The sequence below is a fragment of the Hyla sarda genome, chromosome 2 (genome assembly GCF_029499605.1).
Source record: "Hyla sarda isolate aHylSar1 chromosome 2, aHylSar1.hap1, whole genome shotgun sequence".
Classification (NCBI taxonomy): Eukaryota; Metazoa; Chordata; class Amphibia; order Anura; family Hylidae; genus Hyla; species Hyla sarda.
In genome coordinates, this window is record NC_079190.1 from 23541717 (window position 1) to 23613805 (window position 72089).

Here is a 72089-nt window from a genome sequence, read left to right on the forward strand (position 1 = left end):
CTTATTTTTTTATTTTTTTTTTAAATCAACTAATGCCCTCAAGTTAACCCCTTAAGGACTCGGGGTTTTTCCGTTTTTGCACTTTCGTTTTTTCCTCCTTACCTTTTAAAAATCATAACCCTTTCAATTTTCCATCTAAAAATCCATATTATGGCTTATTTTTTGCGTCGCCAATTCTACTTTGCAGTGACATTAGTCATTTTACCCCAAAATGCACGGCGAAACGGAAAAAAAAATCATTGTGCGACAAAATCGAAAAAAACCCCTCAATTTTGTAACTTTTGAGGGCTTCCGTTTCTACGCAGTGCATAATTCGGTAAAAATTACAACTTATCATTATTCTGTAGGTCCATACGGTTACAATGATACCCTACTTATATAGGTTTGATTTTGTCGCACTTCTGGAAAAAATCATAACTACATGCAGGAAAATTTATACGTTTAAAAATGTCATATTCTGACCCCTATAACTTTTTTATTTTTCCACGTACAGGGCGGTATGAGGACTAATTTTTTGCGCCGGGATCTGAAGTTTTTATCGGTACCATTTTTGTTTTGATCGGACTTTTTGATCACTTTTTATTCATTTGTTTAATGGTATAAAAAGTGACCAAAATACGCTTTTTTGGACTTTTGAATTTTTTTGCGTGTACGCCATTGTTCGTGCGGTTTAAATAATGATATATTTTTATAGTTCGGACATTTACGCACGCGGCGATACCACATATGTTTATTTATTTATTTTTTTTACACTGTTTTATTATTTTTATGGGAAAAGGGGGGTGATTCTAACTTTTATTAGGGAAGGGGTTAAATGACCTTTATTAAAGGGGTACTCCGGTTAAAACCTTTTTTCTTTTAAATCAACTGGTGGCAGAAAGTTAAACATATTTGTAAATTACTTCTATTAAAAAATCTTAATCCTTCCTGTACTTATTAGCTGCTGAATGCTACAGAGGAAATTATTTTCTTTTTGGAATGCTCTCTGATGACTAGTGTTGCTCGCGAATATTCGCAATTCGAATATTATTCGCGAATATCGCATATTCGCGAATTCGCGAATTTCGCGAATATAGCGCTATGTATTCGTAATTACGAATATTTTTTTTTGTTTTTTTTTGTTTTTTTTTTCTCTTCACAGTACACATCACAGTGATCATCCCTCTCTGCTTCCAGCTTGTGTGGTGTAAAGAAGGCTCTAATACTACTGTGTGAGACTGGCGTGCGAAAATTCGCATATGCTAATTTTCGCATATGCGAATTTGCACATATGCGAATTTTGTACATGCTAATTTTCGCATACGCGAATTTGCGCATATGCGAAAATAAAACGAGAATGTAACGAATATGCGAATATTCGCGAATATATGACGAATATTCGTCCAGATATTCGCGAATTCGAATATGGCCTATGCCGCTCAACACTACTGATGACATCACGAGCACAGTTCTCTCTGCTGACATTATTATAATAATAACAACGCTTTATTTATTCTTGTCCTTAGTGGGATTTGAACCCAAGTCCCCAGCGCTGCAAGGCAGCAGTGCTAACCACTGAGCCACCATGCTGCCCTTAGCATACATCTGCTATGCACGGTTGCTAAAATGGACAGAGATGTCAGTAGAGAGCACTGTGCTCGTGATGTCATCAGTGTTCCAAAAAGAAAGGAATTTCTTCTGTAGCATTCCGCAGCTAATAAGTACTGGAAGGATTAAGATTTTTTAATAGAAGTAATTTACAAATATGTTTAACTTTCTGCCACCAGTTGATTTAAAAGAAAAAAGGTTTTCACCGGAGTACCTCTTTAACACTTTTTTTAAAACATTTTTTTTGCAGTGTTATAGGTCCCATAGGGACCTATAACACTGCACACACTGATCTCTCATCCTGATCACAGGCGTGTATTAACACGCCTGTGATCAGCATTATCGGCGCTTGACTGCTCCTGCCTGGATCTCAGGCACGGAGCAGTCATTCGTCGATCGGACACCGAGGAGGCAGGTAAGGGCCCTCCCGGTGTCCGGTCAGCTGTTCGGGACGCCGCGATTTCACTGCGGCGGTCCCGAACAGCCCGACTGAGCACCCGGGTCAATTTCAGTTTCACTTTAGAAGCGGCTTCTTTAGAAGCCGCTTCTAAAGGGTTAATACCGCACATCGCCGCGATCAGCGATGTGTGGCATTAGCCGCGGGTCCCGGCCGTTGATGAGCGCCGGGACCGACGCGATCCCGCTTCATATCGCGGGAGCCGGCGCAGGACGTAAATATACGTCCTGCGTCGTTAAGGGGTTAAACAGATTTGTAAATTACTTCTATTTAAAAATCCTAATCCTTCTAGTACTTACCAGCTGCTATATACTACAGAGGAAGTTGTGTAGTTCTTTCCACAGTGCTCTCTGTTGACACCTCTGTCCATTTTATGAACTGTCCAGAATAGGAGCAGATCCCCATAGCAAACCTATCCTGCTGTGGAGAGTTCCTGACATGGACAGAGGTGGCAGCCGAGAGCACTGTGGTCAGACAGAAAAGAAATTTAAAAAGAAAAGAACTTCCTCTGGAGCCTACAACAGCGGATACTGGAGGGATTAAGATTTTTATATAGAAGTAATGTACAAATCTGTATAACTTTCTGGCACCAGTTGTTTAAATAAAAAAATATATATAGTTTCCCACCGGAGTACCCCTTTAATACCATACACAACCCATATACACCACCATGTAGTAAAGCTCTCATTAAATCTTAACATTTTCTTGGTATACATTAAAAATGTACAAAACAAGAGGTTCTTGGATACAAAACAAATACAAAACAAATAAATAAATAATAAAAAAGCAACCAGGGGGTGTCACAAATGTGCTAGAACACAGTAGAGGGAACTGATACAAATGACACCAATATTACCCTCAATGTTAAAAATGTTACCTGAACTGAAAGAGTTCCTGAGACCAACTTTAAAACATCTTGACGTGTTTCACCAAAAAAAAACTATGAACACCTGGGTTCATCAGGGGAGAACAATGACAATTATGTATGATTGAGGGAAACACTGATAGCATGGCTGCAGGTGCTATAATGCCCCCCGCCCCATAAACATATCAATGCTGGGGTTCATCTGGGGATGACAATAATTATTGTGCTTTATTCATTGAGTGACACACTGATAGCTGGAGGTACTATAACACTAGATAACCATGTATTAAAGGGGTTCTCCGGTGCTTAGACATCTTATCCACTACCCAAAGGATAGGGGATAAGATGCCTGATCGCGGGAGTCCCGCCGCTGGGGACCCCCGGGATATTGAACGCGGCACTACGTTTGTAATCAGTCCCTGGAGTGTGTTCACTCCGGGTCTGATTATCGACGACCACAGGGCCCGCAGCGTGTGACGTCACGCTCCGCCCCTCAATGCAAGCCTACCTGAGGGTATGTGATAGCTGTCACGCCCCCTCCCATAGGCTTGCATTGAGGGGCGGAGCATGATGTCACACGGGGGCAGAGGCGGGACGTCTCACACCGCCGGCCCTGTGGTCGTCGGTAATCAGACCCGGAGCGAACACGCTCCGGGGACTGATTACAAACGGGGTGCCGTGTGCAAGATCCCGGGGGTCCCCAGCGGCGGGACTCCCGCGATCAGGCATCTTATCCCCTATCCTTAGGATAGGGGATAAGATGTCTAAGCACCGGAGAACCCCTTTAAATTTGTGGAAATACCAATTGTCCAACTGGACCACTCACTTAGAACCTATAGTGATACAGGGTAGATTTAGCAAAGGGGTACTCCACTGGAAAACATTTCTTTTTGAACCAACTGGTGCCAGAAAGTTATACAGATTTGTAAATTACTTCTATTTAAAAATCCTAATCCTTCCAGTACTTATCAGCTGCTGTATGCTCCACAGGAAGTTCTTTTCTTTTTTCAATTTCCTTTCTGCCTGACCCCAGTGCTCTCTGCTGACACCTCTGTTCGTTTTATTAACTGTCCAGAGCAGGAGCAAATCCCCATAGAAAACCTCTCCTGCTCTGGACAGTTCCTGAAATGGACAGAGGAGTCAGCAGAGAGCACTGTGGTCAGGCAGAAAGGAAATTAAAAAAGAAAAGAACTTCCTGTGGATCATAACAGCAGCTGATAAATACTGGAAGGATTAAGATTTTTTAATAGAAGTAATTTACAAATCTGTATAACTTTCTGCCACCAGTTAATAAAAAAATAAAAAAATTATTTCCAGTGGAGTACCCCTTTAAGACTGAGGGTAAGTGGTAAAGATGGCCTTCCCAAGCAGATCTGGCAGCAACACAAATTATATGCAGCATCCAAATAATATTCCTTTAAAGTTTGTTTTATAAAATTTTAGAAAGAACCTTAAAAAACATGTTTTAGGCACCTAGAAGGTAATGGGGATACTTCCGATATGAAAGGGGTTGTCTGCTTTGGAGAGCCCCCCAACTATTAGCTGATCACATGGTGTCTGCTGATGGAACCATAACGATCACCTACAGCGCCACCACAGGTGAAACAAAACACTACACAGTTCCTATTAAAATCAATGGACTACCCATATAATGTTTGTAGGCAGGGGCGCAGCTATAGGGGTAGCAATCGCACCGGGGCCCTGGTGCCTAAGGGGGCCCAAAAGAACAAATATAATACTGGTCTTCCCCATAAGAGACCAGTATTATGTTTGGCATATGGGGCCCTGTTGCAGATTTTGCATGGGGGCCCAGAAGCTATAAGCTATGCCTATGTTTGTAGGTGCCTGGTCTTACGAAGCAAGAGATGTTTTTGTTTTTTAGCCACTTTATGCTTCGACTAATAAACAACCTCTCTAAATGTAACTAATATACCAATAACATATCACTTTATATACCTCATAAGTCAAAATACGCATACATTCCAATGACCTCCTATGTCAGTGAATGTTCCCGCCATGTCCAAACTTGGAAAAACCTCCTGTAAATAGGACTTGGTCACATGGTCAAGGGTTGTAAACTGCAATCTCTCGGCATTATAGGGAAGAATAGGAAAATGTCTCTGTCATTAACAACCCAAATGAGCGCTAACAATGGTGGCGATGAATCACTGGCGTCACGAGCGGTGAACGGTGACTCATTCACCATTGTCTTGTTTCCGCGAGAGTTGGGAGAACCCAGCATTGCGTCCAGTCTCCCGGAGGAAGAATAGAGCCTTTTAATGGCGTGCCTCTTGACCCGAGACCTCGCCTTAACCTAGGAAACTACGACGGATCCTTGACTGTCCCCAATTATCTCAGCAGGTGGAGGGTGGAAAGAAGCGAGACAAAGATGTCATGCCTTGACAATGTCCTATTTCTTCCCTCTTGTCCTTTCCGGTCTGTTTACCGAGTAGTCCTCCTCCGCAATGAACCGCAGCTGCGTGTGAAGCTTTCAGCCTTTGCCGCGGTTTATCTTGACCTTGGAGACTTTTATTATGGTACTCTCACAGTGAAGGATTGACAATATCTCTAGAAAAGGGCTAAAAGTTCAAATCTAATTCCATTAGAGCAATGTTCTTGAAGGTCAACCGCAGGGGGAAAGTGACAGAAATTGCCTTTCTATGAATTCTTTTTTCTTTTTAGAGAATCAAAATAGGTAATTCAGCAAAATAGGCAATTTATTAAGAAGTAAATGCACAATTTCCGGTACCTGACCTTAGCATCTCGTTTTGGGGACAGAGGTATTTGTTGAGAAAATTGCTCTGCTTTTACTTTTAAGTGAAGTCATATTGTATTATTTGTATGGTCAGATCTATTTATGTAACGGAGGAGGGCGTCAATAGCTTTTTGGACTTCCCAGCATTCCCTGTGGATTTTTAAGAAATAATAAAAAAAAAAAACACAAGTGGGTGTAAATTTGGGATGTGTCGGTACGTTCAACAGCGGCTTTTCTCTGAACTATAAAAGTAAAAGAAAAAGAAAAGAATAAAACAAAAAAAGAAAAGAAAAAACAAAACAATAATTACCGTATTTTTCGCCGTATAAGACGCACTTTTTCTTCCCCAAAACTGGGGGGAAAAAGTCGGTGCGTCTTATATGGCGAATACACCCCTATCGCGGCGGTCCCTGCGGCCATCAACAGCCGGGACCCGCGGCTAATACAGGACATCACCAATCGCGGTGATGCCCTGTATTAACCCTCCAGACGCGGCGATCAAAGCTGACCGCCGCGTCTGAAGGGAAAGTGACACTAACCCGGCTGTTCAGTCGGGCTGTTCGGGACCGTTGCGATTTCACTGCGGCGGTCCCGAACAGCCCGACTGAATAGCCGGGTTAGTGCTTACAGGACACCGGGAGGGACCTTTCCTGCCTCCTCGGTGTCTTCTCCGTTCAGGGATCCCCTGTATGGCCGGCGCTCTCCTTCCTCGTCATCACGTCGTCGCGTACGTGCGTCGGCGTGCGTAACGATGTGATGGCGGCGACGGAGAGCGAGGATACCCGGCCGGCAGCAGAGACGTTCCGGAGCGACTGGGACACGGCAACAGCGATGGAGCGACATCCAGGGCAGCGGTGACGGGTCCGGAGCGGCGGGGACACGTGAGTATTACCTCCTATGCAGTGGTCTTCAATCTGCGGACCTCCAGATGTTGCAAAACTACAACTCCCAGCATGCCCGGACAGCCGTTGGCTGTCCGGGCATGCTGGGAGTTGTAGTTTTGCAACATCTGGAGGTCCGCAGGTTGAAGACCACTATTGGGTTCAGAATCTTTATTTTTTTAAGATTTTGCACCTATAAATTGGGTGCGTCTTATACGCCGGTGCGTCCTATAGGGCGAAAAATACGGTACCTATAAAACAGAGTAAAACTAGAAATGAATGCAACCTATAATGATCCCGATTCAATACTCCATCCACCCTATTTCTCCCACGTCTACTACATTCTTTCTGCTCCTTGATTCTTCCTGATCGTGAGTTTTAACCCTCTGATGTTCAGTTACAATAAAATGTATAAAATAACTTAAAACAAACAACATTTTTGCATATACACACATATCTCCGAGGTATACAGTATACAGTCATGGCCGTAAATGTTGGCACCCCTGAAATTGGGGCAGTTGTCAGTCACATCAAAAATCATCTTGTCACGTCTTGATTGGTTATCCAAATCCATATACCTATATAAGCGGAAGCATTTATTTTTAAGCATTTATTCAATCATAGTCATAGGAGATTATAGGGCAGAGTTCCTGTTTTATTTTGAAGATTACAGATGTATCCGCTATTTTGCATCAATTGCATTTTTCCTCAGAATGATTTCATTTGGACTCCCACTTGTTTCATTGTTACATCTTCCTCTTTGGAACACCATAAATATTATTTCTTGCTTCTTGAATAATATCCAGAGAGCAGGTTTAACTCTTGGTTACAAGCAAACAGCTAAGCTGATATATCTGAAAAGAATAATAATGTTTTTCTGCAGCATATGATTAGTATTTATATATATATATATATATATATATATATATATATATAATTTTTTTATATATATATATATATATATATATTGATCAGCAATCAGAATCATTGTAATCATCCCCAACAATTTCCCTGTAGGTACTGTGTTCTTTTCTTTGTAGGCCTCATTCTGTTTTCTGTAAACAGTAGAATGATGTGCTTTACCAAAAAGCTTTATCTTGGTCTCATCTGTCCACAAGACGTTTTCCCAGAAGGATTTTGGTTACTCAAGTTTATTTTGGCAAAATGTAGTATTGCTTTTTTATGTCTCTGTGTCAGCAGTGGGGTCCTCCTGGGTCTCCTGCCGTAGCGTTTCATTTCATTTAAATGTTGACAGATAGTTCACACTGACAATGATGCTCCCTGAGCCTGCAGGACAGCTTGAATATCTTTGGAACTTGTTTGGGGCTGCTTATCCATCTGGAATATCCTGCATTGACACCTTTCATCAATTTTTCTCTTCCGTCCACACCCAGGTAGATTAGCTACAGTGCCATGGGTTGCAAACTTCTTGATAATGTTGCGCACTGTGGACAAAGGCAAATCTAGATCTCTGGAGATGGACTTGTAACCTTGAGATTGTTGATATTTTTCCACAATTTTTGTTCTCAAGTCCTCAGACAGTTCTCTTCTCCTCTTTCTGTTGTCCATACTTAGTGTGGCACACACAGACACACAATGCAAAGACTAAGTGAACTTCTCTCCTTTTTATCTGCTTTCAGGTGTGATTTTTATATTGCCCACATCTGTTACTTGCCCCAGGTGAGTTTGAAGGAGCATCACATGCTTGAAACAATCTTATTTTTCCACAATTTTGAAAGGGTGCCAATAATTTTGTCCAGCCCATTTTTGGAGTTTGGTGACATTATGTCCAATTTGCTTTTTTTTCTCCCTTTTTTTTGTTTAGTTCCAATACACACAAAGGGAATAAACATGTGTATAGCAAAACATGTGTTACTGCAATCCTTTTCTTGAAAAATTTCAGGACACAGGGCTGGTACAAGGAATTTTTGCCACCCTAAGCAAAAGCCAATTTTGCCGCCCCCTTGACTTTGCCCATAACAAACCCCCTCCTCATGTAATCTCCTTACTACTGGGGTGACACACTGTAACAAACCTCCTCCTCATGTAATCTCCTTACTGCTGGGGTGACACACTGTAACAAACCTCCTCCTCATGTAATCTCTTTACTACTGGGGTAACACACTGTAACAAACCTCCTCCTCATGTAATCTCCTCACTACTGGGGTAACACACTGTAACAAACCTCCTCCTCATGTAATCTCCTTACTACTGGGGTAACACACTGTAACAAACCTCCTCCTCATATAATATCCTTTGTAACAAACCTCCTCATGTAATCTCCTTACTACTGGGGTGACACACTGTAACAAACCTCCTCCTCATGTAATCTCCTTACTGCTGGGGTGACACACTGTAACAAACCTCCTCCTCATGTAATCTCTTTACTACTGGGGTAACACACTGTAACAAACCTCCTCCTCATGTAATCTCCTCACTACCGGGGTAACACACTGTAACAAACCTCCTCCTCATGTAATCTCCTCACTACTGGGGTGACACACTGTAACAAACCTCCTCCTCATGTAATCACCTTACTACTGGGGTGACACACTGTAACAAACCTCCTCCTCATATAATATCCATACTACTGGGGTGACACACTGTAACAAACCTCCTCCTAATGTAATCTCTTTACTACTGGTGTGACACACTGTAACAAACCCCCTCTTAATGTAATCTCCTTGCTATTGGGGTGACACACTGTAACAAACCTCCTCCTCATGTAATCTGCTTACTACTGGGGTGACACACTGTAACAAACCCCCTCCTCATGTAATATCCTTACTACTGGGGTGACACACTGTAACAAACCTCTTCTTCATGTAATTACCTTACTACAGGGGTGACACACTGTAACAAACCTCCTCCTCATGTAATCTCCTTACTACTAGGGTGACACACTGTAACAAACCTCCTCATGTAATCTCCTTACTACTAGGGTGACACACTGTAACAAACCTCCTCCTCATGTAATTACCTTACTACTGGGGTGACACATTGTAACAAACCTCCTCATGTAATCTCCTTACTACTGGGGTGACACACTGTAACAAACCTCCACCTCATGTAATCTCCTTAATACTGGGGTGACACACTGTAACAAACCGTCTCCTCATGTAATCTCCTTACTACTAGGGTGACACACTGTCCTGAAGTGGAAAACTTTTTTTTTTCTTTTTTTAAATCAACCGGTGGCAGAAAGTTAAACAGATTTGTAAATTACTTCTATTAAAAAATCTTAATCCTTCCAGTACTTATTAGCTGCTGAATACTACAGAGGAAATTATTTTATTTTTGGAACACAGAGCTCTCTGCTGACATCTCTGTCCATTTTAGGAACTGTTTAGAGTAGGAGAAAATCCCCATAGCAAACATATGCTGCTCTGGACAGTTCCTAAAATGGACAGAGATGTCAGCAGAGAGCACTGTGCTCATGATGTCAGCAGAGAGCTCTGTGTTCCAAAAAGAAAACAATTTCCTCTGTAGTATACAGACCCTAAAAAGTACTGGAAGGTTTATATTTTAATAGAAGTAATTTACAAATCAGTTTAATTTTCTGGCGCCAGTTTATTTAAAAAAAAAAAGTTTTCCACGGGAGTATCCCTTTAAAGAGACTTTATTGAGGTTATTATTTAAAGTACTAAGAAAATTGTGCATTGTGGGACTGTGACTATTCCTCCAGCTATCCCTCAAGGAGCATCGACTTGGAGTCTGCATGATAAAAGTTTTATTGATGTCAGAAACATAAGCTGCATTGGCTCTAATGCTCTTCAATCACCTTCTTTGTACAACACAAAACAAGTGAGTAGTTTTTTATTTATTAGTTTTTTTTTATTATTACTTTATGACTGGTGTTTTTAGTTCAGCAAACCTTGCAGAGGTCAAATCACATTATAAGGGGACGTCATGTAACATAAGTGTTTAGAATAAGATATAATGGATAAATGGCAACACAGGATGACTGTATACAAAGCTCTGGTGCAGAAAAGTAAGGGAAAGGAAGTCCAAGTGTGAGGCTTGCTGGCAAACAGTCCACCCTCTGAAACAGAACAAGAAAGGCTTTTGGAGGGTGAAACATTAGAAAAAAAGCTTAAAAATGGGGCTTAACCCCTTAAGGATGCAGGACGTAAATGTACATCCTGGTGCAGTGGTACTTAACGCACCAGGACGTACATTTACATCCTGTACATAACCCATTTAAATTTTTTTTTTTAAATCCAACATACAAAGAACTTTTGACATGTCACAGAGACCTCACTAAAACGGATGGCCTTGCAGCAATCTCTGTCCTGCTTTACTAAACAATCCCATTTTAAGTTTATCTGGCCTTCAAGTTACCCTCTAGCACTGAGACCCTGACTGATTAAAACTTTCCACATTTCTTTTGCCAGACAAAAAAGAAATTCAAAAAGAAAAGAACTTCCTCTGCAGTATTCAATGGCTGATAAGTACTGGAAGGACTAAGATTTTTAAATTTAAGTCATTTACAAATCTGTATAACTTCCTGGCACCAGTTGATTTAAAAAAAATAGTTTTCCACCAGAGTACCCCTTTAAAAGGATAACATTAATTAACTCATAAAATCCCTTTCTTCAGGAGAAGTCCAGTCTGTGGGATGGGTCATGCCGGCCAGTGAGTCAGTCAATGATAGGATAGTGAGCAGTCCCTTCAGTCCATGTATTTAGTCTCTTGACATTTGCTCATTCAAAAAAATATTTTGTTGTTTCTTGACAACTTGCACGTCTCATAAAGGGGTACTCCGCTGCTCAGAGTTTGGAACAAACTGTTCGGAATGCTGGAGCCGGCGGCAGGAGCTCGTGATGTCATAGCCGTCACGCCCCCTTTCATTAACTTGCATTGAGGGGGTGGGGTGTGACATCATGAGGGGGCGTGGCTGTGACGTCACAAGCTTCCGGCACTGAGCAGCGGAGTACCCGGCACTGAGCAACGCAGTACCCCTTTTAAGAATCCTTATCTCATATGGTAACATGCTGCTAAGAACTCTAATAGGAACACACGGTGCTCCTCATCTAATTTACCCAAAAGGATAAATTTTAAAGCCGGAAGCTTCTGAAATGCAGTCACTCTAAGTCCGATAACAATGGATGATGAGATGCCATTTTTACTCAATAGGACCCGCGCTGCTGTGTGCAGACGCCCGTGAGCAGGATTCTGCTCTGAACCTCACAAGTATATTCTTCTGCAGTAGACTGCTGGAATGCCGACCTTCTGCTTGTGTTGTGACTTCACCTCTGACTTTTGGACCTCTGACCTCTGAATTTTGCCCTTGACATACTTTCCTTGTTTTGCCCTGTATTCTGTCCTGTCATTACTCTCTGGTTCTGACCCTGGTTTCTGATCTGACTATTTTCTGGTTCTGATGTGGTGCTAGGGTAGGGACCTGAAAATCCAGTTGCCTGCACAACAAGAATACAACTACTTTAATACTGCTCCTATGTACAAGAATATAACTACTATAATACTGCTTCTATATACAAGAATATAACTACTATAATACTGTTCCTATATACAAGAATATAACTGCTATAATACTGCTCCTATATACAAGAATATAACTACTATACTACTGCTTCCTATATACAAGAATATAACTACTATAATACTGCCCCCTATATACAAGAATATAACTACTGTAATACTGCTCCTATATACAAGAATATAACTACTATAATACTGCTCCTATATACAAGAATATAACTACTATAATACTGCCCCTATATACAAGAATATAACTACTTTAATACTGCTCCTATGTATAAGAATATAACTACTATAATACTGCTTCTATATACAAGAATATAACTACTATAATACTGTTCCTATATACAAGAATATAACTGCTATAATACTGCTCCTATATACAAGAATATAACTACTATACTACTGCTTCCTATATACAAGAATATAACTACTATAATACTGCCCCCTATATACAAGAATATAACTACTGTAATACTGCTCCTATATACAAGAATATAACTACTATAATACTGCTCCTATATACAAGAATATAACTACTATAATACTGCTCCTATGTACAAGAATATAACTACTATAATACTGCTCCTATATACAAGAATATAACTACTATAATACTGCTCCTATATACAAGAATATAACTACTATAATACTGCTCCTATATACAAGAATATAACTACTATAATACTGCTCCTATGTACAAGAATATAATTACTATAATACTGCTCCTATATACAAGAATATAACTACTATAATACTGCTCCTATATACAAGAATATAACTACTATAATACTGCCTCCTATATACAAGAATATAACTACTATAATATTGCTCCTATATACAAGAATATAACTACTATAATACTGCTTCCTATGTACAAGAATATAACTACTATAATACTGCTCCTATATACAAGAATATAACTACTATAATACTGCTCCTATATACAAGAATATAACTACTATAATACTGCTCATATATACAAGAATATAACTACTATAATACTGCTCCTATATACAAAAATATAACTACTATAATACTGCCCCCTATATACAAGAATATAACTACTATAACACTGCCTCCTATATACAAGAATATAACTGCTATAATACTGCCTCCTATATACAAGAATATAACTACTATAATACTGCCTCCTATATACAAGAATATAACTTCTATAATACTGCTCCTATATACAAGAATATACCTACTATAATACTGCTCCTATATACAAGAATATAACTACTATAATATTGCTCCTATATACAAGAATATAACTACTATAATACTGCTCCTACATACAAGAATATAACTACTATAATACTGCTCCTATATACAAGAATATAACTACTATAATACTGCCTCCTATATACAAGAATATAACTACTATAATACTGCTCCTATATACAAGAATATAACTACTATAATACTGCTCCTATATACAAGAATATAACTACTATAATACTTCTACTATATACAATAATATAACTATTATAATACTGTCTCCTATATACAAGAATATAACTACTATAATACTGCTCCTATATACAAGAATATAACTACTATAATACTGCTCCTATATACAAGAATATAACTACTATAATACTGCCTCCTATATACTAGAATATAACTACTATAATGCTGTTCCTATGAAAGAGTTAACACCTTTCACAGGCTGTAGAGAAGATATTGCAGATGATTCTATTTTCTTTATTAACAAGTTTACTTTACGTTTCCAAATTGTGAAGTTTCAGATGAAGAAAACATATAACCGATCACCACCTGTCTCGCTGGCAGCCGTACAGCTCCTGGCATCTGTCAGATGAATATACTAATGGCATCTGTTGCTCTCACCTCTTCTAAATAATATCTCTCAGTTACGTATGTGGAAAACGTGTAAGGATTTAAGATGAGATCCCAGGGATAGATGGCGGTGCGGTCTGGCTTATCGATGGGTAACGGTTGGGATAGACTGTGTATGGCGGCAGGAGGGTTGCGATCATGGATTTAGGCAAATGTATATTCAATGTTACCACAAATTGTATAATTTAGCTATATCTATACTAGAGCCCTGCACGGGACTGTTTTTCTTTATCCCGCCCACTCCCAGGGAATTTCTATCCATTCCCGCCCGCTCCTGCAGAGTATTTTCTCCACTCCTGCCCGCTCCCGCAATATCATTGTGCAATCCCGCCCGCCCGCTCCCACTAACATTGTACTTTGCTATACACATGGGGTATGTGTAGAGCATTTCACCCTAGTGTCTGTAGTACAGAAACTAGGGTGCAATGCTCTGCACATACCCCCATGTGTATAGAAGGGGTGTAGAAGGGCTGAATGGGGGGGGAACAGGGGTGACAACAGGATTGACAGTGGGGAGGACAAGTGACAGGGGTACCTGAAGCTGAGCTGTGGTTCTGGAGCAGCATCCCCTTCCCGGCACGTGCAAGAGTGAATCCCCTTCCCGGCCTGCACCTCACTACCAACGCCGCAGAGGAAGGGGGAGGCTATATGCGCACGCACACTCAAGGCATACAGACTTTCATTCCCCCTCTGTGGTGCCGTGAGTCACAGGCATGCAGGCCGGGGCGGGAAATAAAAAATATATATATATTTTCTCTTGTCAGTGCCAGGCATCTTTCCCTTTTTGGTGGCAACCCGGCTGCGGCAGTGTGGGACCCGCAGGCACAGCGCCTGACCGCCCGCTCCCGCACGCAGCAGCCTCCTGACCACCCACAAGTTTTTGGCGGGTCCCGCGGGATCCCAATCCCAATGCAGGGCTCTAATCTATACCAGTGGTCTCCAAACTGTGGACCTCTAAAATGTTGCATAAACTACAATTCCAAGCAGACCAAGACAGACAGTCCCCAGTTTAGAGGCCACTGATCTATAGTTATAACAGTAAAAAGAACGGCACAGAATACCAGACCCGTATCGAAGGAGGCGAAATGGAGCTCTGGAACTTCAAATGCTATTTGTTTATTTTTAACGATAATAATTTGCGTTCCCTTAGTCCTAACAGCAGCACAGATGGGGTTAACTACCTTCCCCCCTTCTATGGACTGGTAGGACGGCGGAATATTTATTGAACCCAAGAAGAAATGTATTAGATTAAAGGGGGGGACCACTAACAGTCCGCTGTGTTATAACAAGCTAACTAGGGTGAGATATTTGTGCGCTGCTGTTAGTACTAAGGGAAAACATATTATTGTTAGAAATTAACAATTCCCTTATGTCCCACCAGCAGCACAGATGGTGAGTTAGCAAGAAGAAGATTCCATGAGATGCTTTTCAGCCAGGCAGAAGTTGGCACAGTTCGCCCAAAGTCCAAGTACTCAAACATCCTAGCCTATAATGGGAGATAAAAGTAGACTCAGAGCTCCACGAGGCTGCTCCTGAAGATAAAGGAAGAGGCTTCTTACAATAAAAGAGGTCACTACAACCCTAGAGGAATGGGTTCTTATGAAGTCCTGAGGATCCAGCGACTTTAATCCATCTGCTTATGGTAAATTTGGATGCCTTCCGACCTTCCAAATTACCGGCAAACAGAATAAGATTTTCCTTCCTTCCTGAAGTCACGAAATCTACTCACATAGATCCAGAGGCATCTCAAAACATCCAGAGTATGTTACTCCTGTTCTTCAGAGGGGACATGCCCCCTCTTAGACTTGCATTGAGGGGCGTAACATGATGGCACGAAGGGGCGTGGCCGACCCCCGCAGCGCTCGCACAGTGTTCAGAACTAAATGTTCTGAACGCAGCCGGAACACTGGCCAGTGGAGTTCCCCTTTAAAAAAGTTGCTTTGCCTTCTTGTCAGAAGAGGAGGAGGAGGAATGGAGTCTCCTCATGGGATCTTGGCTCATAGAAAACCTTCATTCTATGAGGCGACTGATGCCTCGAACACTTGCTAAAGGGAGCCATACCGGCCAAACAATGGAAAAATGTTCTAAACAAAAAGAGCAACCAGATGGGTTCAGCAAAATACCCCCAAAAGAAAGCAGGGACTCTGTGTGATATCATCAGCCTTCCTGCAATAGGCAGGTGCCAAAATTGTACTAAGCTCCACCCCCAAGGTGCTAAGCCATGGGACATTAATGTAAACTCTGTGGGCTGGGGGTGATCCCACTCTTTATAGAGGGTCCTAATTGGATTAATCCAATAAATTTCAGTTTGAGCCCATTAAACATTCCGTTGTCCTACCAGTCCATGGGGGGTAGTTAACCCCATCTATGCAGCTGGTTGGATGTAAGGGAAAAAGGTATTATAAAATAATATGATGCAGAATGTTGGACAAATAAATGCCATGATAACATAAACTCGCTTGGACAGGGATTTTTTTGTGAACCAATGGTACTGGCAACAAACTTTTTAATCAAAGTTCTCCACCTAGTGGTCATAAGGCGGAGTGCATTCTTAGCTATAAGATCATTTTTGGAAAATTACCTTTCATTTTTTTACAGAAATCTGTAAAGGTCATGGTCAAAGTACAAAATCTTAAAGTAGATGAATGGTAGAAAATTGTCATGTGACACGTGCATAGAAGTTTATTACTTGAAAGTGGATTTTAGGAAATTAGTATGTGTATGCGATAGACAGATAGATAGATATGAGATAGATAGATAGATAGATATGAGATAGATAGATAGATAGATAGGAGATAGATGGAAATATAGAGATGAGATAGATGGAAATATAGAGATGAGATAGGTAGATAAATATGAGATAGATAGATAGATAAGAGATAGATAGATAGATATGAGATAGATATGAGATAGATAGATATGAGATAGATATGAGAGATAGATAGATAGATATGAGATAGATAGATAGATCGATAGATATGAGATAGATAGATAGATAGATAGATAGATAGATAGATAAATCGTTTTTCAGGAAGCTAAAACTTCGTGTTTGGTTTTCTGGAGAACAGGGGGAGGTCCACCTCCAAATGTTGAACTTAATACATGTTGTTTTCGCTTACAAGAATATGGTATACATGTACCAAGTGACTATACACCAGCCACACATTCTCCAATCTTGGACACATTTTTTACCTTGGTAAAAAAAAGATGTTGAACACCTTAAAAATGAGTCGACTCACTATTTACACCCCAATTTAACTAAAGAACAGATCTCTGCGATGCTTGAACTTGTCCAGAACCACAACTTCAAAACCGCAGACAAAGGCGGGGCAGATGTGGCGATGGACAGGTCCAAGTATATCGCGGAGGCAAATAGACAGCTTGAGGATACTGTGACCTATCGGAAGGTCCATATTGACCCTAGATGGGACATTGAGAGGGACATTAAGGGGACATTGCTCCCTGCCTTGGAAACTGGCCTTATTGACAAATCACTTTTTGATTTTTTTTATTGGTAAAAAATCCCATTACTCCTTATTTTTACATATTACCAAAAATTCACAAGTCATTGGAGGACCCTCCCGGATGCCCCACAGTGTCCGGGAGGGAATCCATAACAAGTCATATCTCCATCTTTCTCGATAAGGTCCTACGATCTTATGCCAAGTCCTATATACGTGACACCTCAGATTTGCTCGAAAAAATAAAAAATGTGTTTGTGCCAGAGGGCGCCATCTTGGCAACACTAGACATAGTAAGCCTCTACACCTCCATTCCCCATGATGGAGGAATAGAGGCTGTGAAACAGGCTATCTATCATGACTTCTCTACTGATCAGGTGAACTTGCTAGTTGATCTCCTGAGGATAGTCCTAACTAGGAACTACTTCAGGTTCAACGAGCAGTTCTACATTCAATGCGTTGGGACCGCGATGGGGACGAACGTTGCACCGAGGTATGCAAACATGTTCATCGCCCATCTAGAGGAGGATGTCGTCTTTGTATCCCACCACTTCAGCCATGTGCTGGGGTGGTGGCAATACATCGACGACATCTTACTCGTCTGGTCCGGTAATAACATCCAACTCCAAGCCTTTCACGAAATTTTGAAAAGTGTACACCCCAACATCCAATTTACACTAACATGTTCATCCACAGCTGTCCAATTCTTGGACACTCTTGTAAGCATTGATGGATACTGCTTAGTTACTGTTACGCCTAGCGCTCCGGGTCCCCGCTCCTCCCCGGAGCGCTCACGGCGTCTTTCTCCCTGCAGCGCCCCGGTCAGTCCCGCTGACCGGGAGCGCTGCACTGTCTTGGCCGTTGGGGATGCGATTCGCACAGCGGGACGCGCCCGCTCGCGAATCGCATCCCAGGTCACTTACCCGTCCCGGTCCCCTGCTGTCATGTGCTGGCGCGCGCGGCTCCGCTCTCTAGGGCGCGCGCGCGCCAGCTCTCTGAGACTTAAAGGGCCAGTGCACCAATGATTGGTGCCTGGCCCAATTAGCTTAATTGGCTTCCACCTGCTCCCTGCCTTTATCTGACCTCCTCCCATGCACTCCCTTGCCGGATCTTGTTGCCTTGTGCCAGTGAAAGCGTTTAGTGTGTCCAAAGCCTGTGTACCTGAACTTCTGCTACCCATCCTGACTACGAACCTTGCCGCCTGCCCCCGACCTTCTGCTACGTCTGACCTTGCCTCTGCCTAGTCCTTCTGTCCCACGCCTTCTCAGCAGTCAGCGAGGTAGAGCCGTTGCTAGTGGATACGACCTGGTTGCTACTGCCGCAGCAAGACCATTCCGCTTTGCGGCGGGCTCTGGTGAATACCAGTAGCCTCTTAGAACCGGTCCACTAGCACGGTCCACGCCAATCCCTCGCTGACACAGAGGATCCACTACCTGGAAGCCGAATCGTGACAGTAGATCCGGCCATGGATCCCGCTGAGGTGCCGCTGCCAAGTCTCGCTGATCTTCCCACGGTGGTCGCTCAGCAATCGCAGCAGATTGCCCAACAAGGACAGCAGCTGTCGCAGTTGGCCGCCATGTTACAGCAACTTCTGCCTCTGCTACAGCAGCAACCATCTCCTCCGCCAGCTCCTGCACCTCCTCCGCAGCGAGTGGCCGCTCCTAACCTCCGCTTGTCCCTGCCGGACAAATTTGATGGGGACTCTAAACTCTGCCGTGGATTTTTGTCTCAGTGTTCCCTGCATATGGAGATGTTGTCGGACTTGTTTCCTTCAGAACGGTCTAAGGTGGCGTTCGTAGTAAGCCTTCTTTCAGGAAAGGCCTTGTCTTGGGCCACACCGCTCTGGGACCGCAATGATCCTGCCATAGCCACAGTCCAGGCCTTCTTCGCTGAACTCCGGAGTGTCTTCGAGGAGCCAGCCCGAGCTTCTTCTGCCGAGACTGCCCTGTTGAACCTGGTCCAGGGTAATTCTTCAGTGGGCGAGTACGCCATCCAATTTCGTACTCTTGCCTCCGAGTTGTCATGGAGTAACGAGGCTCTCTGCGCGACCTTTAAAAAAGGCCTATCCAGTCGCATCAAGGATGTGCTGGCCGCACGAGAGATTCCTGCCAATCTGCAAGAACTCATCCATCTAGCTACCCGCATTGACATGCGTTTTTCTGAGCGACACCAAGAGCTCCGCCAGGAAAAAGACTTGGATCTCTGGGCACCTCTCCCACAGTGTCCGTTGCGGTCTACGCCTGGGCCTCCCGCCGAGGAGGCCATGCGGGTGGATAAGTCTCGCCTGACCCGGGAAGAGAGGAATCGCCGTAGGGAAGAGAATCTCTGTCTTTACTGTGCCAGTGCCGGGCATTTCTTGGTGGATTGCCCTGTCCGTCCTCCGCGCCTGGGAGACGCACGCACGCACCCAGCTCACGTGGGTGTGGCGTCTCTTGGTTCCAGGTCTGCTCCTCCACGTTTCACGGTACCCGTGCGGTTTTCTTCTTCGGCCAACTCCTCCCTCTCAGCCGTGGCCTGCTTGGACTCCGGTGCCTCTGGAAATTTTATTTTGGAGTCCTTTGTTAATAAATTCAGCATCCCGGTGACCCGTCTCGTCAAGCCGCTCTACATTTCCGCGGTCAACGGAGCCAGATTGGACTGCACCGTGCGTTACCGCACAGAACCCCTCCTGATGTCTATCGGACCCCACCACGAAAGGATTGAGTTCTTCATTCTCCCCAACTGTACCTCTGAGATCCTCCTCGGTCTGCCTTGGCTCCGGCTTCATTCCCCCACCATTGATTGGACCACCGGGGAGATCAGGAACTGGGACTCTGCCTGCCACAGGAAGTGCCTCTCCCCCCCTCCCAGTCCCGTCAGGCAAGCCTCTGTGCCTCCCCATGGCCCCCGTCCTGGTGTCACACTGCCCCGTGCCAGGCCTCGCCCTCTGCCCTCCCTCCCCATTCCCACTCCTGCTGTACTGCCTGCCGTTGAGGAAACCCTCCATTCTTTCCCGGTGTCCTCATCCCAGGGGAGGCAGTTACCGGACAAAGAGAAGGGGAGACCTAAGGGGGGGGGTACTGTTACGCCTAGCGCTCCGGGTCCCCGCTCCTCCCCGGAGCGCTCACGGCGTCTTTCTCCCTGCAGCGCCCCGGTCAGTCCCGCTGACCGGGAGCGCTGCACTGTCTTGGCCGTTGGGGATGCGATTCGCACAGCGGGACGCGCCCGCTCGCGAATCGCATCCCAGGTCACTTACCCGTCCCGGTCCCCTGCTGTCATGTGCTGGCGCGCGTGGCTCCGCTCTCTAGGGCGCGCGCGCGCCAGCTCTCTGAGACTTAAAGGGCCAGTGCACCAATGATTGGTGCCTGGCCCAATTAGCTTAATTGGCTTCCACCTGCTCCCTGCCTTTATCTGACCTCCTCCCATGCACTCCCTTGCCGGATCTTGTTGCCTTGTGCCAGTGAAAGCGTTTAGTGTGTCCAAAGCCTGTGTACCTGAACTTCTGCTACCCATCCTGACTACGAACCTTGCCGCCTGCCCCCGACCTTCTGCTACGTCTGACCTTGCCTCTGCCTAGTCCTTCTGTCCCACGCCTTCTCAGCAGTCAGCGAGGTAGAGCCGTTGCTAGTGGATACGACCTGGTTGCTACTGCCGCAGCAAGACCATTCCGCTTTGCGGCGGGCTCTGGTGAATACCAGTAGCCTCTTAGAACCGGTCCACTAGCACGGTCCACGCCAATCCCTCGCTGACACAGAGGATCCACTACCTGGAAGCCGAATCGTGACAGTTACTGATCTGTATGTAAAACCTACAGACAGTAACTCAATACTGAGGTACTACAGCCAACACCCTAGGCATATGCTTAATTCACTACCCACCAGCCAGATGTTAAGGGCTAAAAGGATAGTCAGTTCTGTTGAGAGATTGGAGCCAGCCCTCACCAGGATGGCATCAAACGTTACAGAATGTGGCTATCCCCAGAACCTGGTAGACCAATGTAAAGATAAAAGCTATACGGTTTATGTTAATAGACCACATTCCTCCACTAAAAAAAAGTGGTGATCGTGTGAGTCTGTTGAAAAGAAGAGAGCTCAGGTGAATTTATACCTTAAATTCCCTGAAACCAGCAGGTCTCAACATGGAATACAAGATTAGCCATAAAATCTGCAATCCTTGAAAAATCATATCATTCTTCTGATGTAATGTAAGCAACAGGGTGTCTCTGTAATCCCTGCTGTAAGATTGAGAACTTTTTGTTATATCCACGTGTGTAATCACTTTCTTTTCCTTCCATAGGTGGAGTTGGAGAGCGGCGCATGAAGAAACACACTGGACATGAGGAACGCTGTCGGGAGACTTTTTATTTACTTTTCTCTACATAGCCACAACATCTGAGCACCCTTTGATGCCCGAATAAACACGCAGACAGCCAGGAACAAAGATGGGCAAGTGGATGCCTGGATGACCCAAACAAGTGAGCGGACCGATATGCTGTCGCTCGGATGGTTGCCCACCGGGACTGACACTAGATCGGGTAAGTCTAGAAGAACGGGTACCGTTCTGTGATAACCGCCCCTTAGATGGGCATTCCCCCACCCCCACGATGTGCTGGTATAACCAGTCAACGGCTGCACAGAAGCTTGTGATGACACCAGCCAGTAAGGTGATGCCAGGTTCCAAGATGGCGCACGCCCGGACGGTGCATTAGGGCGCATGCGCGAGTGGCTCCACATGTACTTTTGTTTAACAACGTCACTTCCGTTTTAGACCGGAAACGGTGCAAATGCCATTGCACTGCACCCCGTACAGCGTTTCCACAAGTTCCGGTGTGCGCCACATGTGCCAGAACTCCTCCTCCGCTGGAAGGTACACTTATCACGTTATCATATATATTGATTTTATGGACTCTATGAGTACAGTATTTATGTTTGATGTGAACTTGCTGTTTTTTTTTCATATGTGGCAGACATCTGATGTATATGCGGTGTTTGTATTTTGCCTGTCCACCTATGATCATACTGTCACTGCTTTTGTTTTGATATTCATTTGTAAACATATTACGTCACTATTAGTGTTGAGCGGCATAGGCCATATTCGAATTCGCGAATATTCGCGAATATATGGACGAATATTCGTCATATATTCGCTAAATTCGCTTATTCGTAATATTCTCGGTTTATTTTCGCATATGCGAAAATTAACATATGAGAATATTAGCATATACAAAAATTAGCGTAACCGAAAATTCGCCAGTCTCACACAGTAGTATTAGAGCCTTCTTTACACCACACAAGCTGGAAGCAGAGAGGGATGATCACTGTGATTGTGAAAGAAAAAAAAAAAAAAAAAAAGAAAAGAATATTCATAATTACGAATATAGAATATATAGTGCTATATTCGCGAATATTCGCGAATATGCGATATTCGTGAATAAAATTTGCATTGTGAATATTGGCGAGCAACACTAGTCACTAATTGTACCACACCTGAACAATATAAATATCATGCACTGTGTAATAATCATTGCTTGACAAAGGCCTTGTGAGAAGGCTGAAACATCGCAGCCTCTGATGCTTTGGTGAATAAAGCCACACATTATTCATGTATACCTTGGAGTGCTGCTGTTTTTCTACATATATCTTTGGCACTTGGGACCGAGTCAACCAGCTAGCACCACCTTCAACTTGGCTGTGCTGCCCGCTTTCTTTTCGTTAGATAGATAGATAGATAGATATGAGATAGATAGATATGAGATGAGATAGATAGATATGAGAGATAGATATGAGATAGATAGATATGAGATAGATATGAGATAGATAGATATGAGATAGAAAGATAGATAGATAGATATGAGATAGATAGATAGATATGAGATAGATAGATGTGAGATAGATATGAGATAGATAAATAGATATGAGATAGAAAGATAGATAGATATGAGATAGATAGATATGAGATAGATAGATAGATATGAGATAGATAGATATGAGATAGAAAGATAGATAGATAGATATGAGATAGAAAGATAGATAGATATGAGATAGAAAGATAGATAGATATGAGATAGTAGTAGAGGAGGGAAGCAGCACTCCTGCGATAAAAGTGAACGGGTGCCTGACTGCTGTTGATCTGGGTCAGAGATCCAAAGTGAAGTAGTCAAGTAGAAGCAGTGGCACTCCAAGCTGGTGAAATAAAGTGATTGTCACGATTCGGCTGGCTGGAGGTGGATCCTCTGTGCCAGAGAGGGATTGGCGTGGACCGTGTTGGTGGACCGGTTCTAAGTTGCTACTGGTATTCACCAGAGCCCGCCGTAAAGCGGGAAGGTCTTGCAGCGGCGGTAGCAACCAGGTCGTATCCACTAGCAACGGCTCAACCACTCTGACTGCTGAGATAAGCGCGGTACAAGGGAGTAGACAAGAGCAAGGTCGGACGTAGCAGAAGGTCAGGGCAGGCAGCAAGGATCGTAGTCAGGGGCAACGGCAGAAGGTCTGGAACACAGGCTAGGAACACACAAGGAAACGCTTTCACTGGCACAATGGCAACAAGATCCGGCGAGGGAGTGCAGGGGAAGTGAGGTTTAAGTAGGGAAGTGCACAGGTGATAACACTGATTAGGCCTGCTGCGCCAATCAGTGGCGCAGTGGCCCTTTAAATTGCAGAGACCCGGCGCGCGCGCGCCCTAAGGAGCGGGGCCGCGCGCGCCGGGACAAGACAGACGGGGAACGGGTCAGGTACGGGAGCCGGGACACGCATCGCGAGCGGGCGCCTCCCGCGTCGCGAATCGCATCCCGGCTGGGAGAGATATTGCAGCGCACCCGGTCAGCAGGTCTGACCGGGGCGCTGCGAATGAGAGGATGCTGCGAGCGCTCCGGGGAGGAGCGGGGACCCGAAGCGCTCGGCGTAACAGTGATGTCTTTATTTACTCCAAAGTGAGCACTTTGGAGTAAATAAAGACATCACTTTATTTCACCAGCTTGGAGTGCCACTGCTTCTACTTGACTACTAAATATGAGATAGATAGATATGAGATAGATAGATATGAGATAGATAGATAGATATGAGATAGATAGATATGAGATAGATAGATAGATATGAGATAGATAGATATGAGATAGATGGATATGAGATAGATAGATAGATATGAGATAGATAGATATGAGATAGATAGATAGATAGATAGATAGATATGAGATAGATATGAGATAGATAGATATGAGAGAGATAGATATGAGAGAGATAGATATGAGAGAGATAGATATGAGAGAGATAGATATGAGAGAGATAGATATGAGAGAGATAGATAGATATGAGATAGATAGATATGAGATAGATATGAGATGGATAGATAGATAGATATGAGATAGATATATAGATAGATATGAGATAGATAGATATGAGATAGATAGATAGATAGATAGATAGATATGAGATACATATGAGATAGATAGATATGAGATAGATAGATATGAGATAGATATATAGATAGATATGAGATAGATAGATATGAGATAGATATATAGATAGATATGAGATAGATAGATATGAGATAGATAGATAGATAGATAGATATGAGATACATATGAGATAGATAGATAGATATGAGATAGATAGATAGATAGATAGATAGATATGAGATACATATGAGATAGATAGATATGAGATAGATAGATAACAATTATCATATAAAGCAGCACCTCCTCGTATCCAGGTGATTGGGTGCAAGCCCTTGAACCTCGATGCTCCGGTCCTCTTTAAGTATAAATGGATGTAGGCAGCACACCAAAATAGGTGAAAAAATAAGTGCTTTTATTCCAAGGAAAATTGACAACGTTTCAGCGATCTCTCACCGCCATTTTCAAGTGAAAATGGCGGTGAGAGATCGCTAAAACGTTGTCAATTTTCCTTGGAATAAAAGCACTTATTTTTTCACCTATTTTGGTGTGCTGCCTACATCCATTTATACTTAGATAGACAGTTAGATAGATAGATATGAGATAGATAGATAGAGAGATAGATAGATATATATGAGATAGGTAGATATGAGATATATATGAGATAGATAGATAGATATGAGATGATAGATAGATAGATAGATATGAGATAGATAGATATGAAATAGATAAATACTAAAGATGAGCACGTAGGCCATTATAAATCATGAATAAATCAGGATCCCATACAGTATATCCTGGATTATAGATCAATTGCTCCCTCATCTCACAGATTATTACCATCCCCCATTGTGTCATTAATCTGTTAATAGTTTCATGTTACTTCACCTTCAATCTCATCTAATATAATTTCTTATTTCCTTTCTTGTACAATATTCATTGTGCTCTGTGTCCTAGATACGTTTCCTTTAATAGACAGGAGGCTTTATTCTTTTCATGCAGTAAATGAGATGTATTTCTCCCATATTAAGGGTCTATTCACACGTGCAGTATTCTGCGCAGATTTCATCCGCAGGATTTGAAGCTATGCTCATCACTCAGTTTACATTGAAATCTGCAGCAGAAAATCCTGCACATCAAATCTGCACAGAATACTGTACGTGTGAATAGACCCTAAGTAGGATAGTCAGATAAGCGTCCCATTAATTATCTACCTTGGCTGGTTCGCCAGGAGGTTCACTGTCTAAGGACATTAGACCTTTGTAGCTACAGCAAGGATTTCAGAGGAAAATGTAATATTAGTTAATGGGGTACTCCACTGGCCAGCGTTCGGAAGTAAATGTTCTGAAGGCTGTTTTCGCGCTGCGGGGATCGGCTACGCCCCTCATGATGTCACAACCACGCCCCCTCAATACAAGTCTATGGGAGGGGGTGTGACGGCCAACATGCCCCCTCCCATAGACTTGCATTGATGGGGTGTGGTCGTGATGTCATGAGGGGCGTGGCCGACCCCCGAAGTAAAAACAGCCTTCAGAACATTTACTTCCGAACACTGGCAAGAGGAGTACCCCTTTAACTACTATTACATTTTATAAAGTCATGCCTAATAAAGAACCCTTGCACAGTGTGTGTTGCACAGTTTTGTAATACATACATGTTTGTACTGCAGAGTCCAGTGGTAAGTGTAATATAGGGGACAAAGTATGCAGGTTGACTGGGCACAGTGGTTCCATAGCCAAGTATGGTTGACAGTTAGGGTAACACAAGGGGTTCCCATGTTCCCATCCTCTCTGAGTTGGGCCAGTGATGAGGGGCCCACGTGGTCAGTGGTGTAGATGGTAATTTCCCCTGGGGTACACCCTGGAGATGATCTTAGGTGGGGTGCCCTGATGGTTAGGTGCACTTAACACACCAGACACAGAAGCTGGTAGAAATGGAAAGACTCTTTACTGAACAGGAGGGATCTATCACAAGGGAAAAGGCATAGTCTTTGTACTGCAATATTCCAACAGGTGGTTGTAGATGACTGGAGGTAAGGTAATGCCCTTTGGAGTATGTAGAATTAAAGAAAGGGGTCACAGATATGTTATACTCTTTTCTAGCCTCTGGTGAGCAGCTTTAGTCCAAAGTGTGCTCAATGGCAATTAGCTGTTCCCAAATGTAGCTGTAATTACAGTCAATGAGCTGCGATGCCAATGGTGGGGTGCAGGTCCTGTGAATAAACTGTAATTGACTCTCCAGGATTACCTTCTTGCTTTGTCGCAGCATCAAATGGTCCCAGGCAAATGGTATGACACTGGTCCTCCTTAAAGGGGTACTCCGCTGCTCAGTGTTGGGAACAAGCTGTTCCGAACGCTGGAGCCGGCGCAGAGAGCTTGAGACATCATAGCCCCGCCCCCTCATGACTTAACTCCCCACCCCTCAATGCAAGTCTATGGGAGGGGGCGTGATGGCTGCCACGCCCCCTCCCATAGACTTGCATTGAGGGGGCAAGGCGTGACATCATGATTGGGCGGGGCTATGTCATCATAAGCTCCCGGCTCCAGCGTTCGGAACAGTTTGTTCCAAACGCTGTGCAGCGGAGTATCCCTTTAAGTGTGAAGGCCACAAAGGTCCTCTGATGTAGAGGCTGTAATAACACTTGTCTTCTCCTGTATGTAGAGACAGCAAAACTCCTTCTCACTTCCTTATTCTAGACTCTAGAATAAATCTTAGTCTAAGATAGACTCTGCTAGAGTAGATTAACTTCCACTTTCTAAGACAAAAGGTTTAAAGCCAGGGCAGTCTCCTCCCACCTTCCGGAACATTTCATATGCTAGAGTATGGAACACTACAAGTGTATGGACTCCCTTACTCCTGCAGCCTACAAAATGGTACAGAATAATATCACAAAAGTGTGCAACAAAAAGTAAAACATTACAGTCCTGAGAACACAGGAGCAATGTCCGACAACCAACACAATGTCCTATAGCAACACTTGGTGGGACACTGCACGTTGAATAAGGGTCTTTGGGGGTTAGGTTAAGAATGATTGATTCCTGACATGTTACAAGGTCAGGTAGATCGATGTGACTGTGGGAAGTGAGCAGGGACCAAAGACAGAGATAGGAATTGTTGTTGTAAACATGTAAGTAGAAACACTCAGCCACACTTAAACTGTTTCATTCACCACTTTTAAAGCATTAAAGGCGTACTCCGGTGTAAAACACATTTTTTTTTTAATCAACTGGTGCCAAAAAGTTCCTGTACCTATCAGTTGCTGTATACTCCACAGGAAGTTGTGTAGTTCTTTTCTGTCTGACCACAGTGCTCTCTGCTGACACCTCTGTCCATATCAGGAACTGTCCAGAGCAGGAACAAATCCCCATAACTTTAACTTTCTGGCACAAGTTGATTTAACAAAAAAATTGTTTTCCACCGGAGAACTGTGTTAGAAGGGCAGAGATGTCAGTTCCCTGCTGGAAGTTGTAGTTTTGCAACCCATTGGTTTGAGAACATTGCTTTAGACAATCTTTTATATGACAACTACCGGCACTTCCTATAATAACATTTGGGGTCATAAGTACTACATATTGTAGCCTGTGCTTATGTAATAGGCTTAGGGTATATTTCACCCACACTGTGGCCATGATTTATCAAAGAATGTCTGCGGTAGAGCTATTTTCCCAAGTTTTTTTTGGGTGGGGGGTTTGACTAGCGTGCATCTTATTTATCAAGAAGGTGCAGCAGGATGATGGATTTTGCGCAGTTCTGCTGTGGTGGGAAAAGCTCTACCACATACACTTTATCCAGACGCTTGTGAGGGATGGAAGTAGACACTTTCCCGGGTCCTGAATTTTGCAGGTTAGGTGTTTTCACAGAGCTGCCGGGCATTTTAGACGCTACAATCAAATTTGATTGCGGTGTCTAAGGGGTTAAAGCCGGGCATCACCGTGATCGGTGATGTCTGGCATTAGAGATGGGTTCTGGTGGCAGATAGCCGCCAGGACCACCCAGCTATGACCCGCACTCAGGAAGTGTCATAGAAGGGGAGTGGGACGCTGTCGTCCACAAGAGGTTAAAGGTTGAATTGCAGAAGGTAGAAGTGATTCTCACGCCTACTGATAGGTGGTGTAGCTTTGCGTCTAGAAAAGTACCTTTCCGCCAGAAAATAGCGACTTTTGACACAAGTTGCAAATGATAAATACGTGACCACCGCATGGCCAAAAAGAAAAAGTTCTACTGGTAGGAAAAAAGAGTGAAACTGTCTATATCAAAAGGCGCATAAAAGTCCCTAAATATGCTGCTTGCGCCTGAACTGCGCCAAAACATAGACAACAAAAAATGCTCTAAAATCAATAATAAATCTCCCCCACAGGGTGTAGTATAAAGGCGGAGTGGCTCTTTAATTCTGCCTTTTAGTAAAGGAATGTGAAGTTGCAAGGACAGTTTCACCACTTATGTTCTGTATGTGCTGCGTGTTGCGTGAGTGAAAGCAATTTCCAGAATGACGGCACATGAATGATGGTCGTGTTCATGTAGCTTTTCATTTTCAGATGACCCCAGATGATGAGGGTGCAACTGCTGTGGTGGGGGGGTGGGTTGTTAGATGATGAGGGTGCTACTGCTGGGAGGGGGGTCATCCACCAAACCGCCCCAGCAGTAGCACTCCCATCATCCGTCAGCTGATGCTATTACCACAGGGGGTAGGGGGAATGGGGGGTGGGGGGATGTTGATGGTGGATGCTATTGCCTGGAGGATAGGGCTGCTGATGGATGAAGGGGGTGCTACTGCAAGGGGGGAATGCTCATCTGGCAGTAGCACCCCCATCATCCATCAGCAGCACCATCATCATGCACCAGCAACTTACTATACAGAAGATGTCACCTGTAATCACTGATATCATTGTGTATTCTCCTCACTATAGAAAAGGCGTCACCTGTAGTCACTGATTTCATTGTGTATTCTCCTCACTATAGAGAAGACGTCACCTGTAGTCACTGATATAATTGTGTATTCTCCTCACTATAGAGAATATGTCACCTGTAATCACTGATATTATTGTGTATTCTCCTCACTGTAGAGAAGACGTCACCTGTAGTCACTGATATCATTGTGTATTCTCCTCACTGTAGAGAAGATGTCACCTGTAGTCACTGATTTCATTGTGTATTCTCCTCACTATATAGAAGATATCACCTGTAGTCACTGATATCATTGTGTATTCTCCTCACTATAGAGAAGACGTCACCTGTAGTCACTGATATCATTGTGTATTCTCCTCACTATAGAGAAGACGTCACCTGTAGTCACTGATATCATTGCAAATTCTCCTCACTATAGAGAAGACGTCACCTGTAATCACTGATATCATTGTGTATTCTCCACACTATAGAGAAGACATCACCTGTAGTCATTGATATTGTGTATTCTCCTCACCATAGAGAAAACGTCACCTGTAGTCACTAAAATCATTGCGTATTCTCCTCACTATAGAGATGTCACCTGTAATCACTGATATCATTGTGTATTCTCCTCACTATAGAGAAGACATCACCTGTAGTCATTGATATCATTGTGTATTCTCCTCACTATAGAGAAGACATCACCTGTAATCACTGATATCATTGTGTATTCTCCTCACTATAGAGAAGACGTCACCTGTAATCACTGATATCATTGTGTATTCTCCTCACTATAGAGAAGACATCACCTGTAGTCACTGATATCATTGTGTATTCTCCTCACTATAGACAAGACGTCACCTGTAGTCACTGATATATTTGCGTATTCTCCTCATTATAGAGAAGACGTCAACTGTAATCACTGATATCATTGTGTATTCGCCTCACTATAGAGAAGACGCCACCTGTAGTCGCTGATGTCATTGTGTATTCTCCTCACTATAGAGAAGCTGTCACCTGTAGTCATTGATATCATTGTATATTCTTCTCACTATAGAGAAGACGTCACCTGTAGTCACTGATATCATTGTGTATTCTCCTCACTATAGAGAAGACATCACCTGTAGTCACTGATATTGTGTATTCTCCTCACTATAGAGAAGACGTCACCTGTAGTCACCGATATCATTGCGTATTCTACTCACTATAGAGAAGACGTCACCTGTAATCACTGATATCATTGTGTATTCTCCTCACTATAGAGAAGACGTCACCTGTAGTCGCTAATGTCATTGTGTATTCTCCTCACTATTGAGAAGCTGTCACCTGTAGTCACTGATATCATTATGTATTCTCCTCACTATGGAGAAGATTTATCAAAAGCTGTGCAAAGGAAAAGTTGCCCACAGCAACCAATCAGATCACTTCTTTCATTCTGCAGAAGCCTTGTTAAAAATAAAAGAAGCTATATGATTGGTTACTATGGACAACTGGGCAACTTTTCCTTAGCACAGGTTTTTATAAATCTCCCCATATGTCCCATCAGTGCTGTAGTCACTGTAAGTTCTGCAGTTATGAAGGATAAAACAACAACAACTCCCAGCATAGCCTTACCACTGCTTAGGTCATACTGGGAGCTGTAGTTTTGGTAAAAGCTTCTTTAGCACTTTCTTCTTACATTTCAATTGGTATATTTAATTATTATAGTGGAAATGGTCGTATGCAACACACTAACACCACTGGCATCTGTCACAACAGGCTAAAAGAAACACTTTATTTGGCGGGGGTATGGGGTGACCCCACTTTCTACCGCATTGGGTGATATCAACCCTAGCAACGCCACTGCATACCCTACGGATCATTCTGGACTGCAGCATGAATGCCGATGTGAATGTCTGTCGGACAGTATTTCAATGTCATCTAAATAGGATCAAAGATTTTTGCCTATTCATTTTTATTGGAAGATGAGCCCAGACAGAGCCGGCGTTAGGGCGGGGCAAGCCAGGCAATTGCCTAGGGCCCCCATCCCCCAGGGGGGCCCCCTGCCGGCTGCTCAGTAGGGGGGGGGGGCAACTGTTTTAAAGTAGCCGCAGAGCCGGCTTCTTGTTAAAGATCAGCAGCCCGTCGGCAGCCACTTTAAAACTGTGACCAGCGGCGGTCCCGGACACTTCTGCTTTTTCTATTTTTCATATTTTCTTACCTGGCCACGCTCAGCAGGCTCAGGTAATGCGGCGGCTCTTGTGGGCTGTGTGGAGAATATGATGAGTGACATCTCCTGCGGCTCATCTGCACGGCCATCACTCATCATTTCCTGCAGCGCCGGCCAGACTGCTAAACTTAAAGGGGTACTCCGGCGCTAAGACATCTTATCCCCTATCCAAAGGACCCCCATGATCTTCCACGCCGCACCCTGTTAGCATCAGCCCCCGGAGCGTGCTCGCTCCGGGTCTGATTACTAGCGATCACAGGGACGGAACATAGTGACGTCACGGCTCCGCCCCAGTGTGATGTCATGGCTCCGCCGCCTCAATGCATGCCTATGGAGGGGGCGTGACAGTCCTCAGCCCCAGAAATTGTTTGTTAAGCTATGTTTTTACCGGAGCCTTCTAGCGTATATTGTACCCCCAAGTGTGTTCTGCAACCATCAAGCATGCCATACCACTGTTTTTATGGTAGTGATTTGACCTCTGAAGCTGGTGGGACCACAGGTATTGCTTGTAATACTATGTTTTTACGGCAACCCCCAAGAGTATTGCACCATCACGTACGTTCTGCAACCATAAAGCATGTTGCACCACCATTGTGTAGAACATAAAGTTATTTCTTTAAAAAATGTTAAAAATCTGTGACAAGTCAGTCCCCTTCACAAATGCTTCTTGAACATATCGCTTCATCTTCCCCTCATGGAATCCTACAGAGATAATTCCTCTCTTTCTGTTCTTTACCCGGGATGTCGACTTCTCATGTAAATTATAATCATGAAATTGGAATGATAATACGACCTGGTGTCGAGCTGGAGATGTGATGGTGCACGATGTGTGATGGAATTACATACAGGAAATGTAATCTTCATCTTGTCTATCTTGTGTCTATGTGAGGAAATAAGGAACGTAAATCCCGTAGGGATCTCATTATACAACTATAAGATACCCGGCATCCCCAGGGGCAGAGATGGAGCTTGGCTTTCATGTACTTGAAACCAAAGTTTCAGTTCACTGCCCACAACTTTTTACAGTATTTTACTATTGTTTATGTGTATATAATGTATTATATGTATTAGGTTGTTACTACTATTACTGTGATTTTATGTGGTTTTCTTTTTAGGTTTTACTACATTTGATGTATCTAAATGAGGACTTGATTTTTGTGGCATGACTTGGGGTTTGTAGTTTGAGATACATACAGTGGGGATCAAAAGTTTGGGCACCCCAGGTAAAAAAATTTTATTAATGTGCATAAAGAAGCCAAGGAAAGATGGAAAAATCTCAAAAAAGGCATCAAATTACAGATTAGACATTCTTATAATATGTCAACGTTAAAAGTTATAACACTACTAAAATCTACCAATGAGGCCACAGAGAACGCATTAAGCTAAAAAATGTATAATTTTATTAATAAAGATAATAAGAAAAACAATGCCTCACGATACAGTGCTCAGAAAGGTATCAGATATAGCACTGAATAATGAACAACAGACCAAGGGAAGGGGTTTGGGGTACAGGTGAAGAACCTGACCTAAACGACCCTACCTAGTCTAACCCCTTGCCCTCACTACAATAAGTGTGGACAGGGAGTAGGGATAATATAAGTCACATAAACATGAAAAATGAACAATGCAATGACTTAATATGTGTATATTCTTACTCCTAATGACCTACGCGTTTCACCCTTACTTATAGTTAGGGGTTCATCAGGGCTCAGGGGAGCAGTCAACATATCACAAATAATAATCAAAAAAACTCTATAAAAAAGTGGTAAACAAACAAGTGAAGCACACGTGATACAAAGGTATAGTAACCGCACATTGATACTGAGTAATGATAGATAGATGTATGAGAAGTAGATAAATCATCCCACACTGGCCACAATGGAAGAAATGTGGATCCTTAATTGTACTATGAGTAGATGAAGAATATGTCCCTTGTCCAAAGTAAGTACTGTAAAAATAAGATCACAAGACCACCTGTCAGAGTTCCATATTTTAACAAAAATGTCAAATGCATGAAGTATAAAGTATAAAAAATATTAATAATATATACCTCCAAGAGTAATTGGGTAGATATGAAATAGCCCAGCATCGTATTATAGATATAGTGCCACAAGGATCACTGTTTGCCACACCCTATGTTAATGAATGTGCTGGGACCTGATAAATAAATACATCAAAGTTAACTTAGGTAAAGAAAACCACAGATGACACCAAAACAGATAATGAGCCAGTCTTACCCATATATGATGGTAATAGGCTAAAAACTGATGACTGGTGTGACACACCAAATATAATAGTACAAAATGTTGGGCCGAAGGTACTATAAAGGTAAAGGCAAAAACAGAATATAACTATCTAAATTATGTGGACATGAGCATAAGCCAATATAGGCAAAAACAAGAAAGAGCTTACCCCCTGACCAGATAATATACAGCGTCAGGACAGAAAGAGGTGGATTTATAGATGGATTAGAAACACTTCCAGCAGAGTACTAGAGATAAAACCAAAAATATAAAATAAAACACCATATGACCAACAGGTGTTATTATTGCCATATCACTATAGCCCCAAAAATACAAACAAATGTAGTATAATATATATATTGCCTACCCTAATGTGGGATGTTTAGAGTATCAGGCAGTCCAGGATACAAGATGAATAAGGTAATGAGAGAACCTGGTATCACCTCCCTAATATGGAGGCTCCAGAGGAGACGATAACTCCTGCAATGGAATAATATAATATAAGGGGTATATAGTTACCAAAGGTGTAGGTCACATGATGTATGCAAGGCAGTGCAGCCACAATGCACTCACCCAATCCCCGGTGTCCCATGTGTGGACTCAGTGCGCGGCGTCAACATTGAACGCCGCGAATCTGATTAAAAAGCCGCGGGACCGGAAGCGGAAGTGACAGGAGATATGTATCTGCGCATGTCCGGAGTCAATGGAACGCAATGCGCTTCAATCGGCGCATGAGTGGATAGACAAACCCCAAAACGAGGCTTGGATGTGATGCGATTCACCCCGCGCATGCGCCCTATGTGGATGTCAGAAAAATAAATAAAAGTATGGGACGTATAGGAGACTGAAATCTTAACTCATAGCTAAGGATAATGTACATTTAGAAAATTATAGATGTATATAAACTGGGCCAATGTGGAAATGCTAATGAAATAGGGTAAGTACAATCTAAGAATGGTAAGCATAAGATAAACTAAACGATGGATGTATAATCATAAATAAATGAATAAATAATTAAATAGCTAGATAAATGGCAGGTGAGTGAAGACACTTACATCAGTCAGAAGATGTATTACACAAGATGGGAGAATTGTAATATAAAAAATGTCCATAATCACATCAAATGAAAGGGCAAAAAGATAATTGGTCATTAAGACCATAGGGGGTGGTAGTCTTTAGCCGGTATATCCAGCGTGTTTCGGCTTGTAATAGTCTTTTGTCCAGGTCACCGCCCCTAATGTCGGGTTTGAGAACTTCAATGACTTGGAAATCCAAATTAAAGGGGGTGTCCGCATGATGCCTAAGCATATGAAGCGACAACGGTTTTTCCCTCTTATGTCTGATGTCACTCATGTGTTCGAGTACCCTACGCCTTAACTCCCTCATGGTCTTGCCAACATAGCTTAAGGGACAGGGACAAGTAGCCAAGTAGATGACTTTACTTGTTTTGCAGTTCGCATAGTCATAGCACTTATACATCTTATCAGTGCTAGGACTGAGGAATTCTTTGGAAACACGCATGTATTTGCACGCTTTACATGATCCACATTTGAATGATCCAGATACTTTGCGGTCGAGCCAAGTACCTGGACCTCTTGGGGGAGTGTACAAACTGTGTACCAAAAAATCCCCCAGGTTTTTTCCCCTCCTATATGTAATTCTGGGTGTCTCTTCCACTAAAGAGCCTACTACTGGGTCCGTCTTAAGAATAGGCCAGTGGTTAGTCAAAATTTGGCGTATCTCCTTAGCCGCTGCGTCAAATGTGCCAATAATTCGAGTTGGAAGGTCTTTGTCCCCTACCTTAGGTTTAGAAAGTAAGAGTGTAGATCTGTCCACATGTTTTGTTTCTATATATGCCTTTTTGAGAACCCTGTTAGGGTATCCTCTGTGTTGAAATCTGCTGCGTAACTCCTTGGCCTCATGATGGAAAACTTGTTCCGAGGAACAGTTCCTTTTGAGTCTCAGATACTGTCCCTTAGGGATCCCATTCCTAAGGGAGAAAGGATGGTGACTGGACCACATGAGTAGGCTATTGCCAGCTGTAGGTTTCCTATGGATTTTGGTACTAATGTTGCCATTGCTGCTACGTTCTAGCAGTACATCCAAGAAGACTAGGGAATCCTTGTGGATCTCAAAAGTAAATTTGAGACCCACTGGGTTAGTGTTGAGGGACTGCACAAAATTCTCAAACTCCACTTTGGGGCCGCTCCAGATGACCGCCACGTCATCAATGTAGCGGCCCCAGTAGATGATATGGTGGTGGAAGCGAGAGTTATCCTCCCCAAAAACAATCGCTTCCTCCCACCAGCCCAGGAGCAAGTTGGCATAGGTGGGTGCCACTGGGCTGCCCATGGCAGTGCCCCTGAGCTGGTGGTAGAAGCGTGAGGAAAAAATAAAAAAGTTCCTATTGAGGACAAATTCCAAAAGAGTGAGGATAAATTGATTGTGGGCGGCATGATGGATACTGCGACTACGCAGGTAATGTGCCACTGCACTAATCCCGAAATTGTGGGGTATTGAGCTGTAAAGCGCTTCAACATCAATTGAACATAACCAATAATCTTCCTCCATGACGATGTCCTGGATCTTAAGCAGGAGGTCCATCGTGTCTCGTAAATAGGACGGTAAGCATAATACAAAAGGGCGAAGGACCTCGTCCAAGTAGATGCCTATATTCTGGGTTAAGTTGCCCACTCCGGATACTATAGGTCTACATTTAAGCGGGTCCAAGCCCTTGTGGACTTTGGGTAGTCCATAGAATGTAGCGAGACGTGGTGCATTTGGTAATAGAAAATCATATTCGCGTTCATCAATTAAGCAATCGGTTCTTGCTTGTATCAATATCCCCTTCAGTTCCTTCAGAAAAATAGTGGTAGGGTCCCTTTCTAGAACACGATAGGTCGTCTCATCTGACAGAATACTAGTACACATATTCACATAGGCCTTGTGGTCTAGTATGACCAAATTACCTCCCTTGTCCGAGGGTTTTATAATAATTGTACGATCAGACTGTAGCTCTTTGAGGGCATCTTGTTCAACTCGGGTAAGATTGTGTGTCGGTATCCTGAAATCACACAATCTTGCCTCGATGTCACTACAGACAATGTCTATAAAGACATCGATGCAGTCTCGGTCCCCCGACGGGGCAGGTCTTGTACTCTTAAGATGACAAGTGGAGAAGGGGCCCAAACCAATCCCTCTCTCTGCCTCCTCTAATAAGGAAGCTAAAGTGGAAACACCTCTCAGGTCCTCTTGGTCAATCCCTAATTCTTGGCATGATTTTTTATCATGGTGGAAAAAGAATTTTTTCCACTTTAGCCTTCTACCAAAAAGGTGGAGATCCTTGATCCACCCAAATATATCAGGTTTATTCACAGGGACAAACGAAAGGCCGTGTTTTAACAATGAGATCTCGGCCTCAGATAACAAATGTGAAGATAAATTGATTATCTGGTTGTCCTCAACTGTCACATTCGAGGGGGTACTTGTGTGTCCTTCACTAAAAAACCAGAAGTTGTGGAAGAGGATGTTGGGCCCGATGGTACAGAGGGTACAGCAAAGGATTGTGAACCAGAGCCCTGGGCTTCTCCAGAGTTTCCACGTTTTGTGGATGAGCCCCGCGGTCTTGATTTCTTGCCCCAACCTCTGTTGTTGCCACGATAGGCACCCCGGTACCGAGTGGAGTACGGAGACCGGTTCCATGATTGATAGTTAGGTCTTTCCGAGTCCGAGGCGTCGGTTTCAGAGGATGATATCTCTGTTTCTGTGCCTTGATATGGTTGTTGATTTAAGAAATTATAGGCCTTGTTGTCCCTAAAGTCATTCAGATCCCTAATGAACTGCTTATGCTTTCTATCTTTAAGGGAATGTTTAAATTTTTCAATGTTGTTCTGTAGTTCAGTGTCCTTTTTTGCAAACTCCGGATCTTGTTTTAACTTTAGGGCAATGTCAATACTTTCCTGTAATTTCTTAGTAGTACTATCCAGGGTATTCCTTTCCTCTTCCAACTAAAGATTCATAAATCGAAGCGAACTCTCTGTGGCCTCCTTCTCCCACTTACTCATCAGAGTCGGGGTCCTAGAACGGAGGGCTGGTGATATGGCTATCCTTAAGCCCTTGGGAACAATCCGATTTGAGATGTAATTGTCTAAAGATTGTACCTCCCACCAAGATTTAATCTGGTATAAAAACCAGATTAAATCTTGGTGGGAGGTACAATCTTTAGACAATTACATCTGAAATCGGATTGTTCCCAAGGGCTTAAGGATAGCCATATCACCAGCCCTCCGTTCTAGGACCCCGACTCTGATGAGTAAGTGGGAGAAGGAGGCCACAGAGAGTTCGCTTCGATTTATGAATCTTTAGTTGGAAGAGGAAAGGAATACCCTGGATAGTACTACTAAGAAATTACAGGAAAGTATTGACATTGCCCTAAAGTTAAAACAAGATCCGGAGTTTGCAAAAAAGGACACTGAACTACAGAACAACATTGAAAAATTTAAACATTCCCTTAAAGATAGAAAGCATAAGCAGTTCATTAGGGATCTGAATGACTTTAGGGACAACAAGGCCTATAATTTCTTAAATCAACAACCATATCAAGGCACAGAAACAGAGATATCATCCTCTGAAACCGACGCCTCGGACTCGGAAAGACCTAACTATCAATCATGGAACCGGTCTCCGTACTCCACTCGGTACCGGGGTGCCTATCGTGGCAACAACAGAGGTTGGGGCAAGAAATCAAGACCGCGGGGCTCATCCACAAAACGTGGAAACTCTGGAGAAGCCCAGGGCTCTGGTTCACAATCCTTTGCTGTACCCTCTGTACCATCGGGCCCAACATCCTCTTCCACAACTTCTGGTTTTTTAGTGAAGGACACACAAGTACCCCCTCGAATGTGACAGTTGAGGACAACCAGATAATCAATTTATCTTCACATTTGTTATCTGAGGCCGAGATCTCATTGTTAAAACACGGCCTTTCGTTTGTCCCTGTGAATAAACCTGATATATTTGGGTGGATCAAGGATCTCCACCTTTTTGGTAGAAGGCTAAAGTGGAAAAAATTCTTTTTCCACCATGATAAAAAATCATGCCAAGAATTAGGGATTGACCAAGAGGACCTGAGAGGTGTTTCCACTTTAGCTTCCTTATTAGAGGAGGCAGAGAGAGGGATTGGTTTGGGCCCCTTCTCCACTTGTCATCTTAAGAGTACAAGACCTGCCCCGTCGGGGGACCGAGACTGCATCGATGTCTTTATAGACATTGTCTGTAGTGACATCGAGGCAAGATTGTGTGATTTCAGGATACCGACACACAATCTTACCCGAGTTGAACAAGATGCCCTCAAAGAGCTACAGTCTGATCGTACAATTATTATAAAACCCTCGGACAAGGGAGGTAATTTGGTCATACTAGACCACAAGGCCTATGTGAATATGTGTACTAGTATTCTGTCAGATGAGACGACCTATCGTGTTCTAGAAAGGGACCCTACCACTATTTTTCTGAAGGAACTGAAGGGGATATTGATACAAGCAAGAACCGATTGCTTAATTGATGAACGCGAATATGATTTTCTATTACCAAATGCACCACGTCTCGCTACATTCTATGGACTACCCAAAGTCCACAAGGGCTTGGACCCGCTTAAATGTAGACCTATAGTATCCGGAGTGGGCAACTTAACCCAGAATATAGGCATCTACTTGGACGAGGTCCTTCGCCCTTTTGTATTATGCTTACCGTCCTATTTACGAGACACGATGGACCTCCTGCTTAAGATCCAGGACATCGTCATGGAGGAAGATTATTGGTTATGTTCAATTGATGTTGAAGCGCTTTACAGCTCAATACCCCACAATTTCGGGATTAGTGCAGTGGCACATTACCTGCGTAGTCGCAGTATCCATCATGCCGCCCACAATCAATTTATCCTCACTCTTTTGGAATTTGTCCTCAATAGGAACTTTTTTATTTTTTCCTCACGCTTCTACCACCAGCTCAGGGGCACTGCCATGGGCAGCCCAGTGGCACCCACCTATGCCAACTTGCTCCTGGGCTGGTGGGAGGAAGCGATTGTTTTTGGGGAGGATAACTCTCGCTTCCACCACCATATCATCTACTGGGGCCGCTACATTGATGACGTGGCGGTCATCTGGAGCGGCCCCAAAGTGGAGTTTGAGAATTTTGTGCAGTCCCTCAACACTAACCCAGTGGGTCTCAAATTTACTTTTGAGATCCACAAGGATTCCCTAGTCTTCTTGGATGTACTGCTAGAACGTAGCAGCAATGGCAACATTAGTACCAAAATCCATAGGAAACCTACAGCTGGCAATAGCCTACTCATGTGGTCCAGTCACCATCCTTTCTCCCTTAGGAATGGGATCCCTAAGGGACAGTATCTGAGACTCAAAAGGAACTGTTCCTCGGAACAAGTTTTCCATCATGAGGCCAAGGAGTTACGCAGCAGATTTCAACACAGAGGATACCCTAACAGGGTTCTCAAAAAGGCATATATAGAAACAAAACATGTGGACAGATCTACACTCTTACTTTCTAAACCTAAGGTAGGGGACAAAGACCTTCCAACTCGAATTATTGGCACATTTGACGCAGCGGCTAAGGAGATACGCCAAATTTTGACTAACCACTGGCCTATTCTTAAGACGGACCCAGTAGTAGGCTCTTTAGTGGAAGAGACACCCAGAATTACATATAGGAGGGGAAAAAACCTGGGGGATTTTTTGGTACACAGTTTGTACACTCCCCCAAGAGGTCCAGGTACTTGGCTCGACCGCAAAGTATCTGGATCATTCAAATGTGGATCATGTAAAGCGTGCAAATACATGCGTGTTTCCAAAGAATTCCTCAGTCCTAGCACTGATAAGATGTATAAGTGCTATGACTATGCGAACTGCAAAACAAGTAAAGTCATCTACTTGGCTACTTGTCCCTGTCCCTTAAGCTATGTTGGCAAGACCATGAGGGAGGTAAGGCGTAGGGTACTCGAACACATGAGTGACATCAGACATAAGAGGGAAAAACCGTTGTCGCTTCATATGCTTAGGCATCATGCGGACACCCCCTTTAATTTGGATTTCCAAGTCATTGAAGTTCTCAAACCCGACATTAGGGGCGGTGACCTGGACAAAAGACTATTACAAGCCGAAACACGCTGGATATACCGGCTAAAGACTACCACCCCCTATGGTCTTAATGACCAATTATCTTTTTGCCCTTTCATTTGATGTGATTATGGACATTTTTTATATTACAATTCTCCCATCTTGTGTAATACATCTTCTGACTGATGTAAGTGTCTTCACTCACCTGCCATTTATCTAGCTATTTAATTATTTATTCATTTATTTATGATTATACATCCATCGTTTAGTTTATCTTATGCTTACCATTCTTAGATTGTACTTACCCTATTTCATTAGCATTTCCACATTGGCCCAGTTTATATACATCTATAATTTTCTAAATGTACATTATCCTTAGCTATGAGTTAAGATTTCAGTCTCCTATACGTCCCATACTTTTATTTATTTTTCTGACATCCACATAGGGCGCATGCGCGGGGTGAATCGCATCACATCCAAGCCTCGTTTTGGGGTTTGTCTATCCACTCATGCGCCGATTGAAGCGCATTGCGTTCCATTGACTCCGGACATGCGCAGATACATATCTCCTGTCACTTCCGCTTCCGGTCCCGCGGCTTTTTAATCAGATTCGCGGCGTTCAATGTTGACGCCGCGCACTGAGTCCACACATGGGACACCGGGGATTGGGTGAGTGCATTGTGGCTGCACTGCCTTGCATACATCATGTGACCTACACCTTTGGTAACTATATACCCCTTATATTATATTATTCCATTGCAGGAGTTATCGTCTCCTCTGGAGCCTCCATATTAGGGAGGTGATACCAGGTTCTCTCATTACCTTATTCATCTTGTATCCTGGACTGCCTGATACTCTAAACATCCCACATTAGGGTAGGCAATATATATATTATACTACATTTGTTTGTATTTTTGGGGCTATAGTGATATGGCAATAATAACACCTGTTGGTCATATGGTGTTTTATTTTATATTTTTGGTTTTATCTCTAGTACTCTGCTGGAAGTGTTTCTAATCCATCTATAAATCCACCTCTCTCTGTCCTGACGCTGTATATTATCTGGTCAGGGGGTAAGCTCTTTCTTGTTTTTGCCTATATTGGCTTATGCTCATGTCCACATAATTTAGATAGTTATATTCTGTTTTTGCCTTTACCTTTATAGTACCTTCGGCCCAACATTTTGTACTATTATATTTGGTGTGTCACACCAGTCATCAGTTTTTAGCCTATTACCATCATATATGGGTAAGACTGGCTCATTATCTGTTTTGGTGTCATCTGTGGTTTTCTTTACCTAAGTTAACTTTGATGTATTTATTTATCAGGTCCCAGCACATTCATTAACATAGGGTGTGGCAAACAGTGATCCTTGTGGCACTATATCTATAATACGATGCTGGGCTATTTCATATCTACCCAATTACTCTTGGAGGTATATATTATTAATATTTTTTATACTTTATACTTCATGCATTTGACATTTTTGTTAAAATATGGAACTCTGACAGGTGGTCTTGTGATCTTATTTTTACAGTACTTACTTTGGACAAGGGACATATTCTTCATCTACTCATAGTACAATTAAGGATCCACATTTCTTCCATTGTGGCCAGTGTGGGATGATTTATCTACTTCTCATACATCTATCTATCATTACTCAGTATCAATGTGCGGTTACTATACCTTTGTATCACGTGTGCTTCACTTGTTTGTTTACCACTTTTTTATAGAGTTTTTTTGATTATTATTTGTGATATGTTGACTGCTCCCCTGAGCCCTGATGAACCCCTAACTATAAGTAAGGGTGAAACGCGTAGGTCATTAGGAGTAAGAATATACACATATTAAGTCATTGCATTGTTCATTTTTCATGTTTATGTGACTTATATTATCCCTACTCCCTGTCCACACTTATTGTAGTGAGGGCAAGGGGTTAGACTAGGTAGGGTCGTTTAGGTCAGGTTCTTCACCTGTACCCCAAACCCCTTCCCTTGGTCTGTTGTTCATTATTCAGTGCTATATCTGATACCTTTCTGAGCACTGTATCGTGAGGCATTGTTTTTCTTATTATCTTTATTAATAAAATTATACATTTTTTAGCTTAATGCGTTCTCTGTGGCCTCATTGGTAGATTTTAGTAGTGTTATTATTTTGGTAAATTGTCTCCAAGGGCATATACATTACTGGCTGAAGGACCATACATCTCCTTTTTTCTGATTTTCGTAACGTTAAAAGTTAGATTTTATTTCCATCATTTACACTTTCAAAATAACAGAGAACAAAAAAAAAATGGTGTCTGCAAAAGTTTGGGCACCCTGCAGAATTTATAGCATGCACTGCCCCCTTTGCAAAGCTGAGACCTGCCAGTGTCATGGATTGTTCTCAATTATCATCTGGGAAGACCAGGTGATGTCAATCTCAAAGGTTTTAAATGCCCAGACTCATCTGACCTTGCCCCAACAATCAGCACCATGGGTTCTTCTAGGCAGTTGTCTAGAAATCTGAAACTGAAAATAGTTGACACTCAGAAAGCTGGAGAAGGCTATAAGAAGATAGCAAAATGTTTTCTGATGTCAATATCCTCTGTTCAGAAAGAAATGGCAGTCACCAGGAACAGTGGAAGTTAAAGCAAGATCTGGAAGACCAAGAAAAATATCAGACAGAACAGCTCGCAGGATTGTGAGAAAAACAATTCAAAATCCACAATCCCTCCAGAAAGATCTGGCAGACACTGGAGTTGTGGTACACTATTCCACTATAAAGAGATACTTGTACAATATGGTTTTCATTGAAGAGTCATCAGAAGAAAGCCTCTTCTATGTCCTCACCACAAAAATCAGTGTTTGAACTTTGCAAATGAAAATATAGAGCCTGATGCATTTTGGAAACAAGTTCTGTGGACCGATTAGGTTAAAATTGAACATATTTGGCCAGAATGAGCAAAGGTACGTTTGGAGAAGAAGGGGAACAGAATTTAATGAAAATAACCTCTGTCCAACTGTTAAGCATGGGGGTGGATCAATCATGCTTTGGGGTTGTATTGCAGCCAGTGGCACAGGGAACATCTCACGAGTAGAAGGAAAAATGGATTCAATAAAATTTCAGCAAATTTTGGATGCTAACTTGATGCCATCTGTGAAAAAGCTGAAGTTAAAGAGAGGATGGCTTCTACAAATGGATAATGATCCTAAACACACCTTGAAATCCACGGGGGGATTACATCAAGATGCGTAAAATGAAGGTTTTGCCATGGCCTTCACAATCTCCTGACCTCAACATAATTGAAAATCTATGGATAGACCTTAAAAGAGCAGTGCGTGACAGCCCAGAAATCTCAAAGAACTGGAAGACTTTTGTAAGGAAAAATGGGCAAAGATACCTCAAACAAGAATTGAAAGACTCTTGGCTGGCTACAAAAAGTCTTTACAAGCTGTGATACTAGCCAAAGTGGGCAGTACATGGTATTAACTCTGCAGGGTGCCCAAACTTTTGCAGACACCATTTTTTTGTTTTCTGTTATTTTGAAAGTGTAAATGATGGAAATAACATCTAACTTTTGTTGACATATTATAAGAATGTCTAATCTGTAATTTGATGCCTTTTGGAGATTTTTCCATCTTTCCTTGGCTTCTTTATGCACATTAATACAAATGTTTACCTGGGGTGCCCAAACTTTTGATCCCCACTGTATGACTTTTTTGATCACTTTATATCTTTTTTTTTTTTTTTTTTTTTTTTATCATTCAGTTTCATTAAGTTTTGTCAATACGAACAAATTGCAACATTTGAAAGTCAGAACATACCGTATATACTCGAGTATAAGCCGAGTTTTTTAGCATGATTTTTCGTGCTGAAAACGTCCCCTCGGCTTATACTCGAGTGAACTCTCCGCCTGTCAGCCCTTCATCAGTGATCTTCAACCTGCGGATCTCCAGATGTTGCAAAACTAAAATTCCAAGCATGCCGGGTGTTGTAGTTTTGAAACCTCTGGAGGTCCGCAGGTTGAAGACCACTGTGGCCTTCGTCATCATCCAGCCCCCCCCCCCTTTTGTTTTGTACTCACCTCCCCTTGGTGGGAAGTTAAGGTGAGCTGGTCCGGGCCATCTATGCTGCAGGGACCGCCCGGTGGGGAGGATTAGTCATTGCGGGCTGTTCAGTTTCACTGGGGGGGCCTCTTCTCCACGCTTCGTGCCCGGCCCCGGACTAGTGACGTTGCCTTGACGACGACGCACAGGGACGTTCATTCGCAGCCTGTGCGCCGTCGTCAAGTCAACATCACTAGTCCGGGGCCGGGCGCGGAGAAGAAGAGCCCCCCTCCCCGGTGAAAATGGACAGCCCGCAACGACTAATCCTCCCCACTGGATGGTCCCTGCAGCATAGATGGCCCGGACCAGCTCACCCTAACTTCCCGCCGAGGGGAGGTGAGTACAAAACAAAAGGGGGGGGGGGGGCTGGATGATGACGAAGGCCGCAGTGATCTTCAACCTGTGGACCTCCAGAGATGTCAAAACTACAACGCCCAGCATGCCCGGACAGCCTGGCATGCTGGGAGTTGTAGTCTTGCAACATCTGGAGGTTCGCAGGTTGAAGACCACTGATGAAGGGATTGACAAGCGGTGATGATGAAGGGGGGGATGATGACGGGGGTCTGGATGATTACATGGGGGGATGATGTATTTCCCACCCTAGGCTTATAGTCGAGTCAATAACTTTTCCTGGGTTTTTGGGGTAAAATTAGGGGCCTCGGCTTATATTCGGGTCGGCTTATACTCGAGTATATACGGTAGTCCAGGCAGAGCAATTAATAAACGTCGCACCTTTTGAGTGTTTACATTCACACCAAAAAGAAAGAAGTCTCAGCGACAAAATAAACATGACATAATTGATAAGAACACCAATGTTAATGTAATATGAGCTTCTCAGACCAGTCCAACCTATTTGTGGGAGAGATGGAGATCGTCCCCTTACTTTCAAAGTTAATGGAATATCAAGACTCTCCCACTTTTTATCTCTTAAAGGGATACTCCACTGGCCAGCATTCGGAAGATTGCGCTTGCGCTGTGGGAGTCGGCAACGTCCCCTCGTGATGTCACGTCCTGCCCCCTCAATGCAAGTCTACTGGAGGGGGCGTGGCTACCACCACGCCCCCTCCAATAGACTTGCATTGAGGGGGCGGGTGTGATGTCACAAGGGGGTGTTGCCGACCTTCTCAGTGCGAGCACAGCGTTGGGATTTAAATGTTCCGAATGCTGGCCAGTGGAGTACCCCTTTAATTAATTTTTTTTTGGAAGGCAGGATAAATAAGAACAGATATATATATTTTTTTTTCGCCGATGGTCGGCCTTTATCAAGAAGCCTGTGATTTTCAAAAATGGCAGCTAATGTTTTCGGAACTAAAGGGAAGTGCAGTTGTCAGTCAGCCCGGTGCGGCTGCTGTCTCGCTTTTCTCGGCTGTGGCAGCCATTGTGCAAAACAGTGTGACTTTTGCAATAGCCTAAAATAGGCCTAAAATGTGCACCTCGAAAACCATGGTGAAAAAAACCTCTCTGGAGTCACCTATTGGAGGGAACAGCTGTCTGCAGGATAACCCTGCTGGAGGATATACTGGCTTTGCAAATAATCCCCAGGCATGTTTCAAGGCTCTTTAAAAGGGAAAGAATTGAACTCCAATTGGTGGCATCATAAAGCCATCTCTGTCCCTTCTGGAGAAGCATTGCATGGCCTATAAGACTTCACACACTAGATTTACCCCTCCATTCCTATAGTACAGGTTGTTATAAATTAGGGTTAAAGGGGTACTCCGGTGGAAAACATTTTTTTTTTAAATCAACTGGTGTCAGAAAGTTAAACAGATTTGTAAATGACATCTATTAAAAAAAATTACCCATTCAGTACTTTTTAGCAGCTGTATGCTACAGAGGAAATTCTTTTCTTTTTGAATTTATTTTTTGTCTTGTCCACAGTGCTCTCTGCTGACACCTGATGCCCTTATCAGGAACTTTCCAGAGCAGGAGAAAATCCCCATTGCAAACCTATCCTGCTCTGGACAGTTCCTGATACGGGCATTAGGCGTCAGCAGAGAGCACTGTGGACAAGACAAAAAAGAAATTGAAAAAGAAATTAATTTTCTCTGTAGCATACAGCTGCTAAAAACTACTAAAAGGATTAAGATTTATTAATATAAGTAATTTACAAATCTGTTTAACTTTCTGGCACCAGTTGATTAAAAAAAAAAAAAATTCCAACGGAGTACCCCTTTAAGCCATAATACAGGTCAGTGAAATGGAATTTTTTTTTATTTTTAAAGTTTTTTTTTCCTGTAAAATCTATATTATATATATATATATTTTTTTATACTTTTTTATAGCCCGACTGGGGGCCATGACTGTAGCAAACTGGTGTTTAAAACAAACCTCGAAACACCCAACAATTCTATCACTTCAAAGACACCAATGAAGTCAATTTCGTCCAATTTTGGCTAAGAATAGAAATACAGACTCCTTTGTTGTTCAGTACTGAGGGCATGTGAGGGGTAATGCGATTTAGTACATAATTCCTCTACTGCCTATTCATGTTGTCAGTAAGAACCAAGGATTTTCCGATGGCAGTCGGGTCAAACAAGACAGAAGATGGAATAAACAATACGCTCAAACTTTTTTTCTGTTATGTATAAACAAGTGTGATAGCATCTATGACCAGTGTGCGGGATGTAAATTGTATATTGGTGCCACACTTGATATGAAAGCTGCAATAGCTGGTGCCGGCAGCGACATTGATTAAAACATCAAATCAACTAGCTCCCCTGACATGTTTCTCTCTGTAGAGCTTCCTCAGGGCTCTGCGATAAGGGCTGATTAATCGTTTGTACAAATTTTCTAGTTGCATGGGGACGTATAATAGAACTTTCTATTGTTTATTGACACTACAGTAATGAGTCTCATTCATGACAAATATAAATGGATGGATTGGCAGACCACTGAGGGATTTTTTCAGACCAATAGGGGGAGGTCTAAATGTAGTGTCCAAGTACAATGTTCCAGTGCAAGGTTTTGCATTATGCACGAAAGTATTTATGTGCATTGCACAACATCAATACATACACTGTGGTCTTACAGATTATAGAGGGTTAAAAAAAACGGCATTAACTGCACAAAGAAAGATGATGTTTGGTCATATGATCATCCAAATCAATGGTTGCAGTGGAAATCCCTAGTCCAACCCCCCTCTCCCAGGAGAAGGGGTGGACCCAAACTGTGAGAACCAGTAGATGTCTGGGCCTTGTCAGTGTCACAGGTGTGTCGTAGCTCTGCTATTGCTAGGCAAACCAACACCTAGGCAACAAATCCTCTACCTAGGAACAAGTCCTGTCTACAATCAAGTTCCTGTTCCTGTCCATGCTGTAAGGGTAAAGTGCTGCAAGTTTCTTTATCTCCAAGAGGGAGAATTTCTTCCTTGTCAGAGAGGAGAAGACTGAACAAGGACCTCTCTGCAATACACTAATCTCTTCATTTGACTTCTGGTCAAAGTTTGTGCTGCTTCTCTCTCATGTCATGAAAAGTCTTCCTGCCGCGTTCTTCTGGGTAACTTGCTGCAGAACCAGAGTTGTGTGAGTAAAGACAAGTCTACATATTGTTCCCTCTGCTCTGCTGTGTACACCCCTGTGATGATGGTTGGTGGACCCTGTAGACATCTATTACCCAAGAAGTCCATAACTTGCTGCATCACTTTGCAGACTCCTTATCCAGACTGCCTGGAGCAACTTGTAAAGATCTTCTACATATTAACACACGGCTGGCGTCCTCCTCCCCTCTCTGTGTACTTGTACGATGTTCTACCTCGGATCCGCTTGTTAGTTACATAAATAAATCTTTAGATTAAACCGCCAGATATTTGCTCGTAAAATTGAAATCTAATTGAGCCGCTTCTTCTCAGCGGGAAGTGACTCTTGGTTTTCAGCGCAGCAATTTCCATTATTGGATCTGGCTCTTCATAAAAAGGTATTGCATGTTGTGATCTAGGCAAGGGATATCCAGCAACTCCCAGCAGGGCTGGCCGGGCATGATGGGAGTTGGGGTTTTGCAACATCTGGAGGCACACTGGTTGGAAGACATTGCCCTATATAGTAGTTTATAGTATTCTGGAGCTAGATAAATATTCACTTTCTTTGAGTATATTCATAGCTAGGACAATTTCCCGCAAGAACACATTTGCCCAGTACTTCCACGCATGTAGTGTCCCTGAGCAGGAACACCCCTACTATGTTCAATTGGTTGATGTCCCTTAAAGGGGTACTCCAGTGGAAATTTTTTTTTTAATCTACTGGTGCCAGAAAGTTAAATAGATTTATAAATTACTTCTACTAAAAAATATTAATTCTTTCAGTACTTATCAGCTTCTGTATACTGCAGAGGAAGTTGAGTTGTTCTTTTATGCCTGACCACAGTGCTCTGTGCTGACACCTTTGTCCAAGTCAGGAATTGTCCAGAGCAGGATAGGTTTGCTATGGGGATTTACTCCTACTCTGGACAGCTCATGACATGGACAGAGGTTCAGAGAGCACTGTGGTCATACTGAAAAAACTCAACCTCATCTGCAGCATACAGCAGCTGATAAGTACTGGAAGAATTAAGATGATTTAATAGAAGTAATTTACAAATCTGTTTAACTTTCTGGCACCAGTAGATTGAAAATTTTTTTTTTTTCCCTTCGGAGTACCCCTTTAAGGTGCCTGTCTCTGATGTAGGTTTAAAGGGGTAGTCCAGTGGTGAAAAACGTATCCCCTATCCTAAGGATAGGGGATAAGTTTGAGTTTGCGGGGGGTCCGACCGCTGGGGCCCCCTGCGATCTCTCTGTACAGGGGCCAGGCTCTCCGGCCAGATAGCGGGTGTCGACTTCCGCACGAAGTGGCGGCCGACACGCCCCCTTAATACATTTCTATGGCAGAGCCGGAGATTGCCGAAGGCAGCGCTCCGGCTCTGCCATAGAGTTGTATTGAGGGGGCGTGTCGGCCGCCGCTTCGTGCTGAGGTCGACACGCCCCCCTTCCCGCGGGCTGTCGGGGCTCCGTACAGGAGATCGCAGGAGGCCCCAGCGGTCGGACCCCCGCGATTGCAAACTTATCCCCTATCCTTAGGATAGGGGATAAGTTGTTCACCACTGGACTACTCCTTTAAGTCTTCCTGTCTTGATATGAAAATTTACTTTAATATGTTTTCAGGGTTCCCTGCCTACTGTGCCTTTTTAGTGCCACATGTTTCCCTTCAGCCAATCAGGGTTGAAACCAGTCTTGTCTTCACTCTAGTCCCATGGGACAAGGAGGGGACCAATATTGCTTAGTCAGTCTGGTCTAGGCCAAAGAACAGCAATATCTCCTAACTGCAGTTCGCTCATACCTTCACTGAGAGGCTGCTATCCAGCTGCTATTCTCACACCTTTCCAGAGGATATGCCAAAGCACCAAGATCAAAATTCTCAAAATTGCAAACCGTAATGGCGATTCCCGCTGCCAAGGTGGAACCAAAACTCATAGGGTACAAGCTCTCTAGCAACTGGACAAAGGTACGGGAATCCTCAGGGCCGTATTTGTCCCAAGCATCTGGGGTCTCTCTGCCGGTTGCCCTCAGGTCAGTGGCGTTTCAGCTACACCCAAACAAACAAAGGCAAGGGAGAGAGGTCTTCATATAGCCATGTACCCAGAGTGAAGCGAAATGGCCAAGCCAGGTTCCCACAAAGGTCCCACGTGCTGTAGTGATCTCGGGTTTTGTAAGCCTCTGAGCCTATTGTTGTGCACAGGGGAAACTGGTGCCAACAGTCCAACTTCTAAGAAGTCTTTAGTCAGTCTACGCCCAGTCAGAACAAAGTCCAGTCTGTTTGCAGATCAATTGGTAGTCAAGTCTATCCTCCTAAGTCTAAACTTCAAACTACAACAGTGGCCTCTCACCGAACTACTTCTGTACGAGTGTAAACCAAGTGACTACAATTCTGTCAATGTTATCTGAACTGTCTGAACTTGTATTTCTAGACCTGCAACAACTTCAGTAAAGTGGTTCTCCAACAATCTGGCTTTTGAGGTGATTTATTCTCCTGGGGCTTATACAGATAGCAGCTTCCTTTGGAGCAGTGGTAAGTGGAACTGTCCGGACACTACAACCACCATCATCAACATTACACCTGAACTACCATGCTCCTAGCATCACCAGCTGACAACCCGCCAGCCTAGTATCCCTAGCATACCAGTAGACAGTATACTCAATCTTCCACCTACCACAACTTGGGCGTCATAACGGGATACAAAGACCCCCCAGTGTAAACAAGGACTGTGTATTACAAGAAAAACGCAATTATTGACTGTGATATTGTTACTGTGGATTAATCACCTAAAGGGGTACTCCGCCTCTAGACATCTTATCCCATATCCAAAGGATAGGGGATAAGATGTCTGATCACGAGGGTCCCACCACTGGGACCCCCCGCGATCTCTGCTATTGCACCCCAGTCATCCAGTGCACAATGCGAACTTTGCCCCATGCCTGATGACTAGTGATGTGGTGCCGGAGGCTCGTGACGTCACAGCCACATGCCCCTCGTGACATCACGCTCTCCCTCTCAATGCAAGTCTATGGGAGGGATCATGGTGGCTTTCCCGCCCCCTCCCATAGACTTGCATTGTTGGACCGTGGGCCGTGACATCATGAGCCTCCGGCGCCGCAGCCGGCATTTGAAACGAACGTTGAGTGCTGCAGAGAGATCGTGGGGGGTACCAGCGGCGGGACCCCCGTGATCAGACATCTTATCCCCTATCCTTTGGATAGAGGATAAGATGCCTAGGGACAGAGTACTCCTTTAACCCCTCCCCACTACAGGACGTGTGCATACATCCCAGCACCCGACATGTTCGCGTGCTGGGATGTATGCATACCTCCTTGCGATCTCCTGCACTGCCGCGGGCAGCGCAGGAGATTGGCGGCGGGACCCGGCTGTCAATCACAGCCGAAATCCTGCAGCAGTTGCCGGGGCCGCGATCGCACTGCTCCTGGCGGCATTAACCCAATAGATGGCGTGATCAATCCTGATCATGGCACTTTTGGTGTTGACAGGGGGAGCGTTCTCCCCCTGTTCACCAATGGCGACGCCACGATAAGATCGCGGGTCGCTGTTGGTTGCTATGGCAGCAGGAGGTCAGATGATGATCTCCTGTCTGTCTGCTATGGAATCCTGTGAGATCCAGCCAGAGGATGGATCGCACAGGCTGTAGTCTCTGCAGCTCATCAGGTCATATGTATTGCAGCATAGTATAACCTGTAAAAAGTGTAAAAAATAAAATAAGTTCTTCAATAAAAGTATGAAGTGTAAAAAAAAAAATAAACAACCTGTATTATCATCAAAAAAGATCAAAAACACAAATCATATACATAATAGGCATTGCCACATCCGTAATGACGTGTACTATAAAACTATAATGTAACTTATCCCGCACAGTGAACACTGTAAAATTATACCAATAAAAAGTACAGCTCATCTTGCAAAAAATAAGCCCTTACTCAATGGCGTCGGGCAAAAAATGAAAAAGTTACGGCTGTCGGAAAATGAATGGCAGAAAAAGAATTTTGCTCAGAAAAGGAAAAAGAACATAGAAAGCCATATAAAATGGGTATCGCCATAATCGTACTGACCCATACAATAAATATAACATCACTTTTACCGTATAGTGTACACCATAAAAAAAAATTTAAAAACGCCAGAAATTTTCCAGTTTTTCACAATATTTTGGAGTTATTCCCAAAAAATAGTGCATGTGTCAACAAAAATGCACCAGTTATCCCCTTAAGGACGCAGCCCTTTTTCACCTTAAGGACTGAGCCCTTTTTCGCAATTCTGACCACCGTCACTTTACAAATTAATAACGCGAAAACGCTTTTACCGAATATTCTGATTCTGAGATTGTTTTTTCGTGACATATTCTACTTTATTTTGGTGGTAAATTTTCGGCGTTAATTGCATCCTTTTTTGGTGAAAAATCCCAAAATGTCCTGAAAATTTTGAAAATTTAGCATTTTTCTAACTTTGAAGATCTCTAATTGTAAGGAAAATGGATATTCACAATAAATTTTATTTTTCTTCACAAATACAATATGTCCACTTTATGTTGGCATCATAAAATGGACATACTTTTGCTTTTTGAAAAAATTAGAGGGCTTTAAAGTAGAGCAGCAATTTTCAAAAATGTCATGAAAATTGCTAAATCTGAAGGGACAAGATGTTACAGAACTACAACTCCCAGCATGCCTGGGCAGTCGAGGCATGCTGAGAGTTGTAGTTTGGCAACATCTGGAGGGCTACTGTTTGGGCACCACTGTAACAGTGGTCTCCAAACTGTGAACCTCCAGATGTTGCAAAACTACAACTCCCAGCATGCCCAGACAGCCTTTGGCTGTCTGGGCATGCTGGGAGTTGCAGTTTGGCCCCCCTAGTGGTTGCCACAGTAAATATCGATTTACTTTCACTTTCAATTCCCCTCCCCACTGTCGATTCCCTACCTGAGCAAAGATCCAGCAGGCTCCAGCGAAGATCCCAGGTCCCCAGGCATCTTCTCCTGCAGGTACGGCCTCCATCTTCTTTCCAGAGCCCCTCGACATCCAGGGGCGGGCAGAACGGGGGGTTGCCATGGCAATCCCCTGTCCTGGGCTGCCATTGGTCAGAACTCCGTTCTGAGTAATGGCAGGGGATAGGAGGAGATCGCAGCTTTGCGACCTCACTCCTATCCTTTAGGCTGATCGGGGCTGTTGCTGACAGCTCCGATCAGCCCTATTTTCCGGGTGATCGGGTCACCAGAGACCCGATCAGCCTGGAATTGGAGAAAATCGCATGTCTGAATTGACATGCGGTTTTCTCCGATCGCCGACATGGGGGGGTCTCAGGACCCCCCTGGGCGGTGTGCCACGGTGCCTGCTGAATGATTTCAGCAGGCATCCGGCTCCGGTCCCCAACCGGCTAGCGGTGGGGACCGGATTTCCCACGGGCGTATGGATACGCCCTCGGTCCTTAAGGACTCGGAATGCAGGGCGTATCCATACGTCCTGTGTCCTGAAGAGGTTATATAAAGTACAATATTACACAAAAAAACAATCTCAGAATCGCTCAGAAAAAGCGTTCTAAAGTTATTACCATTTAAAGAGGCCCAGTGAAATAAAAATAAAAAAGAGCCTGGTCATTAAAGGTGTACTCCCGTGGAAAACTTTTTTTTTTAATTTAAATCAACTGGTGCCAGAAAGTTAAACAGATTTGTAAATCACTTCTATTAAAAAATCTTAATCCTTCCAGTACTTTTTAGGGGCTGTATATTAAAGAGAAATCCAAAAAAGAAAAGCATTTCCTGTGATGTCCTGACCACAGTGCTCTCTGCTGACCTCTGCTGTCCATTTTAGGAACTTTCCAGAGCAGTATACGTTTGCTATCGGGATTTTCTCCTGTGCTGGACAGTTCCTAAAATGGACAGCAGAGGTCAGCAGAGAGCACTGTGGTCAGGACATCACAGGAAATGCATTTCTTTTTTGGATTTCTCTTTAGTATACAACCCCTAAAAAGTACTGGAAGGATTAAGATTTTTTAATAGAAGTGATTTACAAATCTGTTTAACTTTCTGGCACCAGTTGATTTAAAAAAAAAAAAGTTTTCCACGGGAGTACCCCTTTAACCCCTTAACCCCTTAAGGACGCAGGACATAAATGTACGTCCTGGTGAGGTGGTACTTAACGCACCAGGACGTACATTTACGTCCTGTGCATAACCGCGGGCATCGGAGCGATGCCCGTGTCATGCGCGGCTGATCCCGGCTGCTGATCGCAGCCAGGGACCCGCCGGCAATGGCCGACGCCCGCGATCTCGCGGGCGTCCGCCATTAACCCCTCAGGTGCCGGGATCAATACAGATCCCGGCATCTGCGGCAGTTCGCGATTTAAATGAACGATCGGATCGCCCGCAGCGCTGCTGCGGGGATCCGATCATTCAGAACGCCGGACGGAGGTCCCCTCTCCTTCCTCCGTGCGGCTCCCGGCGTCTCCTGCTTTGGTCTGTGATCGAGCAGACCAGAGCAGGAGATGACCGATAATACTGATCTGTTCTATGTCCTATACATAGAACAGATCAGTATTAGCAATCATGGTATTGCTATGAATAGTCCCCTATGGGAACTATTCAAGTGTAAAAAAAAATGTAAAAAAATGTAAAAGTAAAAGTAAAAAAAAAGTGAAAAATCCCCTCCCCCAATAAAAAAGTAAAACGTCCGTTTTTTCCTATTTTACCCCCAAAAAGCGTAAAAAACATTTTTTATAGACATATTTGGTATTGCCGTGTGCGTAAATGTCCGAACTATTAAAATAAAATGTTAATGATCCCGTACGGTGAACGGCGTGAACGAAAAAAAATAAAAATTCCAAAATGCCTACTTTTTTAATACATTTTATTAAAAAATAAATTATAAAAATGTATTAAAAGTTTTTTATATGCAAATGTGGTATCAAAAAAAAGTAAAGATCATGGCGCAAAAAATGAGCCCCCATACCGCCACTTATACGGAAAAATAAAAAAGTTAGAGGTCATCAAAATAAAGGGATTATAAACGTACTAATTTGGTTAAAAAGTTTGTGATTATTTTTTAAGCGCAACAATAATATAAAAATATATAATAATGGGTATCATTTTAATCGTATTGACCCTCAGAATAAAGAACACACGTCATTTTTACCATAAATTGTACGGCGTGAAAACAAAACCTTCCAAAATTAGCAAAATTGCGTTTTTCGTTTTAATTTCCCCACAAAAATAGTGTTTTTTGGTTGCGCCATACATTTTATGATATAATGAATGATGTCATTAAAAAGGACAACTGGTCGCGCAAAAAACAAGCCCTCATACTAGTCTGTGGATGAAAATATGAAAGAGTTATGATTTTTAGAAGGCGAGGAGGAAAAAATGAAAACGTAAAAATTAAATTGTCTGAGTCCTTAAGGCCAAAATGGGCTGAGTCCTTAAGGGGTTAAGGACCCATGACGTACCAGTACGTCATGAGTCCGCTCCCGATCTATAACGCGGGGCCACGGCGTGGCCCCGCATCATAGCGGGTCGGGCCCGGCCTCTAACAACCGGGACCTGTTGCTAATAGCGCGCGGCATTGTTCTCGCTGCCGCGCGCTATTAACCCTTTAGACTTTGAACGCCGCGTCTAAAGTGAAAGTGAAACCATGCCGGTAAGCTCAGGGAGCTGTTCGGGATCGCCGCGGCGTAATCGCGGCATCCCGAACAGCTGCAGGACACGAGGAGGGTCTCCTACCTTGCCTCCTGATGTCCGATCGCCGAATGACTGCTCAGTGCCTGAGATCCAGGCATGAGCAGTCAAACGGCAGAATCATTGATCACTGGTTTCTTATGAGAAACCAGTGATCAATGTAAAAGATCAGTGTGTGCAGTGTTATAGGTCCCTATGGGACCTATAACACTGCAAAAAAGTAAAAAAAAAAGTGAATAAAGATCATTTAACCCCTCCCCTATTAAAAGTTTGAATCACCCCCCTTTTACCATAAAAAAAAAAAAAAACTGTGTAAATAAAAATAAACATATGTTGTAATGCGGAAATGTCCGAATTATAAAAATATATCGTTAATTAAACCGCACGGTCAATGGCGTGCACGCAAACAAATTCCAAAGTGCAAAATAGTGTATTTTTGGTAAATTTTTATATCATGAAAAAATGAATAAAAAGTGATCAATAAGTCCGATCAATGCAAAAATGGTACCGCTACAAACTTCAGATCACGGCGCAAAAAATTAGCCCTCATACCGACCCATACGCGGAAAAATAAAAAAGTTATAGGGTAAACGTATACATTTTCATGCATGTAGTTATGATTTTTTCCAGAAGTACAACAAAATCAAACCTATATAAGTAGGGGATCATTTTAATCTTGTGGACCTGGAGAATAAAGAGACGGTGTCATTTTTACCGAAAAATGTATTGTGTAGAAACGGAAGCCCCCAAAATTTACAAAATGGCGTTTTTTTTTTTCAATTTTGTCTCACAATTATTTTTTTTTCTGTTTTGCCATAGATTTTTGGGTGAAATTACTGATGTAATTACAAAGTAGAATTGGTGGCGCAAAAAATAAGCCATAATATGGATTTTTAGGTGCAAAATTGAAAGAGTTATGATTTTTTAAAGGCAAGGAGGAAAAAACAAAAATGCAAAAACTGAAAAGCCCCGGGTCCTTAAGGGGGTTAAGGTAAAAAATGGGTCCGTCCTTAAGGGGTTAAGGACACAGTGTCTTTTTCATTTTTGCACTAGTTTTTTCCACTTTCTCACCTTCTAAAAATCATATTGCTTCCAATTTTCCACCTACAGACCTAAATAAGGGCCACCAATTGTACTTTGTAATGACATTAATATATTCACCAAACAAAAAAAAATTATTTGTGGCCAAAATTTAAAAAAAAATAAACACACAATGTTTTTACTTTTGGGGCTTCCACTTCTACGCAGAGCACTTTTCAGTACAAATGACACATTATCTTTATTTTGTAGGTCCATACGGTTACAAGGATACCTAACTTATATCAATTTTATTTTGTTTTACTTCTTTTAAAATATAACTTTTTGTGCAAAAATTTGCATGTTTAAAAATTGTCCTCTTCTGACCCCTTTAACTTTTTTATTTTTCCTTATATGGGGATGTCTGAGGGCAAATTTTTTTGCTCTGTGATTTTTCGTTTTTATCGGTATCATTTTTGTTTTGATGGGACCTTTTTTATCGCATTTTATACATGTTTTTTAGGGTATGCAAAGTGACCAAAAATATGCAATTCTGGATTTTGGTATTTTTTTTCACATATACGCCATTGGCCGTGCGGTTTAATTAACATAATATTTTTAGAGTTTGGACATTTACGCACAATCCTTAGATTGCATTCACTGTTCAATGCTATGCCATAGCATAGCATTAATCAGTGTTATCGGTGCTCGATTGCTCCAGCCTGCCATGGCTGACTGTAGCTTTGGATTACCGATCAGACGGCGAGGAGACAGGTAAGGGACCACCCACCATAATTTTCCACCACAATTTCTCCTCGGCATTCCCAATCTGCCCGCTGAGGCAGCCGGGATTACTTTTCACCCGTTTTAGACAACGCAATCAACTTTGATCGCAGCGTCTAAAGGGTTAATACCGGACGTCAGCCAATCAGCACTGTTCGGCATTACCTGCAGGATCTTGGTTGCTGACAGCAACTGGAACCCACCGGGTATGAAGCACGCTCAGCTTTATATAACAGGATAATAAATACACGTCCATTGCTCTTAAGGGGTTAAAATTAAAATACTGTTCACACTGTGTATTACTGTCTGCAGGGCTGGTGCAAGGATTTTTGCCACCCTAGGCGAAAGCAGTTTTTGCCACCCCTTGACCCTACCCATTGGCTCCACCCTTTGACACGCCCCACCTTACTACTGGGGTGACACCTTGTAACAAAACTCCTCCATATGGGGCGGATGTTTGGGGGCACGTGCGATGTCAGGATGCTGGACGGACGTGACCTGCCTGTCTGGCCTCATAGGTGGCACTGCGCTCCTCCAGCAGGCTGAAGAATGCAGATTATTATGGTACCGGGGAAGGGGGGTTTGAAGGTGGTGCTGGCTGGGCACCACCTTCAAACTTTCCGTCAAGAGGGCGCTCCAAGCAGCCGCCTATTTTGCCTTTAGGCAGTACCGGCCCTGACTGTCTGTAATATTATTTGTCTTTTAGGGGATATTCTTTTAGGAGAGATTTACACCTCACATCGTACGTACAATCGCATCGGCCCTCAGCCTTGCCTTACAGAGGGGGGGGGGGGGGTCTTCAAATGTCCAGATGCTCAAATAGGATGGACGTGACCTGCCTGTCTGGCCTCATAGGGGGCACTGCGCTCCTCCAGCAGGCTGAAGAATGCAGATTATTATGGTACCAGGGACGGGGTTTGAAGATTGTACTGGCTTGGCGGGTGCTTTGGATGAGTGACAGGTGCTCTGTATGCTGGCTTGCTAACTTTCTTGACTTTCCGTCAAGAGGGCGCTCCAAGCAACCGCCTATTTTGCCTTTAGGCAGTACCGGCCCTGACTGTGATATTATTTGTCTTTTAGAAGATATTCTTTTAGGAGAGATTTACCCTCAGATCGAACATACAATCACATTGGACCTCAGCCTTGCCTAAGGCTGCATTCACACCTCGATTTTTACATTCGGGTGCCGGATCCGGCAGGGGGAGGGGAAAACCGGGCACTCCCGTACCCCAGCCGGATCAGTCCGTGACTCCATTTACTTTAATGAGCCGACCGGAGTCAAACGGTGACTCCGGTCGGCTCAGTTTTGGCCCATATCCAGTTTTGGGCCGGACCTAAAACCGTTGTATGCTACGGTTTTAGGTCCGGTCAGGAAACCGCATACGGGTCAAAACTGAGCCGACCGGAGTCTCCGTTTGAGTCCGGTAGGCTCATTAAAGTAAATGGAGTTCAGCGCTGATCCGACTGGGGTACGGGAGCGCCCGGTTTTCCCCTCCCCCAGCCGGATCCGGCACCCGTATGTAAAAAAACAAAGTGTGAATGCAGCCTTACAGAGGGGGGATCTTCAAATGTCCATATGCTCTAATAGGACATTTTAACAGGGGGCGTCCTCCTGAGACCGCTCGCTTTACATTTGGCATTTCAAAACGATTCGAAACAATTTTAGAAGATGGCATTTCTAGTCCTTTCTAATTTCGTATGCATTCATCTCCCCGCGTTTATAGCTCTGACAAGTTGCTAAAGTAAAAAAATAATGAATTAAAAAGTGAAATTCTGTAGTGATTTATTCATCAGCAGCTGCTCGTGGTTTATATATTTGCTCTTCCAGATCACGTCAAATGGGGAATTAATTAGGAAAGTTATTAGGGAAAAGATGTAACAAAAGAAGGGAAGAAAAAGTGGTGGGATTGAGTATTTTCTTTGTTGTCAAATAAGGGAAAACATCCTATGCGCTTGTGTGTCCACGTGGGCGTCTCATTAGCAGTACCGCCGCCTATTACTGCCTCAATTTTACCGCTTTTTTGCATAATCATGGTAAAAATTGCACATTTAGCCAATAGCGTAATCTTATGGCGCTGATGCAAATCCCAGTGAGATATCGCTATTCTCTAATTGCATAATTTTTACTGCCATTTCACATAATAGCGGTAAAATTGCTCCGGCACTTAGCAGACAGTACCGCTAGTTAGCTGCAACTTCACTCTAAGCAGAATTGACTCGGGACATCAATAGAAAGCCATTACGGAGTAAGACAAGGACGAAATTGTTCACAAATTTGGGATAAAATACTGTAATTGAAGTTCTTAATTAAATCCCCATATTTTATTGTTATCATTTATAGGTCTTGCTCTCACTTTATATTGGTCCGAGCTTCTTTTATTTTATTTTATATGTATTGGGGTCTGTTCCGCAATTCTTGAGGAATTCCGCTTCAAATGAAAGCCCATAGACTTCTATGGGATTCCGTACTCCCATTCGCACTTCTGAATTTCCGCAAGCGGAAATTCAGAAGTGCGAATGGGAGTACGGAATCCCATAGAAGTCTATGGGCTTTCATTTGAGGCGGAATTTCGCAAGTGGAAATTCTGCCGTGTGAATAGAGCCTTACTCGCAGGCAATGAGCTGCAGTCTATGCAAGGGAATATTTGCCCCTATTCACCCAGAAGTTCATTTGTGAGGTCAGACTCAGATGTTGGAGGAGAGGTCCTGGCTCACAATCTCCATTCTAGTGCATCTCAAAGGTGTTGGATGGGGTTAAAGGGGTACTCCGGTGAAATACTTTTTTTTTTCTCTAATCAACTGGGACCAGAAAGTTCAACAGATTTGTAAATTACTTCTATTAAAAAATCTTAACTCTTCCAGTACTTATCAGCTGCAGTATGCTCCATAGGAAGTTCTTTTCTTTTTAAATGTATTTTCTGTCTGACAATAGTGCTCTCTGCTGACACCTCTGTCTGTCTCAGGAACTGTCCAAAGCAGGAGCAAATCCCTATAGCAAACCTATCCTGCTCTTGACAGTTCCTGAGACAGACCGCGGTGTTGGCAGAGAGCTCTGTCGTCAGACAGAAAATACATTTTTTTTAAATGTCCAAAATGCCTTGGTATTCTGAACCATTAACCCCTTAAGGACTCAGGGTTTTTCAGTTTTTGCACTTTAGTTTTTTTCCTCCTTACCTTTCAAAAATCATAACCCTTTCAATTTTCCAGCTAAAAATCCATATTATGGCTTATTTTTTGCGTCACAAATTCTGCTTTGCAGTGACATTAGTCATTTTTCCAAAAAATTCACGGCAAAATGGAAAAAAAAATCATTGTGCGACAAAATCGAAGAAAAAACACAATTTTGTAACTTTTGGGGGCTTCCGTTTCTATGCAGTGCATATTTCGGTAAAAATGACACCTTATCATTATTTTGTAGGTCCATACGGTTAAAATGATACCCTACTTATATAGGTTTGATTTTGTCGTACTTCTAGAAAAAAAATTTCCACGTACAGGGCGGTATGAGGACTAATTTTTTGCGCCGTGATCTGAAGTTTTTATCGGTATGATTTTTGTTTTGATCGGAGTTTTTGATCACTTTTTATTCATTTTTTAATGGTATAAAAAGTGACCAAAAAAATGCTTTTTTGGACTTTGGAATTTTTTTGCGCGTACGCCATTGACCATGTGGTTTAATTAATTATATATTTTTATAGTTCGGACATTTACGCACACGGCGATACCACATATGTTTATTTATTTTTTTTATTTACACAGTTTTATTTTTTTTATGGGAAAATGGGGGTGATTCAAACTTTTATTAGGGAAGGGGTTAAATGACCTTTATTAACACTTTTTTTTAACTTTTTTTTTGCAGTGTTATAGCTTCCATAGGGACCTATAACACTGCACACACTGATCTCTCCCATAGGGACCTATAACACTGCACACACTGATCTCCTATGCTGATCACTGGCGTGTATCAGTGTTATCGGCGCTTGACTGCTCCTGCCTGGATCTCAGGCACGGAGCAGTCATTCGTCGATCGGACACCGAGGAGACAGGTAAGGGCCCTCTCGGTGTCCTGTAAGCTGTTCGGGATGCCGCGATTTCACCGCGGCGGTCCCGAACAGCCCGACTGACTAGCTGGGATAGTTTCACTTTCACTTTAGAAGCGGTGGTCAGCTTTGACCGCCGCTTCTAAAGGGTTAATACCGCACATTGCCGCGATCGGCGATGTGTGGTATTAGCCACGGGTCCTGGCCGTTGGTCCTGGCCGTATGTCCTGCGTCATTAAGGGGTTAAAGAGATACTCCCGTGGAAAACGTTTTTCTTTTTTTTAAATCAACTGGTGCCAGAAAGTTAAACAGATTTGTAAATTACTTCTATTAAAAAATCTTAATCCTTCCAGTACTTATTAGCAGCTGTATACTACAGAGGAAATTCTTTTCTTTTTGGATTTCTCTTCTGTCACGAGCACAGTGCTCTCTGCTGACATCTCTGTCCATTTTAGGAACTGTCCAGAGCAGCATATGTTTGCTGTTGGGATTTTCTCCTACTCTGGACAGTTCCTAAAATGGACAGCAGAGGTCAGCAGAGAGCACTGTGCTCGTGACAGAAGAGAAATCCAAAAAGAAAAGGATTTCCTCTGTAGTACACAGCCCCTTATAAGTACTGGAAGGATTAAGATTTTTTAATAGAAGTCATTTACAAATCTGTTTAACTTTCTGGCACCAGTTGATTTAAGTCGATTTTCCTTCCCTGGAACTAAGGGGCCTAGGCTGTCCACTAAAAAACACCCCCAAAAGCATTATCCCTCCTCCACCAAACTTTTCAGCAGGCACAATGCAGTCAGGTTATGGTAGTATACAACGGTTTTAAGTCCGGTCACAAAACTGAAAACGGGGCCAAAATGAGCCGACCAGAGTCACTAACCGACTCCAGTCGGCTTATTAAAGTGAATAGGTTTTGGTGCCGGCCCGACTGGGATATGGAAGCTCCTAGTTTTGTAATTTCCCAGCCGGAGCTGGTAGCCATAGTAACTAAACGTAATGTGAATGCAGCCTTAGACTTTCATGTTTAAGAAGGCCTCTGCAAAATAAAATAGCAATCTGACAATTCCGTCGCTGAAATTGTTCCGCCCAAAGAAAGAACATGTTCATTCTTTGCGCGGATGTCCGCGAGCACTGCATAGCTGTCAATGGTGACGGCGCAGTGCAGGTCCTACCGTCGCCGCTGGCTGCCAGACTGGATCTCTGCTCGCTCGATTCCGCGAGCGGAGATTCAGCTACAAATCCGTAGTGTGAACATACCCTAAGAGTACTATGCTGGAATTCAGGGAGCCCTAAAGAACGACCCGTTCTATCACAAATGTCTGTAAAGGCGGCTGCATCGATAGACGCTGGATATTATACACCTGTAGTAATGGGCCTAGATGAAATACCTGAATCCAATGGGGGAGATTTATCAAAACCTGTGCAGAGGAAAAATTGACCAGTTGCCCATAGCAACCAATCAGATCGCTTCTTTCATTTTTACCAAGGCCTGTGAGAAATAAAAGAAGCGATTTGACTGGTTGCTATGGGCAACTGATCACCTTTTCCTCTGTACAGGCTTTAATAAATCTCCCCCCAATGTCTAAGAGCTGGGGCCAAATATTCCAATTTGCTGGCTTTTTGATCACATGTGACAAGTTTCATGCATTGACATAATACAAGTTGTGTGCGACCCTGACTTCTTTGTGACTACTCTGCGATTCCGGTCTTTTATCTACAGCCAAATGGAACTTTAATATAGTCAAGTGACCTCAAGTCGCAGACATATTTCACTTATATTTTGGAGGGAGGCTTTGCCATTAGCCCATTGGCCCGTGTAGCCCAAGCCTAACTGCGGCTCAGTGACTTTACTGATATAGAATGGCACTCTGGTGTGTGTTACGGTGGATCACAGAATTTAGAGTTCTATACTCAGATAGCTGAGGCAATATAAATGTTCTTAACTTCCCCAGCAGTACATAAGATCTGGCTGATAGCTGAACGCCATTTGACACGAGCAGGACATTTCAGCAAGATAAAATTTACACAGCAGATTAAATGCTTGTGTCTTAAAGGGATAGTCCAGTATTAAAACACTTCTGCCCTATCCTGCGAACAGGGGATAAGTGCCAGATCTCAGCAGGAAGGGGGGGTGGGTTCCAATCGCTGGGACCCCCTGGGATCTCTTGCCCCATGCATTTTTTTTAATGCTGGACTACTCCTTTAAAATGATCTCACATGAGGGTTTATGCCTCCTATCCTTCCTGGTTGATCCATTGCTTGTTCTTGCCCGATCCTATTGCTTCTAGGAAAAAAATAGGCAAATTACAGTAGCTCTCCTCCAGAAGCAAGAACACTGCCTCCCTAGGGCCCTATAGTTTGCCATCCTGTAAATAAAGTCCTGAAGGCAAAAACATTTATGATTTAGACACATAACCACTAGAAAGGTGATAAAAACTAGATTTGTAGGAGCCCAATCCCTGGGACCCCCCATTAGTTGACAGGATGGGGGACCCCAGTATCTTGTTCAGCAGCTGCCAGACTGCGGCAAGGAGTATCACCCTTTATAGCCTTTAGGGTTGATCATGCAAAGATTTTTAAGCAGAACAAAAATAACAGCGTTTACTTATATGGCAGTATAAATCGGGTGATACTTCTCACTGTCAGAGCTCTTGGCTGTGTACTATAGGGAAAACAGGAACGTATTCTGTGCCCGGAGCACCAGGCAAACACACAAACAACAAGCACATCTGACTGACAGCTACTGACAAGCAAAATTCTGCCCAAGTGGGAAGAACATGAGAAACGTTCTTATCAATTAACAGAAGGCGATAAAGCTTGAACAATGCCAAGCTTCAACAAAATTAAAACATGCCATAAAGAAAAACAAAAAAATGCAACGCGTCAGCCCAAAATAGTGAAGCTGCATTCTGCAAATCTATACAGAATTAATACTGTGGGAAAAGTGCTTACATATGGGCTAAATGGCACTGCCTTTGTGTCATAGGGAACAATTTCTCCATATACTGAGTTATTGCTTTTTGGGAAAGCTCTTCTTCAATGATCGGGGGTGGTGCCTATTCCACATAAGTAGGGTATTGCCTGCAGTGGGTCTTTGAATACTTTGGTGTCTGACCCTCCTTTCGTGTTTATCTCTAGAAGAACATCCAAGAAACAGAGACTGTTTTTGTGTATCTCATGCGTGAATCTCAATCTGATTGTGTTGTTATTTTTGATCCACAAAAGTAATATTGGGGCATGACCAAATATAACATCCCCAGAAGATCATGTAACCTTGACAAATGTTCTATATATTCAATCACTGCCTCCCACCACCCCAGGAATAGGTTAGTATAGGCAAGGGCCACAGGACCACCCATGACTGTACCCCTGAGCTGGTCAAGAAATTCAAATTAAAGGAGCAAAAATGTATTTATCACCTATCCTTTGGATTAGCTGATCACGGGCGGTCCAACCCCTCGTGATCTCTGGAATGGGGCCCGGTGCTCAGTGAGGAGCATGTGCTGCAGCTGGTATGCGATCCACTCATTTCCATGGGAGCACAGAAAAGTCCTGAGTACAGCACTCGGGCATCATCGGCGCTCCAATAGAAATGAATGGAGCATGTGCCGTCTACCGGTAGACGACACACGCCCCTCACTGAGACAGCCGAGGTTGAGAGGATCATAATGTATACGCCATCTGTAAGGTAGTATTTGCTTGCAGCAGTTTCTGTATGGTGGGGGATAAAGCTGTACAATCATTGTTGATCATAATAACCAATACTCTTCCTCCAAGATGATATCCTCCAATCTGAGTAACTGGTCCATTGTATCACGTAGATACAATGGTAAATTCAGGAAGAAATGGAAGCGAAATCTATCCAAATATATAGCAATATTCTGGGTTAGATTCTCTACCACTGATACAATGGGCTTGCAATTTAAGGGTGTCAACCCCTTATGGACCTTAGAAAGTGTGTAGAATTTGGATAATTGAGGGGTGACTGGGTATAGAAAAGAAAATTATTTCTCATCAATAAGGGAAGATGTCTTGGCCTGCAGGAGAATTTCTTTAAGTTGTTGTCTGAATCCAAGATCACATAGGGGGAGATTTATCAAAACCTGTGCAGAGGAAGAGTGGGGCAGTTGCCCATAGCAACCAATCAGATTGCTTCTTTCATTTTTTCCACAGGCCTCTAAAGAGGCCTGTGGAAAATGAAAGAAGCAATCTGATTGGTTGCTATGGGCAACTGCCCCACTCTTCCTCTGCCCAGGTTTTGATAAATCTCCCCCATAGTTTCTTTGTCTATCAAAACTTTAAGACACATGAAGCCCTTATCGGAGGGCTTGATAACAATAGATCGATCAGACTCAAGTGTCTTAAGAGAGTCCTATTCCTGTGGGACAGTTAATTTTGGGCTGTTAATGACCCAAATGAAGGGCCCAACTCCACAGTACAGCCAAAAAATGAATGTGTGTTTGAACAAAGAGCCATTATACTATTGAGTTTAATACCTTTTTCAACGACCTGCACTAGGCAAAGGCTTTCATAAATTCCCATTGTTGCAATAAGAGAAGGCAGATGTCTTGTCTGGGGTAGACAATCCTAACACTTGCCCAAAACACTTTCCCTACTTACTTGAATTATCTGCCCTAAATGGCAGCCCTCAACTAGGCAGCAATATCCAGGGGTGTCAGAATAATCAGTCAATCCAAGTTGGCAACTATCAGGCAATATAGCATCAAATCAGCAATCAAAGGATTAACCAGGGACAGACAAGAAATCAGAAACCAAGAGGGCAGCAAAGTACAAAATTGTCAGACAAAGGGATAGTCAGGTCACAAGTAAAGGTCAGGTATCACAGAACTGGTCACTAAAAGGCAAGAAATATGAAAGCGAGGGCAGGGCTAGGGAGTAACCACTAACACAGACAAGAACTGTGAACACAATGGGATTATAAATAACCCTCCTCTATGAGGTGTGGACGCCAGCCCCCTTGCTAATTTGCCTGGCATCCTCACCTCCTCATTGGCTAGACCAAGGGAGGAATGGAGCTGGCGTTGGGGCCTGGACCAGGTACATATGTGGCAATTGATCTAATACCATTTAATCAATTACATTCCCAACTTGATGCGTTTCAAGCTTGAGCCACAAATGCATCAAGTTAGGAATGTCATGGATTGAAGGGTATAAGCGTGGTGTGTTCTTGTCCGAAATCAGAGGGAGCTTCAGAGAAGGACCATGTGGAATAAGTCAGTGATTTTCTTTGTGGTTCCTCTTCTTCCATTCAAATCAATGGGATATGTTGTTTTTTAGGTGAATCTGCTTGGTTTCCCCATCAACTGTAGTTTTCGCCCATGTGAACGTACCCTTATAATTACATTTGACTGCAAGTAATTTTATCAGTAATAATTCTGGGGGAAATTTGCTTCTCTTTAGTGCTTTTTTCTCAGTACTTTAGCTTTGTTAACTCAGGGTCCTGACTTTAATTAAAGGCTTTTCTCTTTTCATTCATTGCTTTATAATTTTTACGCTACTTTTTGCAAAACCATTATTGTAACAAATTATGTTCTAATAAATGGAGGACAATGTCTTCTCTCACTTCAGTGGGCACCCATATCTGCACCATTGTTAAAATACAATGCTTCCTAAACTCACAATATGAATTTGTTCCAGGACGACCATTGTATGATGAGACCATAACTCTATGGGAGCCTGGTAATTTGTTCTGAAGCCACCAAAATGTCATTTAAAAATAAGAAAAAGTGAGGATTAAAGAAAAATAGGTAGCTCATTAATATAGATATGCAAATCCTTACATAAACAAGTAAGAAAAAGTTACTGAAAGCTGTAAACCACTGTCTATGGAGAGGACAGGAGCTTCTTCAGGGTCCTGTACAGTACATGCAATGTCCTAAAAAAGTAGCATGGAGTTGCCCCAACCTGGTGTCCAAAAGAGCTGGTCCCACAACAGTACCACAAATAAAATGCAACATGTGGACACTGATGGGCAATGTTGCAAGGGGAGATGGGATGGGAGCTCTTTGCATTAAGAGCCTGTGATGTGACGTCAGGGAAACAGCACAGCTGACATGGAAGATCTCTGTACACTATGGTTAATAGTGTTGAGCGTAAATATTCGAATTGCAAATTTTTACTGTGAATATGGGCACTTCGCAATTTCGCGAATTTTTTAGAATGATTTGTGCCGTGTAAATAAAAAATGATCATCCCTCCCTGCTTCCAGCTTGTGGTCCACAGAAGGCTCCAATATTATTTACTGTGTGAGTCTGTGTGGAGCGCAAATATTTCGTATATGCGAATATGCAGAAATTCACGAATATTGGCACATCCAGAGGACACTGATCCCTCCCTTCTTTTAGCTTGTGGGCCAATGAGAAGGATGCAAATACAGTTGTCAGAGGTTAGCAACATCCCTAGCAACCAATAGGAAAGTAGTTAGTTGAAAGATATAATCGCGCATGCGCAATTTGCAAATTTCATTACGAATTTTGCATGGAAAAAAGAGTGAACGAATATGCGGAATTCGCGAACATAGGACGAATATTCGTCCGTATATTCGCAAAATATTGCAAATTTTAATATGGCCAATGCCGCTCATCACTAATGGTTAATAACATTATATTAGTAAGTTGCTTTATTTTACTTTTTGACACCAGACACAAGTTGTTTCTTTCGATAGACAACCACTTTAACTACTTCAGGACCAGGACCATTTTCATCTTTGTTTTTCCTCCTCTCCTTTTAAGAACCATAACTCTTTTATTTTTCCATACACAGAACCATATTAGAGCTTGTTTTTTTTTTTTTTTTACCATAAAATGTACGGTGTAACCCAAAAAATTGGGGGCGGTTTAGAATTTTGGTTTGGGTGTTTTTGTTTTTACACAGTGCACTTTATGTCAATATGATTAAAACAATACCCATAGGGGACTAGGTAAAAGGAGCTCATACAACCATCTTTACTCATCAGACACCCCTCCCGCCCAATCTTGTTGCGGGTAGTCCACTACGTTCCCCCAACCCCTTCAGATCCTTTAGATGCAGTGATCAGATCAGCCGTCTGGTTCCGATCACCATGTTGGGAGAATCGGTGATTGTGGAATTCGGAGACATACATGTATGTCATTGTGTGCTAAGTACCAGGGCACAGCTATGTACATATACGTCACATGCATTCTAAGGGGTGAATTAGTGCAATCCCAATTAAATGTATGCCATGGGTTGGGAAGGGGTTAAAGGGGTACTCCGCCCCTAGGCATCTTATCCTCTATCCAAAGGATAGGGGATAAGATGTCTGATCGCGGGGGTCCCACCACTGGGGACCCCTGCGATCTTGGCTGCAGCACCCCAGACATCCAGTGCACGGAGTGAACTTCGCTCCATGCCAGATGACTGGCAGTGTGGGGAGAAGGCTCGTGATGTCACGGCCATGCCTCGCTCATGACATCATGGTCACGCCCCCTCAATGCAAGTCTATGAGAGGGGGCGTGGCGGCCGTCACGCCCCCTCCCATAGACTTGCATTGAGGGGGCATGACTGTGACGTCACGAGCAAGGCGTGCAGCAGGTGGGACCCCCATGATCAGACATCTTATCCTCTATCCTTTGGATAGAAGAGAAGATGTCTAGGGGCGGAGTACCCCTTTAAGGCTACTAATACAAGAGGTCTTATGGCGGAAGCCCCTTGACTCTATGCTCCAGAATCCTCCATATGCTGCAGCCCAATTTTCCTTGTAGGGTGGTGGAGACTGGTTGTTTAGAAGGAGATGATTCATTGTTGAAGATAATCGGTTTCTTAAGAACACCTACTCTAAACGTGGTAGGCGCTACCTCTTTATCAGACGGCGGAACTTATAACACATTACTTTTCTCAAGGACATAAAGATGAAGGTTCTTTAGTGTTAGAATAACACTTAAAACTAAGTCAAAAGCAAAACTTCCATGAAAGATGCAATTATAGATACGTTTTACCCATTAGCTAAGAAATAAGTAGATTGGACCTGGTAACATTGTGTCCAAATGGTTTTCAAGTTGTTTAAGGACGAGCAAAGAAAACAATTTCCTTTCCCTTCTAGTGTATGTCTTCATTATTGTCTTAAAAGGAAATAAAACTTTTATAAAAAAGTAGTGTGACCAACAGACGGCAGGAACTGAAGGAATGATTGATGGATGAATGATGGTATATGGAAGAAAAAGATGTGCTGTGTCCCACATGGGTCCCTGAACTGCATGTATTATACTACAGCGATATACTCACTATTCTGCTGGTGAGGTCACTGTGTACATATATTACATTACTTATCCTGTACTGATCCCGAGTTATATCTTGTATTATACTCCAGAGCTGTACTCACTATTCTGCTGGTGGGGTCACTGTGTACATATATTACATTACCTATCCTGTACTGATCCTGAGTTATATCCTGTATTATACTCCAGAGCTGTACTCACTATTCTGCTGGTGGGGTCACTGTGTACATATATTACATTACTTATCCTGAACTGATCCTGAGTTATATCCTGTATTATACTCCAGAGCTGTACTCAATATTCTGCTGGTGAGGTCGCTATGTACATACATTACATTACTTATCCTGTACTGATCCTGAGTTATATCCTGTAATATACTCCAGAGCTGTACTCATTATTTTGCCGGTGAGGTCACTGTGTACATTACATTACATTACTTATCCTGTACTGATCCTGAGTTATATCCTGTATTCTACTCCAGAGCTGTACTCACTATTCTGTTGGTGGGGTCACTGTGTAAATACATTACATTACTTATCCTGTACTGATCCTGAGTTATATCCTGTAGATCTTTTATTAAAAAATATAAAACATTACAAAAAGAACGAACATCACCATAACAATAATACAAACAACATACACCTGTATAATATATACAAAAATGAGTCCATATTAGTCCAAAAATGTCCAACCAAGTATCTTCTGGTCCAGCCTCATTCTCACCAAACACACCGCTATAACAACAACAACTACTAAACACTCTACAATAATAATAATACTTACAGTAATAATAATAATACTTACAGTAATAATAATAACAACAATAATAACTAAAAACTGGTCCGGTTGCATTTCCCCACCCAAAATAATAAATATGTGTCAAACCACCGACAAACACCGCAAACAGAAAAACAGAATATACAATGTTTTAATTTTTATTTTTATTTTTTATTTTTTTATTTTTTATTTATTTATTTATTTATTTTTTTTTGGCCCTGAACTGGTCCCGCATCCCATGCCCCCAGTACATGATAACAGACGTCCATGAACCAGTCCAGGATTTTTTTTTTTTAATAAAAGGTCCCACACAGAAACCCCCCTCCCCCCATCTACCCACCACCCAACCTAACACTAAACCCCAACACAATACCACCCCTAGAAAAAAATACAATATATATACATATATACACATATACATAAATGTACAAACAAAACAAATATATACAAAATAATACAAACTATACAAACCAAACAACAAACAACAATAAGGCTTTTCAATCACACAAACCCCTAAAGCTCAAGTTCAGTGCCTGCAAGCCCTATATCACCATATATCTACAGCACAAAACAAAAAGACTAATGTGCCAGCATCAGCCCACCACCAGGGGGAGACAACAGGCTAAGGCACTTTAAAGGCAGAGCCCCTCCACAGACGAGAGGCCCTGCCAGCACCCAGCCTCTCGTACTCCAGAGAACGCACCTTCACCAGGTCACCAAGAATGTTCCTA

General features: G+C 42.9%; 1 long non-coding RNA gene across 1 annotated transcript; it reads left to right on the forward strand.

The window, feature by feature from the left end:
* The first annotated feature begins 15419 nt into the window (after positions 1-15419).
* On the forward strand, positions 15420-22217 carry LOC130358309 (uncharacterized). The gene is made up of 3 exons (XR_008889461.1): positions 15420-15552; positions 21647-21884; positions 22118-22217. It is a non-coding gene; the product is annotated as an uncharacterized LOC130358309 (long non-coding RNA).
* Positions 22218-72089: the final 49872 nt, after the last annotated feature.